This window comes from Watersipora subatra, chromosome 4 (genome assembly GCF_963576615.1).
Source record: "Watersipora subatra chromosome 4, tzWatSuba1.1, whole genome shotgun sequence".
Taxonomy (NCBI): domain Eukaryota; kingdom Metazoa; phylum Bryozoa; class Gymnolaemata; order Cheilostomatida; family Watersiporidae; genus Watersipora; species Watersipora subatra.
Window position 1 is genome coordinate 41,803,109 of NC_088711.1, and position 72,089 is coordinate 41,875,197.

The 72,089-nt window shown below is 35.4% G+C and overlaps 4 protein-coding genes across 5 annotated transcripts in view; 2 read left to right on the plus strand and 2 right to left on the minus strand.

Moving 5' to 3' along the window:
* Positions 1–251: 251 nt before the first annotated feature.
* Positions 252–20,912, plus strand: LOC137394577 (extended synaptotagmin-2-A-like). The gene is made up of 14 exons (XM_068081309.1): positions 252–320; positions 1,013–1,280; positions 1,526–1,567; positions 1,771–1,908; positions 3,355–3,431; positions 5,836–5,992; positions 10,133–10,309; positions 11,507–11,594; positions 12,532–12,605; positions 13,574–13,659; positions 14,942–14,982; positions 18,003–18,051; positions 19,234–19,392; positions 20,765–20,912. The coding sequence occupies exons 2-12, from the start codon at positions 1,029–1,031 to the stop codon at positions 18,005–18,007; spliced, it is 1,137 nt and encodes a 378-aa protein (XP_067937410.1). The 5' UTR covers positions 252–320; positions 1,013–1,028; the 3' UTR covers positions 18,008–18,051; positions 19,234–19,392; positions 20,765–20,912.
* LOC137394259 (extended synaptotagmin-1-like) lies at positions 19,201–28,109 on the plus strand. Its single transcript, XM_068080980.1, has 8 exons — positions 19,201–19,392; positions 20,765–20,929; positions 22,547–22,696; positions 23,790–23,977; positions 26,759–26,875; positions 27,126–27,332; positions 27,563–27,712; positions 28,070–28,109. The coding sequence occupies exons 1-8, from the start codon at positions 19,201–19,203 to the stop codon at positions 28,107–28,109; spliced, it is 1,209 nt and encodes a 402-aa protein (XP_067937081.1).
* A 30,299-nt stretch (positions 28,110–58,408) lies between these two features.
* LOC137393085 (fibrinogen C domain-containing protein 1-B-like) lies at positions 58,409–64,090 on the minus strand. Of its 2 annotated transcripts, none has more exons than XM_068079492.1 (4): positions 63,957–64,090; positions 61,966–62,133; positions 59,588–59,852; positions 58,409–58,850 (listed from the first exon to the last, which is right to left on the minus strand). In XM_068079492.1, exons 1-4 carry the CDS (start codon positions 64,023–64,025, stop codon positions 58,597–58,599), a joined length of 756 nt encoding a protein of 251 aa, XP_067935593.1. In that variant the 5' UTR covers positions 64,026–64,090; the 3' UTR covers positions 58,409–58,596. The 2 variants fall into 2 exon arrangements, with proteins under 2 accessions (XP_067935593.1, XP_067935592.1); XM_068079491.1 differs by having other exon boundaries at positions 61,966–62,151; positions 63,957–64,040.
* A 5,582-nt stretch (positions 64,091–69,672) lies between these two features.
* The window catches only part of LOC137393080 (potassium voltage-gated channel protein Shaw-like), an 18,002-nt gene continuing 15,585 nt past the window's right edge, over positions 69,673–72,089 (minus strand). Inside the window, exon 6 of the mRNA XM_068079482.1 lies at positions 69,673–70,029. Within this exon, the coding sequence (XP_067935583.1) occupies positions 69,812–70,029 (218 nt within the window). The 3' untranslated portion in view covers positions 69,673–69,811. The remainder of the gene's footprint in view (positions 70,030–72,089) is intronic.

The window sequence follows — 72,089 nt, forward strand, 5'->3', positions numbered from 1 at the left end:
CCAATAAGTTTTTTGGTTCACCATTAGCAAATGAGCAATTTATTTAACGACCATTTAAGTTTCTCTACTTTTGTGTTTGCTCTTTTGTTACTCCGTGACTTCTGGTTGCATCTATTCAAATTATAAAGGGATCACGGTTGAAGAACTTTTGGCTGTAGTTACTCCATATTAGAATTATCCTCTTTCGTTATATTTTTACGAAACTATTTTTCTAAGACGTTTATGGCGCGATTTATTAGGTTCAAGGTCAAGTTTAAAGGTAGTACATGTACGTAGTTTGTTATTCTAACTCTTGTCGTAACAGTTACTTGAAGGTGCCAGTAAGTAATACATCAAATGTAACCTGTTAGTACTATTTTGCAAGTAAACAGTTTATATAGCTGCATGCTTAATGAACTAGTTACACATTATTTTTTGGCTGTACAACTTTGCTAGCAAATACATTTTCACGCTTTTGCGATACTCTCAACTTAAATGTTTTTACTTCTCCGTATGCCGATCAATATTTTGTTACCATTCAAGCCTTCATATATTTAGCTTTTCGTGCGCAAAAAGTTTTTTTCTATAAAGAGCTATATCAAAGGTTGACGAACTGCAAGTTATACCGAGTTTGCAAATTAATTTGATTAATTGCAACGCCGAGCAACAGCCAATTCTGTTCCAAAATTTAGTTTGTAGCTAGTCGGACGGGACATCACTACAGTGTATCTGGCCTATATTTACATTGTAAGTGTACAAGCGTAGATAAACAAGTATTTTGACAAAATCTGAGCATTACGATGACTATTTGCAAGGCCGAGTTTGTATGTAGCTAATTAGGCTACATACAAGTTATGGTCTGTAGCTACTTGGTCGCTATCTGGCCCATATTATTGATAATAAAATCACAAGCTGCTTTATAACTTACTAATTTGTATGAATCTGCAATGTTAGTCTTATTCACAACTTACTTGAAATATATGAAGCATTGCATTACTTCGGTGCACTTGAAATATTTGTGTAAAATTTGCAGATTTCTCACTAGAGTGATGACGAAAATTGGTGTGGAAGAAGGACTGATTTTCACCAAGCAGCTGGTGGCATCTTTAGCTTTTTCTCTTCTTGGATGGTTGGTCTCTTGGTGGAATTTGAGTCTAGTTGGAGTCGTGTTTATTTGCTGCATCTACAGTTGGAAAGTTACCTACGAGAAGGTTGTGAAACTCCAGAAGGAGAAAACTAAGCATTTCTTCAAGAATGAAAAACATGCAATTCAGGAGATATTGGAAGACATTCCAAAATGGGTAAGAGTAGATTTTGTAGTATGTTTATGTAGTAGTCAAAAGTAGAAAGATTACGTCAGCTAATCACACTTTTAATCTTCAATGGTTCTGTTCTATTGTTAGTTACGCACCTTGTAGAATTTGGAAGATTCTGCTGCATCAATGTACAATTGACCTCAGAAACTAGCGCCTTCAGCTCCAGCAGGTGTTACTTTTTTGTATCACTTTTCTTGTCAGTCATGCCCCATTGAATTCATGTTTTACAGGTCTTCTTCCCTGACATTGAGAGGGTTGAATGGATAAACAAGGTATTGTACAGTATCTAATGTCTATTTGAATTTTTATATCATGATATTGGTAAACACGAATGCTTGCCATGTTTAGGCCCGTTTTTGGCTAACAGATATTTTATCCATAAATTCACATTGGTAAAACCATGATGCCTAACAGATAGAACTTTTGATTACAATTGGCTCTGTAGTGTCTCATAATTTCTGAAACTTGTGTTCAGATAGCTCTTCAGCTGTGGCCTGACGTAACAAGTTATGTAAGGAATTTTCTTGAGAACACATTGGAAGCAAAGATTCAAGCATCACTTTCCAGCAAGTTGCGTCCATTCCGGTTCAAAAAGATCGACCTAGGTGACCAGGTATGATTAAACCTTTATGCAGCGGTTCAACTGACAGAGTATTTTTGGGTCAATAGCGGTTCAGCTGAATCTTTGATGAGTATTTACGGGTCAAGGTCAGTTGGCAGCTTGCAAAAATCAGATTTGAATTTGGTTGCTTGAGGCTGAATTGAAGCTTAAATTTTGATTTAAAGATGAACTTACATAAAATTTTAATTGATTTTATCAGAAACTGATATTTTTCTGTCATTTGCGATTAGTTTTGACGCACTCTGACTGCAAGATGTTTCAAGATTAAAATCGGCAAAACTTAATTGCAGTTAAAACGCTCAGATCAAGCGAAAGTGTAATTATGATGTCAATCGTTGCAAAGAGATCGACAGAAGAGAGACGTGTAACACACTGACTTGAACGCGATAGCCGATATCAACTAGTGACATCATTTCGCGCGTATTATTCTGTTGAGATTTTTGACCTTGATCAAGTTTCGTCGATTTTAATCCTGAAGCATCCTGGCACTCAGATCACTCTAAATATAGAAAGTTATCACAAATGGTAGAAAAATACTGATACTTTCTGGTCAAATCTACTAAAATTTTGTGTAAGTTTATCTTTAAAACAAGCTCAAATCACAGTCTAAGAATCCCAGAGTACTTAGTTTATTATTATTTGCTGTCAAATCCAGTATCCAGTCAGATAGCTTTTTTTATCTACGGCAGTTTCGTGATAGCTGCGATTAACTGTTCGTTTTTGAGCTTTTAAGAGCTTGTAATCATATTTCCACAAATTTGGCACCTACAACACAACAGAGTAAGACATGGTGAATCTTTAGATACCAAATAACTGTAATGTGAATTTTGTTGCAAGTCAACCTTTAAGTAATTTTAGATGTTTTGTTACATGAATCTTTCTAGAGTATGTATAGGGAATTCTTAAGCACGTTGAAATCCGTGTTTTGATGCAGTATTTTTATGTGTACTTCAAGCTATAATCAGAGAAATTCATTACTATTCCTGGATATATTGTCCAGCTGTCGTTTCTTGTTAGTAGTTCAATTTATTTTTTATTATCTCGTAAAAGCAACTTGTTCCAACTTTCCAAGTACCTGAACATGCCTGAACGTGTGAAGATAGGTGGAATTATAATAGCCTATATAGAGTTTTTCGAACATACTTTGTGAAGCTAAACTTCTTGAGAACTCCTGACAACCGAAGTATTATGAGTCGATTTTGCACACTCGTCGTATACCTGGCATTTGAGAGAGGTTTGGTTGTATGAAATATGACTGTCTTAGGATTGATAGCAATAAAGTGCTGATGTCCTTGAGCTTCTCTGTTTTTAAAGGTTTTCATAACTGACTATCTAGTTATGGAACATGTGACTCACTGAGCTTAATCATTGCATAGTGTAAGGAAAGGAAAGGAAATTTTTTACTGTTTATCTGCTTTTGGTGTAAATTTTTGAAAGCCACCACGGATAACTGGAGTCAAAGTCTACACCCACCATGTTGGAGACGATGAGATCATCATTGATATGGATGTGTTGTAAGTCTCACATACTTCTTGATCCTTTATATTTGAAACTGTATATATACCTCATTGAATTGAAAATTAATCACAGTTGTACCACGACATACGAGCTTTATATTTTGCGAGGCAGAGCTCGTATGTCAATTCTCTCATAACTCAAAGCGATATTTTTTAAATAGACTAAATACAAATTGATTTGTTTCCACCATTTAAAAACGCACCTAACAACAGGGTATTACTATGAAAAAATGTGTTTTTCATTACTTTAATTCACCTATTACGTTCACGAGGTAACAAATACTTTTCTAATGGAAATAAGAATGTAACATGATTATGTACAGTGGTGAATGGAGTTCTGACTCTAATTCTTCCTTGATCAGTTTACATGATAACCGACGTCCATTGACAGTAGATTTACTCATTCATAAGTTTATAGATATGCTTATCGCTAACCCAATTATACTATAAATCATTTTAGATGTTTTGTTACATGAATATCTCTAGAGTATGTATAGGGAATTCTGACGCACCTTGAAATCCGTGTTTTGATGCAGTATTTTTATGTGTACTTCGAGCTATAATCAGAGAACTTCATTACTAGACCTGGATATATTGTCCAGCTGTCGTTTCCCATTAGCTGTTCAATTCTCTTAATTCTTTCATACAAGCAACCTGTTCCTAATTGCCAACTGTCTGAACGTGTCAAAACATGTCTGAACGCGTCTGAGCGTGTGAAGATAAGTGTAATTATGTCATATATATTTCTTTAAACATACTCTGTGTACCTAGACCATTTGAGACCTTAAAACTATTTCAATTTTTACACACTCATCCTATACAGGGCTGGTATTTGAGAGATATTTTGTGGTAAGAACTATGACTGTCTCAGGATGGATAGCAATAAAGTGCTGATCTTGAGTGTCTCTGCTTTTAAAGGTTTATGATGATGAGAAATGGCTGGCTACAATTGTTGCTGTTTACCAACTTCAAATTTACGGTGATTTTTCTGGATAATTATTTAAATAGTTTTGACTGCAGTCAAAGTGAAGTATTTAAGTTTAAAAAGGCTTGGTGACATGGAAAAGTGTTATTCATAGATATATATACCTAGATTGGCCAATAGGGAAAAAGCCTGTCAGACTTAAATAGCATGACGTAACGTCATTGTATTGTACCTCATGCTTGACTGCACTGCTGGTAACAATGAAGCTTATGAGGAGAATTTGACAAAATCACATTTATTTTCACATAAAAACCTTCTTGGATACATAATCCAGTAAACTAAAGCAATTCTGTGATAATATCCGATAACCACCATAGATTAAAAGTATAAAAGCTATAAAATGTTGCGAACAAATCATGAGCCATCAGGGCTTTATTTGCCACCCTCTCCTATCCCCATTCTCTCTTTTCCCCTTCTCCAAAGAAGAAGTGAGAAGGCGAAAAGAGAGAAGGGAGAAAAGAGAGGGGGAGGCAAATAGCCCTACCACTCAAAAATCTAGACCCTGGCTAGGTGAATAGACTAATATCATGTTGAACTAAACATGACGAAATATGATGAGCCTGTGAAGTGAGTGTTCTTTGAGTGGGTGGGCTATTTGCCCCCCCATTTCCTTTCTCCCTTCTCTCTATTCCCCTTCTCACTTCTTCTTTGGAGAAGGGGAAAGGAGAGAATAGGGATAGGAGAGGGTGGCAAATAAAGCCCTGATGGCTCATGATTTGTGTGCAACAATTCATACCTTTTATAGTTTTAATCTAAGGTGGTTATCAGATATTATCACATAATTGCTTTAGTTTACTGGATTATGTATCCAAGAAGGTTTTTATGTGAAAATAAATGTGATTTTGTCAAATTCTCCTCATAAGCTTCATTGTTACTAGCAGTGCAGTCAAGCGTGACGTACAATATAATGACGTTACGTCATGCTATTTAAGTCTGACAAGGCAACCGATAGGAATAGCTACATGTATTATTGGCCAATCTAGGTTTATATATCTATGGTGTTATTATAAGGGCCATGACTAATATTCTTGTAGAGCAGTCAAACTTACTTTATACTCAAAGAATATATAGGTGGGATGGAAATACCTTGTTTATAAATTATTTATAAAGTTATTTACAAAGTTATTTACTTTATTTTAATTCATTCATTATTTCATTTATTTAGTTTTATTTATCAAATTATAAAGTTATTTATATAGACACATAAAGCTTATTTTACCTTTTGCTTCATTTGCAAGTTTGATCAAAACTGAACAATAAACAACAACTGAACAACTGAATTGAAGTTTTGTTTTATGTTGTGTACCAGTTTTAGATATGTAAACATTTTTAGAAGGTAAGCAATATTTATTGTACGCCATCCTCGTTTCATCTTTGAATTACATTATTCAATTCATATATTGACTTTAATCATAGCTATGCAGGAGATATGGCTGTTGGTATTAAGATCTCGCAGTTTGAGGCGGGTGTGAAGGACATTCAACTCAAAGGCACTCTCAGGCTAATTCTGAAGCCCATTCTTCGGCAACCCCCTTTCGTTGGAGGAATTCAGCTCTACTTCCTCACTAATCCTGTAGGTATCGAGTTCTCCATTGACTCAATATTTGCATCTCAGCTAACTTGGTATAAGTTGAAGTTGTGTTTTCAATGCTACCTAGTCAGGCTTAATCCAAGTTTAGATTTATTATGCATAATATAACCTGACGTGTAAGACAAAATGTATCATACACTTTTTAAAACTTGTTTGTCGCTCATGTGGTATATTCACTATGTTTCCATGGCGCAGTTAATCTTTAACCTTGTGTCATCAGCAAGATGGAAACAGCAAAAATTCGCAAGTCACTCCGTTACTCGCAAATTTTTACCGATGTTTCATGCTTGTGAATGATGAAGATGGCTCTTGCTAAAGATATGCAAAAAATGCCCCGCAAGCTATTCTATATTAAACGTTTTCCCAGGGTTGGCTCGGTTTAAACCGAGTGGCTTAAACCCGGTTTAAACTAGTGCTGGGACGATATCAAAAATTCGTTTCGGTACGATATGATGGCGTAGTCAACCGATATATCGAAATATCGGTTATGTTATTTGGAGTTGTTTTACCTGCCAGGAAAACTGCCATGAAAGAACAACTCCTTAATGAATCTATATACCAGTATAATTTTCTGAAAAATCGGGTATCAAATAGGTAGAGTAGAATAGCCTTCGTTTTTCGTGACGTCTTTCTATCGTTGTCCGCCATCTTTATGGAGAACTTCTATCGTTAAAAATACGAAGCTTCTGCAATTAATTATGTTTGTTATGCTTTTGTTTGCAAATTTTTTATTGCAGTATCAAAACAACATCAAAAATACTATTAATCATGTAAACATCAACGATACTTACACAGTCAGATGGTACAGACCATATTATAGTCATCAAATTATTAATAACAATTAATCTTGCCACAATCAAGACTCATAGAAGACCTATTTTTCAAACTTGAACTCATGTATATAGTATCAATCAATTTATTTTTGTAAAAGTTATCCTGCATTACTTATTTGAAGTCATCATCTCATGTAAATTTCCTTTAAATTTTTACACCAATAATCTCAAGCTAGACATTAATTGTTCACTACTATCTTGCATTCAGGATGCTTTCACAGGTTTCATTTTATTTGATAATATGCCTGAAAATAGAGGCTTTTTGTTATTTTGTTATCAGCAAAATTAAACATTACTAACTAACATACTATGAATCAAGAGACTGACGATAGTTCTGTACAAAGATGGCGGCTTTTTCGTGGACGAGCGCGTTTGCAAACAATGCGATGACGTCAAAAAACCGATGGATCTATATTATCGTCAAGATCATCCAATATCGATGGTATCCGATATTTTGATATGGGCAGAAAGCACTCAGGACGGTCGGTATCAGAAAGTGATATCGACGATATACCCAAATATCGTAATATCGTCCCAGCACTAGTTTAAACCAGCCCGAAAAACCGGTTTTTATGGTTTTTTTCGGGTTTTTCATTATTTTTTGTGAAAAACATAATATTTTAAGCTCCTAGTGGTTCATGTGCGGTAGAAATGCAATTATATGTAATTATCAGCTGTAGAAGTTTATTTAGGACACAGTAGCAAATTGATGACAGAGCTAAAGTTGAAACTACATGAAATCCTAGCACAACAATGAATTAGTGAATTTCATTTTCAATAGGTTTTATCAAGTGATATGATGATCTCTTTACTGATAAAATATAAAAACCATGTGACATATACTAATCCAATCATCGTCTCTAAAAATGAATAAATACTTTCTCAAGTCTGGCCAGTGAGAAAGGATTACTTATAATTAGAAATTAAAACAATAAAATCCTTTTGGGCAAAAGCTTAAAGTTTGCAAACTAATATTTTATTTATTGGGCACAAGCCAAAGTAGTTGGATTGTTAGAATTCAGTTTATCAAGTTTGTTGTGTTTTGAAAGGCAAAGGTTTTAAGGCAAAACGTAATAGGTGTGCTGTCGTAACGAGAGGTCACGCAGATAGGCTTAAAGCCCACGTAGCAAAATGTCAAGCTGAAAACGCCTATTTAGACAGTGATGCTAGTATTCAGGTGATAGAAGTTGAGTCATCTGCCACAGCTCCAAACACTAGCAATGCATCTGCATTATGCTCTGCTCTACACTACCACACGATTAATCACTGGGATTAAAGTTACTACTTATACATAGAGCTGTATGTAAAATATTCACTTTATGTGATAAGATTTCTGCTCTGTATTTCATCGATCATGTTTGATTTAAGACTCATTCTGAAATTTTCATATGTTTTCTCTCTTTTTCCCCATAACAACTCCCACAGTACCATCTTTAACAGATGATTCCACATATGTATGTTCAATATTCAATCATGCAGCTATAGTAAGTGATGTTAATTAGACTTAAAATTGTAAAAACCTTGGTAAAATTATAAAAACCGGTTTAAACCATAAAAACCGGTTTAAACCAAAAAAACCTGGTTTTTCCAGTTTTTTCATAAAAACCGTGATTTTTTCCAACCCTGCATTTTCCACACTTCAGTCGTTTATACATGTCTGATAATTTGAATAAGTGGAAGCACCATATGTAACAGTCATACAGCACCATATGTAACAGTCATACAGCACTATATGCAACTGTCATACAACACCATATGTAACTGTCATACAACACCATATGTTACTGTCATACAGCACCATATGTAACAGTCATACAGCACCATATGTAACAGTCATACAACACTATATGCAACTGTCATACAACACCATATGTAACTGTCATACAACACCATATGTTACTCTCATACAGCATCATCTGTAACTGTCATACAGCACCATATGTAACTGTCATACAGCACCATATGTAACTGTCATACAGCACCATATGTTACTGTCATGCAGCACCATATGTAACTGTCATACAGCACCATATGTTACTGTCATGCAGCACCATATGTAACTGTCATACAGCACCATATGTTACTGTCATGCAGCACCATATGTAACTGTCATACAGCACCATATGTAACAGTCATACAGCACCATATGTAACAGTCATACAGCACCATATGCAACTATCATACAACACCATATGTAACTGTCATACAGCACCATATGTTACTGTCATACAGCACCATATGTAACTGTCATACAACACCATATGTAACTCTCATACAGCACCATATGTAACTGTCATACAACACTGACATGTGGTCCTGTCCTCTCATACTGTTATAAAACACTGTCATATCACAATACTATATGCTGCTTACGCCATACAGCACTTTTACATGACAGCAACATAGGTCACTAAAATACACATTGTCAAGGACCGCTGTTATGTTTCACTGTCATACAGAGTTATCAAGTAACAGTCCCATCTGTCTGTCACACAACACCATCTATTGGCAGCCCTGTATGCCACTTTTATATAGAGCTGTCATATAAGTTCATAACCTCATCATGGGTCACTGTCATATAAAAGCCCCATATAACACTGCCGTACAGTACAGTAATATCTCACTTTCCGACAAGGCGTCCTAGCGATCTCACCTCTGGTACTCCGCAATAAGTGACAATCCGTGAAATAGAAACTAACTTTTTAAAGCATAGATATTAGCCAAACTTTAAAACCAAAGCACTTAAACTGCTTTTTAAGCATACTCTATTTATTTCCTATATAAAAAGCGAGTAAATTGAAGTTATCTTGATTGACTTTTAGGTTATATTTCAACTTCATTCTTGTATTTTAAAACAGAGAATACATAGCATCGGCGTAGTTTGGACTTCATCTGGTCTGAATGTTTGTACTTGTGATTAACTGAGTTCGTTGTGAGAAGGAAGTAACATGTTTGTATACGTGTTTAATGTATATATATTTACGTATTTCAATTTTTTAATTTTTTTTTTAATTAATTTTTTGTTTGTTTTTAAATGAACATTTCTAACTGTGAAGTACTGAAACGCCAAAAGATGAGCAGCGAGGTAACAAGGAATTACAGTACTGTGTCGCTGTCATACATATTGTCACATGACAGCAACACGTCTCACTGCCAGGCTTTTCTTCTTATGATTTATATTTTTATCTGTAATTATGAGTGTAACCATGGACTGATTCTTTCATTCCTATATCATTTTTGACACATTGATGTCGAATAGTTAAGATTCTCTATTCTTCTTCATTGGTAGACATTAAACTTTGCGCTGACAGACGTAGCACGTGTTCTCGAGATACCAGGGCTTCACGCTCTTCTAACAGCCACCATTCTCACCCAAATCGGCAACTACCTGATTCTGCCTAACAAGCTAATCTACTGCCTCTCTAGCTCCGTACAACCAGCTCAGCTTTTACACACTGAGCCCAAGGTAAAGCCTGTTTTAACTTCTGTCTGCCTCTCAAAATATATCAGTTTTGTTTTGGTGCAGGATGACTAGCTTATTTGATAGAGATGATAAGAGACAGTAGAGGGCTCACTTTGACTGCCTGCTGTCAGAGATGGGTATAATAGTGCAAGGAAGCTAGTATAGTAAGGGTGCATGTAGGTGTTACAAAAACGGGGTCCTCGCAGGTAGGATACAGTTTGGCAGGGATCCCCGAAGGTAGAAGATAGCTTGGCAAGAGTGCGCGCAGGTAGGACATACCTTGACAACGATGCATGCAGCTAGGTGGTAGCTTGGCAATGGTGCTTGCAAGTAGGAGATAGTTTGGCATGACTGCACGCAGGTAGGATGTCAGAATCGTTGGGGTTTTAGCAACTAAACAATTAGAATGGCAAGGTAGCATGCAGGTAGGTTGTTAGAATATTAAGGTGCATGAAGGTAGGATGTTAGAATGGTAACGGTACATGCAGATAGGTTAGAACATTAAGGCACAAGCATGTAGGTTGTTAGAATATTAAGGTGCATAGAGGTAGGAGATAGCTTGGCGCAGGTATACGCAGGTAGAAGATAGCATGGCAAGGATGTACGCAGGTAGACTGTTAGAATGGTTTTTCATAACCAACTGAAGCCAAATTTATGAAGATTTGTTTACCCTCTGACTTGAATTCAGTTATTATGAAAAGACAACTCCTAACTCTCATATGTGTACTAAAACTACCGTAGACTAACCTTGACTTATTTATTCCATAAACTTAAGTTTAATTATGCTCTAACAGAGGGTTTATTTCATTATCACATTATTTCCTGCTTTGCTTACGGGTATCTCAGGTTCCACCCATGTTTGAATATAGTCTGAACTCATGCTAATTTGCTTTAAAGGAAACTCTCGATGCGCTATTTCTGACCTTATGTCGATTTGTATGACTAGTAGGTATTAGATATGAGATGACCAAGTTATACAGTTTGATCAGATGTTGTGTTGCCAAGCAGCTTAGACAATGTATCAGGAATACACATTTGGTGGGTTTTACTTTGTAGATTCAGTGATTTCTCTAAAATGGCTCAATTTTTGCAACTATAAAATGTAAACCTTAACATTAAGTCATAGGATGATATGGCAGAGATAACAGGGACTATTCTGTTGCTAGCCTTACTATTACAATCCTCCATTCTGTATTGTAGGGTGTCCTGAGAGTACACCTAGTTGAAGCTAAGAACCTGCGCGGACACGATCTTACAACGAAGTCTGACCCATATGTCAAAATGACAGGTAATAACAAGTGTTTATTTTTAGAGGCGGAGAGATGACAGCGCTTGGTATTAGCGTGTCAGTTGTAATCTTGACACCTAGTAGCGAGTGGTTCACAGTTTACTTTATTTGAAGTGTAAAATAACTGTTAAAGTTGAACTTTGACAAAATTTTAGTAGATTTTATCAGAAAGTATCGGTATTTTTCATCATTTGAAATTTTTTATGTTAGAGGTGAGCTTACTGTCAAGATTAACACTGACAACGCTTGATTGCGATTGAACTGCTCATACTGACAGCACTGGCTGATCTGTGTATCCGAATAATCCAACTTAAATGATTTCACGTTGCAACTTCAAAAGAACTTTTCATTTCTTACCAGTTTAGGAATGGCACATTTTTGCGTCGCTGGCCTGTCTAAAGCTTTCAGCATACACCTCATAAAATGAACATTTTTTATTCTTGTCAAGTAAATTTATTTACGTCTATCGTGTAAAAGTTGTGATTTACGGTAACAATTCGAATGCCTATGTTCCCACATAAAAGATCTTTGTTTGAAATATTATTAAAAATATTTCTCATCTAGAACGTGTAAAAAGTGGTCAAACATGCTGTACATACATTACACCGTTATTTATCGGCTATCGCTGCCTTATAAATTACTTCACTAGCACCTTACTTTGATGGCTTCTATGAACATCTAACTCAGCTTGGCTCACTGTCACCACAATTCTTCTACAAAAGTCATTTAACATGCGTGACGGAGTCATGACGAGCCACTGTTGTTTGATATCTTTCCTTGTTTCTACAAGCTGATGAATGTCTAAACATAGTTTGGGTGTGATGAATCATTAGGTCTACATTCGGACTGCTCTATAGAATACTTAGTTGCATTGTGCTTTGCTTTATGTTTGTCCACTTTTGTGTGGACCCCAGCTAAGTCTTCCTTTTTCTTCCAGTTGCCTCTGAGTGCTATTCAAGCAAGGTCATCATGAACTGCCACAACCCAGTGTGGAAGAATGAGATCCACCATGTGAGTCTATCTATGAATAGTTAACTGACTTCTAGTAAGTCTATCTATGAATAATGAGCTGATTTTTAGTGAGTTTATCTATGGATAGTTAACTGACTTCTAGTGAGTCTATCTATGAATGGTTGACTGCCTTTTAGTAAGTTTATCTATTGATAGTTAACTGACTTTTAGTGAGTCTATCTATGAATGGTTGACTGCCTTCTAGTGAGTCTATATATGATTAGTTGACTGCCTTCTAGTAAGTTTATCTATTAATAGTTAACTGGCTTCTAGTGAGTATATCTATGGATAGCTTACTGGCGTCTAGTGAGTATATCTATGAATAGCTTACTGGCATCTAGAGAGTATATCTATGAATAGTTGACTGCCTTCTAGTGAGTATATCTATGGATAGTTAACTGCCTTCTAGTGAGTTCATCTATGGATAGTTAACTGGCTTCTAGTAGGTATATCTATGAATAGCTTACTAGCATCTAGTGAGTATATCTATGAATAACTGACTGGCTTCTAGCGAATCTTTCTAGGAATAGTTGACTGGCTTCTAGCGAGTCTTTCTATGAATAACTCTTTCGTTTTATTTTGAAAAGTTCTTTTAAATTTTAGCAGTTGTTCCACTCTGCATCTGATATCTGGTCATTTCACATGTATCTGTTACGTTCAATCCTGTCAATGCTCACCTGCACAGCTGCAAATATGGAACAATTTCACCTACAGTAAATAGTCAATCAAAGTGGAGAAGTTGTCTTCTCTCTTGTGCTGTATTCATGCTCTGTTATATCTGATCATCTAGACTTATGTCCTAGAATAGTGTGCATATATCCATGTTTAGCCTGTTTTTACGTGTTTAGGAAATTATGTTTTTATCCTTGACATTTGTAGTCCTTGGATTATTTGGTTGGATATTTACGATAGTGGCTGATGCAGAGAGGCAACAGTATTTACTTCTGTTGTTATTGTTATGTTGGCAGTTTACTGTAATGGAATTGGATGGAGTAGACCTCCAGCTACAGCTGTTTGACAAAGATGACACTTCAAATGATGACCTTCTTGGCAGGTAGGTGCTGGTGCTTGTCCATCTACACCATTCATATCTTCATCTCTATTCATTCTATCCACCGCTTGTCTGTATTGTCTGTGTTTTTCCATATTGAAATGCTTTCTTTAAAGAATCTGTCATTTGTAGCCTATGATGCATGTATGTTTGAATTAAGCATGAATTTAGGAAAGATACAAATTGCAAAAATTGTTTTTTAAAAATAAAAATTTGGTTTTACATATTGTTAGCAAACGCTTTTAGTAAATGAAATAGAATTTTTAATATTTTCACGTATTTCGCTAGAGATGGACTGGCTACAGTGAAGACTAATAATACATTTCACTGCTAGAAACCACAACATTAGAAAATAAAAAAAATTAAGTGTGCTGATAAGAGTTCTTAGTTTTGCATTAAATATTTATTTAATTATAATTTAATTATATTTATTTAGTTTCATATTAAATAGCAATTTTTATTAAGAACCTGTGAAGCATTCGTTCAAAAATATTTAAAACACTTCATTTCTATTTGTTATTGATTATTATGGTGATAAAATTTCCTGTATCTTACAAACCTGCGTAAAGGAATTTTTTTACAAATTTTTGCCAAGTCGTTACTGAGCCAGAAGTAAATAAATCAGTTAAGATGTAAACAGCGGGAAAGAGTTTTCAACAATCACCAACATGCTGGTTTTAATACTTGAGTCTGTTCTTCACATGTTTTTACATTCACATGGCAGCTTTTGTTACGAATACTTATCCCATGGTTATGCTATTTTCTGAGCTGGTGTATGCATATCTTAGCAAGCTGACCTTGTAATAAAGATTCATAGATTGACTATTTATAGATTGTCTTTACAAGTCAGTCTATGAATAAAACTATTTTTATATACAACTGGTAGTAAAACTTGATGGAGAACAAATGGAAAAAATAGCTAATTTGTAGTTATCTTTCCTTTAAAGTTTTCCCTATTTCCATAATAAAATAAGTCATTTTACCCTCTAAATCTTATCAATAAAAAGTGTTTTTTTATTAAAAAAATAAAAATTTAAATTCCTCATGCACTGGTAAAGCTTAATTCTGTTTTAACAAGTTATGAAATTATCTATTAACGTTTCTGTAGCCCGAGTTGATGTGCATGATTCACGAGTTAATGCCAAACAGTCTTTGTTGCTGAATGGATGTCCACCATTGTGTCTGGCTAAATATTTACATATTGGATTTTTTTGCTGACCTTACAGTTTGTTTGTTCTTTTTACTAAGTGAGCCCTTGTCAAATAGTCTCTCTCTCTCTTTGCAGCTGTTCACCGTCCGTCTTGCTGCCACTGCGCATACCATTTGGTAATACTTGTCTCTCGTACACCCATAACATTGCATGTGATAACACAGGTCGCTGGGTATCAGTTGTGTCAGCATTGCATGTTTTAATGTTGTTATAAATAAACTCGCTTATAGGTCGGATCGCTTATAGGTCAGATCGCTTATAGGTCAGCACTCTAATAGGTCCACTGGAATGTAGGTCAACATGTTTAGAGGTCAATTTGCTTATAGGTTCATCTGCTTATAGGTCAACTTGCTAGTGAGTCAATATGTTTATAGGTCAATGTATGGTTCAACTTGCTTGCGGGCCAACTTTTTGTTGGCCAATTTACTTCTGAGTCAGCTTACCTGTTAGTCAAAAGTCGCAGATCAAACTGTTTATAGGTCAAAACTGCAGTTTTTATAGTAGTATTTTGTGGGCTCGTTTCAAGCCATTGGTTTAGAGTGAAAACAAACTTTTACTTTGTAATTTGTTTATAAGTGAAGCATATAGAGAAAGTCGAATCCCTAGTAATTACTGAGGTTTGCATACATTGTCATGGACATAGACATCGATGCATTGCACTATTTCTCAGTCTCTCTTGCTTCGAGACTACTAACATATGGATGCATCTGAATTCACCAAGTAACTAAACTTGCATGGTAGAGCACCATCCTTTCTCCGCCCGACTTCTCTCATCGCAATAGCATCAGCTAGCAGCATGCAAATTTCATGTATTTCACTCCTGCCTCCTGTCTTTCAAATAACTTTCTCCTGGTGTTTTAAACACAGCGGTGAAGCCAAGTACGTAGCGTGAAGCTTTTTTAATACTTTCTGCTTATCATAACATCCCTAATTTTAGTTGTTTATGATTTGGTAGAGACAGTCACGCAGTGTGCCATTCCTACGAGGTTCTTTCTTTACTTTTCTTTCGGTTTTCATTTCCCTGAATATTTAACGACATTTTGTAGATGTGTTTGTATTGATGGAGGGTTGTTCTCTCCCGTAATCATGTTGCATCTATAGCTAGGCCTTTATAACCATAGTGCCCGTGTATCAAATAGGTTTGTGAATCTGGTCAAGCTCTGTGGTGAAACGAAATTTATAGTTATAACAACTTGGCTCAAAGAAGCAAGGCTGTAGGAATTGGCTAGTCTGCTGACAACAATAAGGCAGCAGTGTTGAAATACTGGCAGCTGTCTGGCTGCACTTGCTGCCAGACTTTGAGTTTAACCTTTAAGTACCCTACAAAAGGAAACGTAAATAAAAATTTATTTTAAACAAATCTGACTTTTCTTGTTAGATGCTGGCTTGTGCATTGTATGTCTGTATTTATAAATCTTTCATATTATGTTATATTATTATTGCTCTGCATCATTACTACTGTGCTTATATGAGTATTTATATTAAAGGTGAAATTGCACAACATTTTACTAGGCTTTATCAGAAAGTAATCGGTCTTTTTTCTATGATTTGTGATTCTTTTTAATATTTGAGGTGATCTGACTGCCAGGATGTTTAAAGATTAAAATCGACAAAACTTGATCGCAGTTAAAATGCTCAGATCAAGGGAAAGAGCAACAATGATGTTTATAGTTGCAAAGAGTCAGAATAGAGACGTGTAACACTGCAACTTGAACGCAATAGCTGATACCAACTATAGCAACTATAGCAACGATAGCAACTAGTGACATCATTACACACGCATTTTCTTCTGAGTGTTTCAACCATGATCAAGTTTTGTTGATTTTAATCTGGAAACATCCTGGCCGTGGGATTAACTCAAACATGAAAAACAATGGCAAACGATAAAAAAAAACTATTGATTTCCGTTAATCTTTACTAAAATTTTGTACAAATTCATTTTTAATGCGTGCATCTGAGGTGTATCTTAATAATATTCTAATCAGCCAATCACTTGATTAGCTGATTAAAATATTATTAAGCAAATCCATCAGCCAATCAACTGTTGGCTAATTATATGAGTCTAGGGAGAGATGGTTATTACGGATTATGGACTTACTAGGTTGTGGTTCCAATCGCAGCAAGAGTGTAGGCATATGTGGAGCCCTTCACACTGGCTTCTGTAAATTCTCCTGTGCACTGCAGGCTAAAAACTAAAACAGCTCATTGGAACTAATCAATCATCCCTGTCTTACTCTTGCCTAAATGTCTTATAGTTGACTTGCTGGTGCCTGTTCAATACCTGCTAGTATCAGCTCGACCATGTCCAGACAACTGACATAATGACAAATTACAGCATACGGATTGGTCAACTTTATTATTACCACTAGCCAATCATAGCTAAATAACCATCATTGTGTTTCCATGCTTCGAATGGGTTCAGAGATGCCCGCTGCCGACGAGTTTGCTTCCTACTGTTTCAACGAATCGGAGTTGTACTGTATAGATCTTTCCAAGATTCACAATGCGACCCTCAAAATAAAACTTATTAAGTAGACTCGCTTGCAGGTTGCTGTAACTTTTCAATTCATGTGTAGTCAACTAGTTACACTAAAAAGTAATTATTTCATCGCCCTCTCATGACAACCCATCTTTGACATAGAAAGGTTAATATAAAGGTAAAAAGTCAAGGAGAGACAGCACTGAGTAGTAATAAAACATTTTTTTAGCAGAGACTTGTATGGTTGTACACTGAAATTTGTTTACCTCCATTGGGGAGAGTTTGACCAAATATTATCGACTCGGCTCCATCAGCAGTGAGCACTTCTATGATGTCGAATAGTTTTTAACAGTGAATGTCTTCGCACAAATTTAACAGTGAATGCTTTTGTACATATTTAGCAAAATATTGTCAAATGTGTTCAGATTTTACCATTTTTATAATTTAGAGTGGAAGCAACTCCTAACCCATTTGAAACATGGAAACGCATCGAGTATGTTTATTAGATTGGCAAGCCTTTAAGGCTATTTTAATAGTCGAACCATTTTAGCCACATTCCGATTTGCTTAGCTACTGTCATGGCAGTCGAATACTAGACAGTCGCAGATACTCACGAGGCATTTTTCCTGTCTATTAATAGCCATGTGACATTTACAGGATAAATGTATCTCTGAAGAGCGTAGCTGAGCAAGGTCATATTGACATTGTAAGTATTACCCAAAGTTGTAACACTAGAGACTGAAAATACTTACTCTCTCTTGGCTATCTCTATCGAAGCATCATATATGTAGTTATGATTACATCTGATTTTGATATCACTAGTTGTTTGGCACCTGATTTTACTGCCCTCTGTGAGAATGCTGGTTTGTTCGTTTGGTTTCACAATGAATGATAAAGGTTGGCTTGCAACAAAATTCACATGACAGCTATTTAGTATCGAAAGATTGCCCATGTCTTACTCTACTGTGTTGTATGTACAAAATATGTGATTAAAAGCTCCTAAAAGCTCAAAAATGAACAGCTAATCGCCGCCATTACGAAAAGGCTGTAGGTTGAAATTGTTTTATTTCGATGACGTACTCAACTCGACGTGGATATTGTTTTGACACATGATGTTATGACGTGAAATTAAAGGCCAATAAAAGGCTCAATATAAAACATCTCGTAGCACTAGTTTATGACAAAAACTTCGGGTTTGACCGGAAAGCCCTTATCAATTATAGATGGTCGCTACTTTACAGTTCTGTTTCAGCTTGGTCTAATCATCTAGTCATAATCTGATCATGTGACCCATACTTCTTGCCAAATAGCGTGGACACTTTCTGCAGCATTTTTCGACTATCACAGGTGACCAACAGGCTTCTCATGTTTATCAGAGGATCATATGCACTCCTTCGAGCTAAGATTAAAAAATTAAACTAATTTTTAGGCTAGGTTTTGAGATAGTGCTCAAAGTGACAGCATTACAATGATGATGAAATGGACGCGTAAGGACAATAGTCATGGTTTTATTGAATGCGTGAAGTATATTTGTGAAAATATCTCGACGAATGAGGTTGCATGAAAGTGTAAACAGAAGCACATCATGTTCAACTACGTCCCATTTAAGCCGTTTTGGAAAGGATTTCAACCTACGGCGTTGTCGTGATGGCTGCGATTAACTGTTCGATTTTGAGCTTTTAAGAGCTTGTAATCACATTTTCACATAGTTTGCACCTACAACACAGGAGAGTAAGACATGGCGAATCTTTTGATAACAAATAACTGTAATGTGAATTTTGTTGCAAGTCGACTTTTAACGCTTGTCCGTTTGTATAGAGTTGTCACACCACTTCGCTCACTGTCCGGTATAAAAATGAAAGTATTTGATTCCCTGTATTTACATCAGTGGAGGGATCTGGCTGATAAGGAAGGTTCGGTACATTTCATCTGCACCTGGTATGACTTGAAGCCTTGGACTCCACCAGAGACTGGCAGTGCGGATGGAGACTTGCACAACCCGGCTGCGATTTTATCAGTTTTTGTTGAGAGCGCTAAGAATTTGGAGGTATGGCTATGAATAGTCTGTCTTCACAGGCTGGTGATGTGTCTACAACACTGAGAGTAAAATCATAAATTGATTATTTTACCTGTACTTCTGGTTTTGACCAAGTCTTTCAAATAGGACTCATTATAAAACCCAAGTGTTGAGGTACTGCATCTTAAATGTTTCGTAGGAGTTATCCTTTCATGCAGTATGTTAATTTATTTTGGGATTTCTAATCATTTGCTTGCTTTGCATAGTGAGGTCTAAATATAAAAAACTGCTATTTCTAGGGAAGGATTTCTATTTCTTTAGAAGGATATTTAAAATGGGTTGAATTATAGAGTCCGATAAGGATATTGAGGATAAACTTACACAAAAATTTTTATCAGATTTCATCAATGTCGGTATTTTTTATTATTGGCAATTGTTTTTGATGTTTGAGGTGATCTGACTGCCAGGATGTTTCAAGATTAAAATCGACAAAACTTGATCCCGGTTAAAATTCTCAGAAGAAAAATATATGGGAAATGACGTCACTATTTGTTATTGTTGCTATAGTTAATATCAGCTATTTCGTTCAAGTTGCATCATCACGCATTTCTATTCTGCCAGTCTTTTTGTAACTAGAGACATCATAATCGATTTTTGCTTGATCTGAGCGTTTTAACCACGATCGAGTTTCGTAAATTTAATCTTGAATATCCTGGCAGTCAGATCACCTCAAACATCCAAAACTGATGTTAAAAGCATCACCAATGATAAAAAAATACCGACACTCTGATAAAATCTCCTAAAATTCTGTGTAAGCTCATCTTGAAGAGATGTTGTGGAATTAGAGGTTTTTTAATCAGGGGACCTTGAAATCACCTAAGGTGTTACGGAGTTGAAGGATGTGAATAGTATTAAATAATATATAGCATAATATATTAAAATAATATTAATAGTATTAAAGGGTTCTTACATTTTTTTTCATTTATCCATTTATGCTACAAATTTCTGCATTTGTGTTACAGGTTTCAAAATCCTACTTAAACTATGCCCAGAATATTTGTGTAATACAAATATTCTGGGCATAGTTTAAAACATACAAACTGGCTCTAGCAAATATAATGCAAATACTTTTGGACCTATTGCAAACATTTTCTTTTTGTGACACCAACATACTGCATCCACTATCATATGTAAAGTAAAGAAAAAAAATTATATTTTCACACCTTCCCTCAAATGTAGAGTACTCTTATTTTAGTATCCTACTATCCACTCTGTTTAGCCTAAGTGGCACTATGAGACCTTAAGGAGGGTGCAGCTCATCAAAACTTAAGTCAGCAAATAGCATTTGGCTTCTTAGGTCATCATTTAATTTATTAACTATATTAAACTGTATTTTTACCAGATAATAGAAGAAACTGAACCATCTACAGTGGTCACCCTTACAGTTGGCGCTCAGGAACAGTGCACCAAAAGTGTATTGTCTACTCCCAATCCATCCTATGATGAAAACTTTCACTTTCGACTCAACCGATTCAATCTTCTGGAATCTCTCACGCTCAAGGTCGCTGTCTGTTGTCTTCCCTAACAAATCACTATATCTGCTGTCCCTTCTAATAACTCTATTTTTTGTTGAAATTAGTTTAGCTCAGTTGAAAACATAGAGCCATTCAGAATTCGGTGAATACCAAAATATAAATTTTAAGTAGTTGTAAAGTAAAAAAACATTACATTATTTGAAAATGATTTTTCGAAGTACGCTTCAGTTTACGCAATTTTTAGTAAATTGATTGGTGTTTTTTCTATTAAAAAGGCAACTCATGTCAACACTTATGTTTTATTTCCTGAGGCAGAGTTTTTGTATTTTGTTAAAATGGTTTCTTGTTAAAAGGTTTTTTCTTAATTGGTTCAAGGAACCTCCAGTTCTTGGAAATTAGCCTCTAGTTCTTGGAGGTTCGTCTTGAGTTCCTGGAGGTTCATCTCCAGTTCTGGGAGGTGTTGAGCTTACCCATTAGACTACACTTTCAACTGAGCTTGGAGATTATAAAATGATGAAGATATTCACTAGTGGTACATGTTACAAATTTTTGTCATATTTTTCATCTTCGTAGCATGTAAATAGTTTCAAACGTTGTATCTTTAATTCTTCTAGGGATTCAAACCTCTGTTTCAAAAAGGAGTATTTTTGAAGACATCGTATCAACAACGGAGTACTGCGTATCATGTAAACATCAGTTATTCATCAAATATTCATATTATTGCACAAATCTTTGCGATCTGATGTTCGATTTTTTATTGTTTTCATTTGGGACGTTTTTACAGCATCCCTACGCAGCTCTGTTTTTAATGTATGGGTTTTAAAAAGATGATCTTCAAAATAAAAAATATTAACTTCAAATTTAAAAGAAAAATTTCCCACACCCATTGACATTTGACTTTAGACGCATCTTAGGAGTATCAGCCACGATATAAAATATGCCCCCGTTGAGCTAAAGTCGCAACAGGCTTATACAAAAAACATGGAGTTTTACGATAGTTTCTTCGTAGCATGTGAGCTCGTCAGCTACAAACAATTGGGAGTTGTGCGACCACTCCTGCATATCATGTAAATCCGTCCTCCTCCTACGATTAAAACCACAACCTCAAAGCTCAAAAATTCGTAGCGTGTAACACTACTGAATATTCATTACATCGTGTGGAATACGCATATCAATGTTGCGTCACATCTAAGGATTACTAGCTGGCCTCTCTAGGTGAATGCTTGGCGTTGCATGGGTAATGAAAACAGTTTATAAACAGTTGCAGGGTAGTGTAGTAGGCATGTAGTGTGTATAGGCTGTTTTTTATTAACCGCGCAACGCACAGCATTCAGTAGTACTATAATAAGAGCCTTTCCTGTCAGTCTGAAGCTACAATTGGAGGTGCGAAAAAAGTTTGGATCGTACAGGATTTGAACTCGCGACATTCAACATGGTGGACCGATATTTTAAAAGCTCCACCAATCGACCAAATATTTCCTTGCAGGATAATGGTGCATATAGTTATCATGCCTGATGCTCTCTCACGGCATGCTAGACTGTCACAGTACTTGAGATTATATCATGTTTAGTCATGTTTCTTAAACCAACATATCTACATGTACCATATGCTTCATCTTGTACAACCTTGATTTAAAAATTTTGGCCAGGTTTGTGATGTGGACAGTGATGATATATTGGGCATAGTATGCAAGCCCCTTCCCTCCATCATCAACTCTCCTGGAATGTCTGTTCACAGACCACACGCACTCATTGGCGGGGCAGGAGTCAGTGAACTCAATCTACGGGCTTCTATCAAGGTACGACACGGATGTGAATGTGGCATACTAACCGGGTCATTTGTTAGTCTATGTTAGCCTTAGTTAGTCTATGGGTCATAGACTGTGTATCCTACCTCTCTACACTCTAAAAATATCTATGAGTATAGAGGTGAAAACAATTCTAAAAGCAATCTGTTTTAAAAAACATCTTGCGGTATTCTGCAACATCGAAGTGTAATCTAAAACAGATAACTAAATAAAACTACCACATTTCAAAATCATAAACATAAAGTCTACAAACACCTTTTTATTTATTACTTAGAAATGTGGTATGTTCTGTTTAGTGGTCTGTCTTAGATTGCACTTCGATATTGCAGAATGTCGCAAAAGGTTTTTTCAAATCAGGTGGATTCGACTGCCTTTTTATCATATTTTAAAGTTTAGTAAAATATACTTTTATATCCTATTACAGTACCTAGTAGTACCTGGTCACACCTACTTATAGTATCTAGTAGTACCTGGTCACACCTATTTATAGTACCTGGTCACACCTATTTATAGTACTTAATAGTACCTGGTCACACCCATTTATAGTACCTAATAGTACCTGGTCACACCTATTTATAGTACCTAGTAGTACCTGGTCACGCCTATTTATAGTAGCTAGTAGTACCCGGTCACGCCTATTTATAGTACTTAATAGTACCTGGTCATACCTACTTATAGTACCTAGTAGTACCCGGTCACACCTATTTATAGTACTTAATAGTACCTGGTCACACCTACTTATAGTACCTAGTCATACCTGGTCACACCTATTTATAGTACCTAGTAGTACCTGGTCACACCTATTTATAGTACCTAGTAGTACCTGGTCACACCTACTTATAGTACCTAGTAGTACCTGGTCACATCTATTTATATTACCTAGTAGTACCTGGTCACACCTATTTATAGTACTTAATAGTACCTGGTCACACCCATTTATAGTACCTAGTAGTACCTGGTCACACCTATTTATAGTACCTAGTAGTACCTGGTCACACCTATATATAGTACCTAGTAGTACCTGGTCATACCTATTTATAGTACTTAGTAGTACCTGGTCACACCAATTAAGACTCCCTTTTAGTACCTGGTGGAGCCTGATGCCTTGAATGAGCCAAGAGCTGGTGATAGAACAGACTCAACAGGTTCGTCTGAAGACTTGGAGGGAATAGAAATGCGTGAACCTGATCCATTACCCACCCCTCCATCTCCTGAGGAATCTGGAACTTCACTAAGAAAGAGGCTAGTTGAAGGGAGAACTGAGGTTGACCTGTAAGTCATTCCTTAATAAGCATGCTGGTGGCAGTTGACTCACTGTCATCAGGATGAAGCTCTGACAATGTCACTAAATCTGTAGTTAGTTTGTTGAAATCTTACAAATTGAGAATTGAGCATGGAGCTTCTAATTAAAATTTCACTTTTTTGCCTGACTAGGACCCTATCAGTCCGGGGCATCGTGAGAGATCGTCCCTGACTAGGACCCTATCAGTCCGGGGCATCGTGAGAGATCGTCATATGTAAAGAATCTAGGTACAATTATTTCACACTGTTGCAAGGCGGCCGATTAATGCTGATAGTACAGTGTCAGTCTACGGTATTAATGCTGATAGTACAGTGTCAGTCTACGGTATTAATGCTGATAGTACAGTGTCAGTCTACGGTACTGAAATTTGTGAGTTTGAACCCTATTCTAAGAAACCTTTTTTCCTAACCTGTGCAGTGTTGCTACAGGTTCTTATTCCCCGACACGGTTCTTATTATAGTAAAGATTGTAGTTAACCTAAAAGTTACTGATTTTAGAAATGGTGCATTAGCTATATAGTATGACTTGCGATAATAGATAGCGCAGGATAAACCTAAATTCCTTAGCAACATGTACTAAAAGCATATAGGTTTGGTAACCAAGCACCCGCTACTTTAATCATTGGTTTCTTTACTAATATTAAAATACCACTTATTAAATGTCTGTAGCTTTATTTCCACATCAGTTTGGAAATAAAGCTATGGGCATTTGTTAAAACCTGAAGTTATTTCATGAGGAAATTACTCCCAATTAGTAATTGTCTGCCATTTAACCATTTTAATTGCCTACATAGGCATTGCAGCTGTCAGGCACTTTTCAACTAAAGCTAATGTAGTATTTGTTGAGTGGTCAAAATCGATCTGACTTGGCCTTTTGAAAGCGTGTATTGGTCTTGTTGGTTTTGTACAGTGCGCCCTCGGGTTACGCTGACCCTGTTATACGATTGTTTTGCCCTGCAACGTAGAGCACACTAATTTTTTGCCCTCTCCATAAGAAATATTTTTCGCCATATGAAATGAACAAATTTTTTTTTCAAAATTCAAATTTGGCAGTTGGTATGCTGATTGCATTGAAATAACAAATATGTTGATCTGTTATTCACCGTAATCTCTCTAACAATGAATTAAAGTGATATGATGTTTGATTTCACTCAGTTTAGGGTTATTAGTTATTGTGAAAACGAAACCAGAAATAGATAGATGATAAAATTTTAGTGATGAAAAAGTTGAAGTTCAGTAAACTAGTTAAGAATACTTACTAAAACTGATTTTCAGGTATAGGTTTTGGTAAGTTAAATTCACTTTAGTTTATATTCAACATTGATTTTATACGTCTGCCTCAAAAGTAAGAACTCCTTATGGTAGGTAAGTTGCAACATAACATACATAACGTACGTAACGTTACATTTTATTGCAGATCATAACCACTATATACACTAAAGTTACTGAAGATAACTATAGTTACTAAGGTTAACATATTATTTTGTTATCAGTTTCTAATAGGCACAGTAGGTATATAAAATTTTGATGATTTTTACCAGGGATGTTTGCGTTAAATATTTACTATGGGTTTCTGTACCCCTATATATGAAATTTTCGCTTTACGATGCCAACGTTGGCAATAATTCAAATGGTATGGCAGGGGTCCACTGTATTACATCTACATAATATTTAATTATTTATTAGTTGAGAATTTTGAATATTGTTTAATTTTACCCATTTAAAGGTTTCTCATGAGCAGTAATTGTTAACATTACATACAACTATGGTCTAGTCGTCTAATCACTGTTTGGAAAGTATTTAGCACTATTCTGCTTCCAGAAACGTTATATGCACCCTACATATACATGTAGGTAAACTTGGCTATGATAGCAGCTGTGATGTAGAATGCTGACCCGCGAACTACAGGTTGGAGATCAATTCCCGAAAAAAGCCAGGTTTTTCATTCTTGGCGGTGACAGGAATGACATTCAACCTTAATTTGCTCTCTGCACTGGGCATGTTTCTAGTTGTCGAGGTTCCCTTGTCACTGGGTTTAGACATGTCCAGCCAAGATTGCAGTGCCAATGTTTCTACAACAATGGCTCATGAAAATACACCCAGCCTTCACTAAAGCCTGGTTTCCATATGACAGCGCAAGGCGCGCAACAAGGCGTACGACGTCGTGCGTAGGTCAGCTATGATATGGAAACATCAACGCACAACGATCGTGCGACGTGCGTACGCTGAACGCAAGGATCCAACAGAATGGATCCTTGCGACGGGTGCGCGCGATTATGTATCTCACAATACACCGCTAGACCTTTTGAACCTATCCCACAATTCAAACGGAGAGCTGTTTTCCGAAGAAGTCGGCCTCCCGTACGAAAAAGTAAGCCTGGTTCTCATATGACAGCGCAATTTCACAACGGAGGACTGTTTTTCCGAAGAAATCTGTCTCTCCTACAAAAAAGTAAGGAAATTATCCACCCTGTCCAATGCAAGCATGGCGCCTACGCCCGATATGGAATCACTGGGCTGCGCACGATCATTGCGCTGTCATATTGAAACCAGGCTTAAGCAAACAACATACTCGGTCTTCGAGGAGTTGCTCCCATCATCATCATCATTACATACAGTTTAAGTTCCCACTGTCAGTAGCCGGTTTATGCAGTTTTTTACTAAATTAATGGCGCGTGTCAATGAAAGAAAGGAAGATGTTGCTGCCATAATTTGTTTCTGATAGTCTGCTATCTTTTATTTGGGATATAGTAGGGAGGAGTGCAACAATCCTGAAACCAGCACAAGAACTAATATGGGTGAGGTAGAGTTGACATTTGCCTATGACAAGTCGAAGCAGGTACTCAGCATTACAGTGCTCAGGTGCAGGTGAGAGTTTAATTTATTCTTATATTCCAATATGTTGATGCAATCTGTCCGTTATATAGACTTGTCTATATTTTTGTCTAGCAAATTCTGCAAAGAAATCTTTAAGTCAGTGTCTAGATCTTACCAAGTTTTATGGAAGACAGGCTACATTATATTGATATACATTGATAGCTTTTAGGTGATACCACTACAAATGATAAACAATTAGCCTCTTGTCTAGTGGTCTTATTGAAGTATTTGAACTTAACAGCCTGATCCGTCTGCTTTGGCTATCAGATATCAAATTATTGCTTGAATGTGACTCTTTCTGGGTCTGTCCTGGCAGAGAGCTGCTAACCTCTGACAGTTCTGCTGAGCCCCCCAGTGCTTATGTGAAGCTCTATCTGCTCCCTGAAAAGTCTCGTAAATACAAGTCTGAAGTGTTCAAAGACTCTTTCTATCCTGAATTTAATGAAAAGTGAGTTATCTCTTGCCAGCCTTTGTAGTCATTGATAAGCTGTGCAATCCTTAAAATCCTATGTTCACACCTGTATCAGATATCATAATCGATTGTTAACTTGGAAGAGAGAACAGATCGCCTATGGTTACAAGGTACTAGTTTTGTTGTTTTCATGTAGTTTTTAAAAGATTCGTCATATATAAGAAAAGTTTTTCATATTTAATGAGTGATAATCCTCTTTTGACCAGGTTTGAGTGCCCAGTGGCTCAAGAGGAGTTGTCCTCTCACAGCTTAGAAGTGACTGTGAAACACTACGAATCACTATTCAGCAGGAAGGAGATTGGACAAGTAGAGATTCCCCTTACTAATATGGCTGCCAACAACTCCCTCACTAAATGGTGAGCTGAGAGAGTAAATGGACGAAGCCAAAGGATGAGACACTTAGTAAAATTACTTCTACCCCAACAACCTCTATTCCAACTACTTCCATTCCTCTCACCTCTGTCTCAACTGCCTACTTACCATTTAGTTATATCTCAATCACGTCTTCTCCAAATATGTATTTCTATCTTAGCTGCCTCTATACTAAATATCTCTCTTCAAAGTGTTCCTACCGTAAAAACCTTTATTGGGCGAGTTTATTACTAGAATTGTTCATCTATTGCGTCTATTGTTTGAAGTTCACTGTTGGTTCTTTTTCATAATTATCTCTCTTCAAAATATCGCTATCTCAATCACCTCTATTTCGATTGCAGTCGTACCTCGACATACGAGCGTAATGCATTCTGGGACTGAGCTCGTATATCAATTTACTCCTGTCTCAAGGCATTATGTCCTATAAAAAGTTACTTAATGCAAATTAATTCGCTATCACACTATGAAAAAACTACAAAACATTTAATTGTTATAAATCAGTACATACGCTACCAAAGTAACAAATATTTATTTAGCTGTTAAAATCTGCAATAAAATGTAACATTACTATGTGCAGTACTGTAAGTTTTTACCTTCGAGACAAATGTAGTGGCTAGCAGGTCTGAGAGACCAATGTAGTGGCTAGCAGGTCTGAGAGACAAATGTAGTGGCTAGCAGGGTCTGAGAGACAAATGTAGTGGCTAGCAGGGTCTGAGAGACAAATGTAGTGGCTAGGAGGTCTGAGAGACAAATGTAGTGGCTAGCAGGGTCTGAGAGACAAATGTAGTGGCTAGCAGGTCTGAGAGACAAATGTAGTGGCTAGCAGGGTCTGAGAGACAAATGTAGTGGCTAGCAGGTCTGAGAGACAAATGTAGTGGCTAGGAGGTCTGAGAGACAAATGTAGTGGCTAGCAGGGTCTGAGAGACAAATGTAGTGGCTAGCAGGGTCTGAGAGACAAATGTAGTGGCTAGCAGGTCTGAGAGACAAATGTAGTGGCTAGCAGGTCTGAGAGACAAATGTAGTGGCTAGCAGGTCTGAGAGACAAATGTAGTGGCTAGCAGGTCTGAGAGACAAATGTAGTGGCTAGCAGGTCTGAGAGAAACTCGACAGCAGCTTGTTCGGTACACTAAACTTTTGTGACGTTACGTAACAGAAACTTTGAGTTCAACTTAAATGAATTTAGCTTACCAAACACTAGAGTTGCCGCGGTTTTTGGTATCAGAATTGGTATTGATGCCGATATGGGTGTTAAGTATCTGAATCGGTATAAGCCGATCTTTTCTTAAAAATTATGAAACTTCAGATACTTTTTACAGATCAACTATTAAGCGGAAAACAATATTTTAGCCTGGTACACTAATAAATAATCATCAGCTCCAAGTTCCTTACATTTACCTAATGAATTTCGGGCCACACAATTTATTTCATGACTATATCCTGATCAACGTCAACATAGCTGAGGAACCTTTTTGCTTTAGTCAGGACATAATCACAAAGTATGGTATTTCCCAATTACAGCCATAGGATTTATAGCAGCCAATCACGAACAAGATAACAAAGATGGAAAACTAGAATGCAGTGTAATATTTCTATTTACTAGCATTCCGAAAGTAATTTAAGCAGACGATGCATAAAGTTATCATCTCTCGCTTGATCCTGACGATACAATGTATCGTTTGTATCATACAGAATAACCACAGTGACTTATCAGTATTTAGCTTGTCCTCCATCATCTGTGGCAAGTGAGTCCCTCATCAGTACTACTGGCTACATTGATAGTGATAGAAGATAAAGACTTCTCACTGAGAGAATTGAATCTCTAACTGTAATTAAAAGAAACATTGATTTGCTCTAAACTTGTACAGGCGCAGCAGTTTGTTCAGCAATAGAAAAGAGACTTTGTTATCACAGAGAAAGCTGTACCGCTAACAGTAATTACCTTTATTTACAAATTACAAGAAACATGAACTGTTTTGTTACTACATGCATGGTATGTCAGTATGGGAATATATATATATATATATATATATATATATATATATATATATATATATATATATATATATATATATATATATATATATATATACAGTGAAACATGGATAACTCGCCCTCGGATATAGCGAACACATGGTTAACTCGACTGGATTTGCTTGGTCCGTTCCCACGCAATGATAAATGGCTCTATATAACTCGAATTCAACACTGTTATAACGAACTGTTTTTTGCCCAACGGCTACCGAAACGGTTGCTATCGCTTTAGAAAATCACTTTATTCCAAGCCATAGAGGTAAACCCCAACTTTTCGTAATTCATAAGCGTCGTTATTACCTCCATCGGCAAAATATTTTTGTCAACGACTGTTCTAAAGGTTTAGTGAAATTTGATTTATACTGCTATACAATGAATAGCACGGACTGGCCCGGCCACGGGCGCAAGGAATTTCGCCACGCACATACAAAACAAAAACAGCATGTTGTTTTTGTTTTGTATTTGCGTGGCGAAAATCCTTGAGTGCGTGACCCGGCTAACCCGTGATGATTAGTTTTCCGACGTTGATTCCGTGTTGAATTAACGTCGGAATGTTGAATGTTTAAAACGTCTTAAAAAATGTTGTAATCAAACGTATACGTTATCTTAGCTAAAAAAAACTATTCATCGTTTGACCTAAACACAAAATACGTGTGTACATTCAATAAGTATCCATTCAAAAAGCGTGAGTGATATACAATGTACCGTAAAACCTCGTAAAACTTTTAATTGAACTGCCTCGGAGTGTTGCTCTTAACGAATCCCAGGTAAAGTAAGGTAATCTTTCCATAAACTTCAAGAAAGATCGGCAAAATTGATCGTGGGTAAAACGCTCAAAAGAAAAAGATGTCTTTTCTTTGAGCATTTCAGCAACGATCAAGTTTTGCCAATGTCAATCTAAAAAACGTCCTGGCAATAACATCACCTCAAACAACAAACCAATCTCAAGTGATAGAAAAATCTCTATACTTTTTGATAAAAACGTTTTAAACTTTACATTAGAAGCATTTAATTTGAAACAAGCCATTTGTGCTTTTGATTTATATTATAGTTTGTATATGTTCATGTATCTACTAATAAATAAGTAAATACATGGACTTGTGACAGTGCTCTGATAACTTGAACACTCTGATAATTCGAACACTTTTGCTCGGTCCCTTGATGTTTGAGTTATCCGAGTTTCACTGTATATATATATATATATATATATATATATATATATATATATATATATATATATATATATATATATATATATTATATATATATATATATATATCTGTTTTCCATGACTACAAACAAATAAACACATTAATATTTATATTTTCTTTGCATTATGTTTATATTTGCATAATAAAATGAACAATTATCTATGCGACACAAAATATCTGAATCAGATTATTTTTCAATAAGAATCGGTGTATCGGATCGGTATCTGAATCGGCTGGTGAATTTAGAATCGGGGCAAAACTACTAAACACACACTTGAAGCTAAATTTTAATCTTCTACAAAATTTACTTTAATTTAGCTTAAATTAAATCTTAATTTTTTATTGTCCGTTTCCGGTCTTTCACGCCTTTTGCATCGAATTCACTATCAATTTTAGCCAACCCTATAATAACTTTCTCAAACTGATTCGAGGAGAAAGATCGAGCAATGCTGTTCTTGAAAGCGGCTTCTTGTACACTTGGACATATAGTGTACTGGTAATCTTTAAGAACTGGCTCGTATCTTAAAGATTACTCGCATCTCAAGGAAGAAACTGACTCGAAATTCTGCTCGTATCTCGCGTTTTTTGCATGTTGTGACACTCGTATGTTGAGGTATGACTCTACCTCTACCTTGAAGCTGTATCTCTATCTCAGCTACCTCTATTCTAAATAGCTACATGTATTTTCAAAATATCACTACTATAGAAACCTATATTGGTTGGGTTCATTGTTTAAATTGTTCATCTAATGTGCAATTGTTTGAACTTTCAGTTAGTTTTTTGTCATTTTGCTTGCCTTTCATACTATAATTTGCTTATATTTGTATGAAACTTTATGCAATATCAAGTTCTGTATTGAACAGGTATCCGCTGCAACGTCATGATGACTAAGCCAAAGGCTATAATACGCCCCTATCCACTATTCAGATCTTGGCATACATCTATAGTTGTCTCCTATTTGTATGAGAGTAGACAACTCTTTGTGAGAGAGTACTATTGCAAAATTATTTTAGATCGAATGATAGACTATTAAATGTTGCACCCATAAACGATATGATAACAGTGGTTTAAGTATAATTTGAGCACGGCTGCTATTCTTGAAAGTTGGGCACTTTTTGGGCAATTCAAACGACACTAGCTATCCTTCACAATCAATATAATTATTTTTTCATGTATTTTTTGTGCAAGTGTAAAACCATAATATTTTTTTATGATTTTTATAATCAATAAGTTTGCTCAAACTATAGTTTTATTTTTCACCCAGTTTGCATTGATTGACTTGCAAAGATATTTTTCACTTTTTTTATTACCTATATATTAAATAATTCATTTGTTGGTTGCAAGATTTTTTGATATTTTCTGATGATTATTTATACATTGATAAAATAGTTGATTCAAGGTTTGGGCTTCAGCATTGATACAATCGCTAGGATTTTTGTGTTTTTTCAGCTTTATTTGTTCATGCAAATCATACCCTCAACATGGTTTGTTGACCCAAGCAAGACCCGATGTGTTATTTATGCTACCCTTATGACAAGCACCGTGATAAGGATGCCACATAGTCTTCATAAAAATACCTCCGCTAGAAAGTAGTTGTCAGGATTTATGCAAGCCAAACTTGTGGCATAAACAATACCCATAATTGCTATAGAACCCAATTCCTGATTGTGTATTGACAGCTTCTTGGATGATCTACCCTCGTCTCTCATCAATCATATGCAGTGCTCTAACACAGAATATTGAGTGTTGGTAGCGTTGATGCTCTCCTATGGTAAATGTTTAACAGTATCGCTATATCCTAGTACAAAAGTGTCCTAGTATAGTGCATGGTGTTTTAGCACACTGATATCCTAGTACAGTGGTGTTCTAGTACACTGATATCATAGTACAACGGTATTCCAGTACACTGACATCCTAACACAGTGATATCTTAGAGACATTTAGCCAAAATTAGTAATTTTGGATTACTTGTCACTCTGACTGCATGATGTTATAACTAAATGTTTAAAAGATTGTTCTAGAGAAGCCAGCTATGTCGTTTAACTCAATTCTGTTTGTTTTCTACTGCTCTAGAAAGCCCAACTTGCAAACCACAGGTTGAGTTTCATTTTCCGAAAAAGGTCATTGTTGGCTACAGGAATGACATCCAACTTTAAATTGCTCTCTACAATTGAGCATGTCTTTAGTCATTGAGGTTCCTCTGCCACTGTACTCAGACATGTCTAGCCAAGATCACAGAGACATTGTTAGTGTAACAACGCTCTTAAAAACATGTATAGCCTCTGCTTAACAGACATCATACTCAATTCCCGAAGGATATCTTATGCACTTTATTATTTAAACGTTGGGGAATTCCATATGAGGAAAGGGGTTTTAATTTCTCCCTAATGTAAATAATAACTGTCAGCCTTGACCTAAGATTTTTCACTCTACTCATAAGACTGACTCAGATTACTCTGCTGTTTAGAAATTTTGAAGACATACAACTGCATGTTGATAGTAATGGAAGTGGAAGAGCATTTACTACCTACATAACTATATTTTCTCTGTTCAGCATAAAATATTCTAAGCATAGAGCTTGGAAAAAGTAAACATTGGTGAATACGAGACAAAACTATTGGAAGATATCAATAAACACATACTGCATAAAGATGCTCATCAACATGCATGTGTGCATTCGGTGATCTGATACAGGCTGAGTATTATTGCTGGGTTCATAATTGCCAGTTCAAATGATAAGGGCATTCTCGTGTGCAAGTAGTAGCTTATCACAATTTCTGTAGGCTACTATTTGCTTTATTTATGTTTTTGCTATTTTTTAAAGCTTTTATCATAGTCAGCTGCAATTATAACCTATTACTTAAATGCCTTACTAACAACGAGAGCAAAACCCTTCTAGCTTCCAATTGTAAGTAAATCAACAAACATTTTAACCTAACCATTATCTTTAGGACTCAAAGACTTACGTCTCATCACATTGTCTGTCTTTACAGTTCATAGACTTACATCTCATTATACTGGTTATCTCTCTAATCCATAGACTAACATCTCATTATACTGGTTATCTTTCTAATCCGTAGACGAACATCTCATTATACTGGTTGTCTCTCTAATCCATAGACTAACATCTCATTATACTAGTTATCTCTCTACTTCATAGACTTACATCTCATTATACTGGTTATATCTCTAATTCATAGACTTACATCTCATTATACTGGTTATCTCTTTAATTCATAGATTTACATCTCATTACACTGGTTATCTCTTTAATTCATAGATTTACAACTCATTAGACTGGTTATCTCTCTACTTCATAGACTAACATCTCATTACACTGGTTATCTCTCTAATTCATAAACTAACATCTCATTACACTGGTTATCTCTCTAATTCATAGACTTACATCTCATTATACTGGTTATCTCTCTAATTCATAGACTTACATCTCATTATACTGGTTATCTCTCTAATCCATAGACTTGCATCTCATTATACTGGTTATCTCTTTATTTCATAGACTAACATCTCAGTATACTCGTTATCTCTCTAATCTATAGACTAACATCTCATTATACTGGTTATCTCTCTAATTCATAGACTTACATCTCATTATACTGGTTATCTCTCTAATTCATAGACTAACATCTCAGTATACTGGTTATCTCTTTATTTCATAGACTAACATCTCAGTATACTCGTTATCTCTCTAATCTATAGACTAACATCTCATTATACTGGTTATCTCTCTAATTCATAGACTTACATCTCATTATACTGGTTATCTCTCTAATTCATAGACTAACATCTCATTATACTGGTTATCTTTCTAATTCATAGACTAACATCTCAGTATACTCGTTATCTCTCTAATTCATAGACTTACATCTCATTATACTGGTTATCTCTTTAATCCATAGACTAACATCTCATTATACTGGTTATCTCTCTAATTCATAGACTTGCATCTCATTATACTGGTTATCTTTCTAATCCATAGACTAACATCTCATTATACTGGTTATTTCTTTAATCCATAGACTAACATCTCATTATACTGGTTATCTCTTTAATTCATAGATTTACATCTCATTACACTGGTTATCTCTTTAATTCATAGATTTACAACTCATTATACTGGTTATCTCTCTAATCCATAGACTAACATCTCATTATACTGGTTATCTCTTTAATCTATAGACTTACATCTCATTATACTGGTTCATAGATTTGCTACTTGAAATATCATTTAAAAACATAGTTTTACATCTGTTTAATTTACATATGTGAAATTAGGACTGTGAAAATGAGGATCAATTTAATATATAATTTATGACTTTGAGTGAATTCACAAAGGGTAACAATGTTGTAAATGAGACTTTTAGTTTTTCCAACAAAGGTTTCCAAATTTATTTCCTACACCGCTGCCTGTAATAGTGAAACCTTATCCTTGTGCATTCTTTCTAAAACTATCAGAAACTCATAGTCTCTATTACTTAATGCATTGGCCATGCTATTTCATTGTTTCCCATTTGACAATTTCTTTTGGCTAGCAGCAAAAATTTATCCAAATAAATTCATTTTTGTTTTTGCTTATTGACCAAAATGTTCCCAATTGCCAGTATTTTGTGTATTTTAAATTATTTCATAACAATTTTGTGGTTGAAAGTGAACAGGAAACAGTCAAGGCCCATCGAAAAATGAGTTTGTTGATGAAATTTGTTGATGAAATTTTAATACAAGGGTTCGTCTCATTGTTGATGAATAATTTTCGTAAGTTGTGTGCACATGGATTTATCATAAAAACTCCCAAACCTCGCATCCGCTTGTTTGGTCGTGGGATTATCATTATATAACTAATAAAGATGCTGATTGATAGCATGTTATTTAATAGCATCCTTGCGGCTATCTTAACACGGCTTACAATAGATCGATGCTTGTAACTCCTTTTCTATTGCACATAAAAAGCTAGTTCAGGCTGCAAACTGTAGCAAACATATCAGTGAGTGCAATGAACTTTTATGCGACATTGTTAAATGTAGCTACAAAATAAAAATATGTTTTCAAATTTAGAATGAAATAAAAATTGAGAATGCCAACAAATTGCAAAGGAGAACACAGGCTATGATATCATCGCAGGTTAATTGCAAGCAACATACTATATCAACTGGTAGATATATTTCTCGGTTTGTCGATGCATATTTATATAGAGATCTTTGACAAGTTGAAGTAAAGTTAGCAGATTTATTGCATCCAAAAGGTTTAATATCGCTTCACCGCAAAAATAGAGCAGAATATGGGCGACATTCACTTCACCCGTGATAGGGCTAAATTTATTTTCCCAAAATTCTGACAAGTCATTTGCAAAATACACTGCTAGCCTCTATTTGAATGCCGCCTCCAATCGACAACCACTACAGAGAAAGGGTTGAAAAATAGAGTGTCATGGCGTTCAATTAGAGGTTTTATGATAGTACTAATGCGTTCTTCGGGTTTCAAGATATTAAACAGATCATCTGCAACTTTTATGCATGGAATACTTCTCTTGCTATAAATAATTCCAAACTAACAATTTTATTTTGCATTCTTTTAACGACGCAGTAAACAAACAAACTTTTTTATTACGCAGTGACCAAGCTGAAAAAATGGTGCCCATCTTCCAGGTAAAACCCTTGAGATGCCCGCTGTATGATTATTTGTCATTACATGTATGGAAACCTGAAGGTCTCAGTGCCGCTACCCTGTAAACCACAGATTATAGTTTGGTTTCCAGCAAAGTTACTGGTGGCTGCAGGATCGGCATATTTTGCTTCTGAGCATTTTAACCACGATAAACTTCTGTCAATTTTAATTTTGGAACACCTTAGCAGTCAGATCACCTCAAACATAAAACAAAATCACTAATGATAGAATAATACCTATAATTTCTGATAAAATCAGCTAAAATGCTGTGCAAGTACATCTTTAACAAGCAGCGACTGAACGTTTGTGGGAATGTTACACTTTGGATAGGGTTGCATGGGGTGAGTAGATTGAAGTTGTCTTTTTTAATATTATTTAATGCTACTGGGCTGCCTTGTTTTTAGCTTTAAACTGCCCGACCGTTCCTTTTGCTAGTATTATGTTTGTTTTCATTTTTTGATGTATTATCTCATTACAATGCAGGCACACACTCACACGCATGCACACATGTGAGCACGCACACAAACACTATTAAACTGTTGTTGTTAAAACAAAACATGCAAATTCCATAGAACAATCAGATATACAGTAAGAACTGTTATAAGAAAATAAGATTCGATTTTTTGCGTTAATTTTGCAATTATATAAAAGCATAGTGACATGTAATCTCATTAGTCACATAGGATGTTTGCATGTGACTGCAATTATGTGATTTCATGGCTTTCAGGCTTTTCATGAAAGTCGACATCATTGTTCGGCATAAACAGTTTAATGGTAATTTTATAGCTATCTAAGTCCTGCTATCGTTTTTGCCTTCAGTTATGTGTCAACTCTCAGACTGTGAGCAATACAATAAATACTTTATTATCTCATGCACTACTCAACAAGTCTATACAATTTGACACATAATTTTCAAAAAGACTATAGACAACGAAGTAAATTATTATCTACATATTTAAAAAGCTTGGTCAGTTTCTAACAAACATACATTTATCATAAGAATATTAGCAATTTATTTGGAGTTACTTCGTCTAGTTGTTTGGAGATGTAAAGTTTAGAAAGGCAATTATTGACAAATGAAAATAAGCATGTGTTACCGTTAGGTAGGCAAAACAACGCTTTACCAAGTCAACAAAAGAACTACTTGTATGCAAAGAAGTGCCTTGAGTATGGCCCAAAAGCAGCTTCATTAATCAAACTGTGTGGCCGTGAATGTGCCTTTCAAATGAGATACAAAGTGCATTATTGTTTACTTAGAAAGAAAATATTCGGCTTATCTACAAAGTGATGCTGGCGAATGTAAATGACAAGTGAACAGTCGATATCAACACGCTCACTGCTTGGCTTGAACTACAAGTAGTTTCAGTATCAAGTCGCTTTTTAGCGGATATGAATGTACCTAATAGGGCACGAATCGAAGAGTTGTTGGAAAGTTATGTACGGCAAATTGGCAAAGTGAAGGGTAACCTAGTAGGACCTCTAGCAGAAGAAGGCCTGATTACTTTGTCAGAAGGTCGGTTACTGGAAATACTAGAAAGAATTCGAACAAACGATGACAGTGGAGGAGTCTTGCACCATGCAGCTAGGAGAGGAGACAAGACTCTTTTCCAATGCCTATTCGGGATCATAAAATCACGAAATAATCACCGCAAGCTGTTATATTCGAAAGATGCATATAAAAAGACTATTGTTCACGCTGCAGTCGACAGAGACCAGGTAGAGATCATTGATTACATTTTGATAAAGTTAGCTTCAGCAATAGAAAAAAACTATTTGCTGAAAGAACCATCTTTGTACACTTTGACCCCGTTACACCACGCCGTGTTGCATGGACGAGTCGGCACAGTAAGATGCCTTATAAATCATACATCTCATGACCAACTCACAACTATCGTCCAACAAAAAGGATGGAAACAACAAACGATTTTTCATCACGCTGCGTGGAGCAACACGCCTGAAGTGCTTGAGATTTTGCTTCAGAAAACTCCAAAAAAAAGTTTGAAAAACATTTTGATGTGGCGTGACAAAGATGGATACACCGCACTTATGCACTCCGCTCGAGCTGGTCGAATACAACAAGTGCGCTGCCTCTTGACACATTTGGGTTCTGACGAGCAGCGTCAGCGACTTTTGTGGCTGAAGAACTCAAATGGTAAAACCGCTGAACAGCTGGCGGCTGAAGGGGGTCATGAAGACATAAGTGAGCACCTCAAAGAGTACGCACCCCCTATGAACCAAACTGGTAAGAGTATTATGCATTGTGATTACATGAGATTAAAAGTTCATTATTGTTATGCATGCAGTATTATTGCAGCTTTTAAAAATTTTAGTAGGTATTACCAAAAAATATTGGTATTTTTCTATCATTTGCGATTGATTTTCATGTTTGAGGTGTTCTGAATGCCGGAATGTTTCAAAATTACAATTGACAAAACTTGATCGCTGTCAAAACGCTGAGATCAAAGAAAAGTGCGATTTTGAAATCTATAGTTGTAAAGAGACTAACAGAATAAAGACATAATGCTGCAACTTGAACGCAATAGCCGATATCAACTATGAGCTATTGCGTAGCTCATAGTTATTGAGCTACGCAACGATAGCAATTTATGACATCATTTCTCACATATTTTTCTTCTGAGCATTTGAACTGGGATCAAGTTTAGTCAATTTTAATCTTGAAAAATGCTGGCAGTCACATGACCTCAAGCATCAAAAACAATCACAAATGATAAAAAAATAGCGATATTTTTTAATAAAATCCTTGAAATCTTGTAAATTCACCTTTAAAAATAGCTTTGTTCATCTGCATATTGATGAGAAGTATATATAGGCATTCTGTACACTAGTGTATTTGTACACGCGTAAAGGACTCTGTGTGAAGGATTCTCTCTATAATACCTACGTATTAATACACCTTCAAAAACTCTCGGGCTATAGTTTAAATGCTCTCAGACTAATATTAACCCTAATATTTAAATAGGCCTAGATAACTACTCTAAACTGTGATGAACAGTGTTAGCGTAGCCACATAACCCTGAAAGGATGACTTCTTGGTAATTGATAATGCTCACAGCTACACTAAACTGTGATGAACAGTATTAGTGTAACCCCATAACCCCGAAAGAATGACTTTCGTGTTATAATTGCCACTTCAATAACGTAGTCCTATGTAATTGAGACAATCAATTGACATAGGATAATCAACTTGACATAGTGATATGACTATGGAAAGTTGTACAAACTTAAACAATATCTGAGATAATTAGATATTGATAGACCAACGCTGTTCGGTGATAAGCCGTTACAGCCTAGAATAGCATAACATGCGACTAAAATCTCTTATCCACAATCTAGATTGATAGATATAACAACAAGCCTAATTTCACAGGTTATAATTCCTTTTATTTACTAATTCAGACTAAGACATACCTTGAATATAGAATAAAACTTAGAATGATATTCAGTTAAGAGCAGGAAAAAAGACTGAGTAAAAATAAGGTAACACATTATTTTATACCTTCTAAACATACATGGTAGACCAATAAACTTAAAGTCGCTATATGCTTTGTCCAATTATTATCTTTTCACATGTAGGCTATTTACTCTGTAGTTCCGGAGTCAGCAGAAATACCAAGCTGACCACCGTTCTTAGCAAACAACATGATTCACCATTTTGTAATTTCAGTCTACCGGTTGCTTGTCAAGAAGGCAAAATGCTCAGCCAAACAAAAAATGGCCAACATATTACATACATAATTATATACTATAAATCCATCACAACTGCCTGCTCCTCTAGTTTCCACAAGACAGAAATAATACATATACTAATGTGGCGAGTGTTCCGCCACATTAGCATATGTATTTTTTTCAAATATATCCACAATAATACATGTATTTCCTTAAATATATATAAAGGTACAGTAACAGGCATGCATTGTATGCCCAACAAATACAAACATGCAGAAAGACTGCCCTAGCTTCTCATATATCGACTGAATGCGATAGGCTCCGCCCCTTTCTTCACGCTTCCCGCGAGCTTCCCGCGACTCGGTCTGCCGAGTCGGCTCACTGGGGTCGAGTCTCCTGTCATAATAAAGAGACTCGGCTCAGCTATGCCTGGTCTCGTAGGGTCAGTCTCGCTGACCCTGGTCACGACGCTCTGCCATTACACATGAACATACATAGCAGGATTCCTATAATCATTGATATAGAGTCAAACATCGACAAGGAATGACTAGCCTCCCACAATAACATAAGTCTAGAACACCTGACCTCAAACAACAGGTCGGAGTTAAATTTCTAGAAAGGTCACTGGTGGTGACAGGAATGACATCCAACTTTAAATTGCTTTCTGCAACTGGACATGTTTCCAGCTGCTGGGGGACCCTTGCTTCTGGACTCAGACCTTGCCAGGCCCAAAACCAGCAGAACTTTTTGAAATTTAGGCATCTTAGAATGAAAGAGAGGTGTGTTTGAGCCCAAAAAAGTGTAATCATTTGTTTGCAGCAAACAACAAGTTTAGAGGTAAAAATTGACATTAGATATGATAAATTAAATTGGTGTTTTATAATGTATATTATGCTATATATATCAAGATGACATGTAAGCAGAAAGTTAACACACAATTGTGCAATAAAATAATATCAAGACAAAATCAATCACAAAACCTCAACAGCCATTTGGTTTGGCTTTGCAGAAATAAGCCATCATTTCTGCAAACTACCATGAACAATGTTTCGTAGTATTAGCTACACAACGACGCTCTTATAAAACAGACATAGTGGGCACACTTTTTAGAATTGTTGTTTTGTTGTTGAAAGAAATGATCCAAAGTTCATTTTTGGCCTTTCTTCTGAGATATTTTGCTTTTAAAATTGCTTGTGGTACTTTTTTCAAAAAAAGTGGCTCAATTGGGGATGTCTATTGGGACCACCCTCATTTGTTTATGAGCTAAACAAATTCAGGCCAAGGTTATTAAAACTCGATCGTTATAGCGAGCACTACTAGGCCGTTTTTGTTCATTTCCTCCTCAAGCAAGTTCTCAATTAAGTGTAATTCACTCAATTATTGATAGATTTTAAATATTTTTTGTTTGTTTGCCATGTTTAGGGTGGTGCATTTGCACTATATGCACCACAGTAATTCTGTCCATGGTAGAGCCAGATTGTTCTTAAACAACTGCACAGCCTTTGCGTGCGAGGAGTTGCTCATACAAATGAAAGAAAATTTTATGATATGGTAGATGTACCAGCTAATGGAATATCTGTTATGTGATTTCAAGAAAAGCTCTACTAACTATATATATATATATATATATATATATATATATCAAAGTTTGTCTGTATGTCCTTTGGCATGTCCAGCTATAGCTATTAAAATGTTGGAATAAAGAATCCGTTTCGCAAAAGATTTGATCTCAAAGCCTCCCATTCATGGGATGACATGCTAAACCACTGATCTACGCAAAATTGAAATTAGCCATTGACAATGTGCCAGGCTGATGACAAGTGGCAGGCAAATACATTACCTGCCACTGTTTTATAAGCTGTTTTTAATACTGGCATTTCACTAGTTTTCAATATAAATTCCAATATTTCAAGCCGACTAGATTATTAAATCTTGAGATACTATCAAATATCGATGCATCAAATATCAAAAATATCAATGCACTTCTAACTGATAGATAAATGAAAAATGGTTGTCGACAGAACTCTACTTCTTTTTGCACTTCCATACTTGCGGGTGACAAAGGATTGCAAATGTTTGATCGCTTCACACGGTATATGTTGACAGCATGATTCACAAGTTTCAAGTTTACTATTGAAACTTTACTAAATGCTACAAGTTTCTCAAATTAGTAGTTGACTTATTGCCAAAAGACAGACGGTACTTGTAACCAAATTTTGGTTACAAGTACCGTCTGTCTTTTGGCAATAAGTCTGTCTTTTGGCAATATTTCCCATTTAATGAGAAATTAAAATGGCTCCCATCAGATCATTAGTTTCTAATGATATACAGGTAAAAAAAATTAGTAATGAAGATAAAAACTAGACGAAACTAAAAGCTTTTTCTCTTCACCAACAAAAGCTTTACACCAAAAGTAGTTGTTTTTCTATTTATAAAAATATAAACACTCCTTCAGGCTTGGTTTACAAGGTTTACAGTTCTTGGTTTACATCAACCACTATGTTTCTTCAGTTACCTCTAAAACAGCAAATCTTTGAGTGAGTGTGAAACAAAACCATTTACTAAATTTGATTTTGGTTTCTTTGCATCGGGTTCTACAAGCTTGAGGCTTCAATATGATTATCAATTAAAGAAACTTACGCTATCCTAAGTACTTTCACAGTTGATGGTAAGTTGTTACTATAGTCTAGGATTACGGAACTTGCTTGTGTATACAAGGTTAGGCCTCAAAATGTTAACCTCTTGCATATTTTGTATTAATTACAGTACTTGCAATTATGCAATTGTTGTTCTGTTATTCCGCTATCAGACTAGTTGTAACACCAAAGATATTCACTATCTGGCTAGTGTTTTAACATAAAAGTATAAAGAATTTTCTATCTATAAGCGAATGGAAGTAAAATGAAAAAAACTTCAAAATGATCTGAAGTTGTCCTCACATGTGGCCTTTCTAAATGATAGCCGATGTGCATGCATCAAAGTGATGCATAACTGAATGCCTTTGCGGTCAAAATGCATTCCTTGACAGGTGTATAGCTGGCTGAAAATTATAAAATTGTAAAATGGTTTTGAAAGATTGATCAATCTATCTTTTAGCAGAATCTACCACAGGCAATTATCTGCTGGTGAGCACACAACTTCAAGATTTAAATTTTATTGTCACTTTTTTGCCAATGTTAAAAAACAAGTTATAAATAGAAAAAAATCGGAAGAAACTAGCACAATTTAAAAAAATGTTAATGATTACTTATTGCATTTTTCAGCAAAACTACAAGTGTTCGCAAAGAGTTACAACGAGAAAATAGACGGCTTGAAAACCATTAAACAAGAACTTTCTGTCGAAAAACAAGTTTTTCAGGAAGAGGAAACCTGGAATCAACAAAAGATTGTTGAGCTGGAAGAGAAGCTAAATTTACAAGAAAAAGAAAAGGAGGTCATTGCCGATGAGCGTGATACTGCTCATCTGAAGTGCAACGAACTTCACAATGAATTGATAAGAACACAGCGCAAATTGAAGGACAAAGAATTAGAGATGCGAGAGTTGAAAGGTTATAATGCGGCTCTCTTGGATACACAGAAATTTTTGATTGAGAGTGCGCACAAGAGCCTTTCCAGCGTAGAGAAGGTTTGCCTGGAAGGTTTGTCATTAGCATTTACTAAATACTAGGACACTGGTAGTCCCGTGTGAAAGATTGTCAAATGTAAAAGCTATGTACACAATAATTCTACCATACAGCAAGGTGCAGTAGTCAGTGTGTCTGTCTATAACGCAAAATACTTGAGAGATTTTTGTGTGATGCATTGTTTTTCCTTACCTCCCTAACCAGTGCTATTACAGTAAATATTATACAAAGGTAATTAAAGAGAATGAAATCTTTTTATTCCGTTATTTTTAAAAGCTTTTTTGCGTGTGTTATATAAGCCCTCACCACGGTCTTCAGTGAATCGAGAAAGAACCCTCTTTTATACGCTGTGGTATAAAAGAGGTTTCTTCTCTATAGCAAGAAGAGATTTGGAGGCCTTTGATAAACCAACAACTTGTGGTAAGTTTGAGTTGTTTCAACTTAATGAACTGCAGGAGAGGTTTTTGCAATGATGATACTCTGCCGAATTCCGAATAACTTGTGACAACCTTGAATAATTTTGTAAAGAAGTGTGATGCATTGGCAATGGGCCTAACTTAAAACCCCAACAATGATTTTAAATAAGAGTTTGGAACTCAGCTACGTTTACTACAGTGTAACTCTGCCTAGCAGCTAGCTTTTAGTTTGAGGCAGTAGTTATCCTTGGTGTTAAAAATAAAACTAATTATTCGCCGATTTTAATAATTCGTGAAATTGACTGTACATGAATTCGCAAGTTATTAAATCCATTGAATAATTTAATTCTGTAGGGTATATTGTGGTGGACGTCGGACCATCATTTTTGTTAACGTATTATTCTTATAACTACTCGTATATATTTTGCATGTTGTGTTTGCCTCCTTTATTATGTATCGTATCGCTAATAATTTGTTAGCTTACCTATAACTATGCCAACGTGTTAGCGATTCTATTTATTCTTACTTTTATACAATTTCCTACTCGGTTTCATTACTCGGAACGGGTAAAATTTATGTATATATAGGAGCAGTAGTCGCAAGCTTCACGATTAATGGAATTTCCTTCGGAATAAAAACGAAAAAAAAACTACACTCATTCTATACATTTATGTAACAATTATCACAAAATAGATCGTGCCTGAGTAAAGGCTGGCAAAATCCTTTACAATATGTAAATATAAATCTCACATTGTTGATAGGTGTGTCTGCTTGTGTGTGTAAACACATAGGTGTACGTGTCTGTTGTCTGCGTGAACATATTATTAACTAAAATTTCCTAGTAATGAAGATAAAAAATAGAAAAAACTAAAATGCTTCCTCTCCTCAGCAAGAAGAGATTTACACAGAAACTATTTGTTTTTCTATTCATTTAAATATACACACTTCTCCAGGCTCAGTTTACACCAACCATTATGTTTCTTCAGTTACCTCTAAAACAGCAAATCCTTTAAGGAGGGCAAAAAAATGTTTATTATATTTGATTTTGGTTTCTTTGCATCGAGTTCTACAAGCTTGAGGCTTCAATATGATTATCAATTAAAGAAACTTACGCTATCCTATAGGAGTTGTCCTATCCTAAGTACTTTCACAGTTGATGGAAAGTTGTTACTATAGTCTAGGATTACGGAACTTGCTTGTGTCTACAAGGTTAGACTTCAAAATGTTAACCACTTGCATATTTTATATTAATTACAGTATACTTGTAATTATGCAATTGTTGTTCTGTTATTCCGCTATCAGACTAGTTGTAACACCAAAGACATTCACTATCTGGCTAGTGTTTTAACATAAAAGTATAAAGAATTTTCTATCTATAAGCGAATAGAAGTACAATGAAAAAAACCTTAAGTTATAATGAAAAGTCCTCTAAGGAGAGCAAAAAATATTTATTATATTTTTTTTTGTTTTATTTTTGAGTTCTACAATCTTGGATCTTCAATTTCACCAGATTGCTAAAAATATTGCTAAAACATTTGGTTTCAAATTCTCTCTAGTTCTTGAGAACCAGTCTTTTAAACATCTGAGTAGACGTCAAAAAATTTGTCTTCGCGTTTATCAAGGACAATTCCCTACAATGAACTCGCCCATGGATTGTTGTCATGAATGAAATGTAGCGATTTGCATTGAAAATCTAGTTGTAAATGAAAAATTCTTTAGAAAACACCTAGCTTACCGCTAGTCAGTTATAAATAGCTATAGTTGATTTGTGACTGCAATTGATCAGTGCAAAGAATTTATATTTAATGCCTAAAAACAACTACTTTTATTTTACAATTAAATTATTGCCAATTTTTTGACTTTTTAGAAACATTAATCTTAAGCTATGGCTACACAAGCCATTTTTATTCCTCCTTATACACATTTTTCACATATTTCTCTTATAGAGGCTACTACTTATAAGAAATAAAAAAACTCTGTTACCTGGTAATAAAAATTCTAGATAACAATTAGCTAGCATTATAACATGGGCATATCAACCTTATATTTTTATATGGTGAATCTTGTCCAGTTTTATTGAGGTTACACTTCTCTTTATTGAGAACATGATTTTCTTCAGCACAGCTCCTGTACTCAGTACTGATGCTGCGCTCAAGCATCTGTACTGAGTACAGGAGCTGTACAGAAGAGAAGCTGTACAGATATATGTTGCTATGTGTGTGAAAATACGCACGGTACATAGCATTACGGGGTACCATTAATAAAGCTTGCTCTCACGGCTCTTATTAGTAAGTTTAGCAATACAGATACTAGCTTACTCAAATTAGTCATGGGCAACTACATTACCTGCCACTGTTTCTAAGCAGTTTTAATACCTGTGCAACGCCTGGCATTCAACTAGTGTATACATAGATCTAAGTGCTTATTTGTCATTTTTTCACAAATAACTTTTTTTTAACTGTTCACACAATTATGCTTAGATGTTGTGTGCCCTGAGATATCGTCATGTGTAATAACTATGTATACAATTATGCTTAGATGCTGTGCGCCTTGAGAGTCTGTCATGTGTAATAACTATGTACACATTTATGCTTAGATGTTGTGTACTCTGAGATATCGTCATGTGTAATAACTATGTATACAATTATTTTTAGATGCTGTGCGCCCTGAGAGTCTGTCATGTGTAATAACTATGTATGCAATTATGCTTAGATGTTGTGTACCCTGAGATATCGTCATGTGTAATAACTATGTATACAATTATGCTTAGATGCAGGGCGCCGTGAGAGTCTGTCATGTGTAATAACTATGTATGCAATTATGATTAGAGGCTGTGCGCCGTGAAAGCCTGTCATGTGTAATAACTATGTATACAATTATTCTTAGATGCTGTGCGCCCTGAGAGTCTGTCATGTGTAATAACTATGTATGCAATTATGCTTAGATGCTGTGCGCCGTGAGAGTCTGTCATGTGTAATAACTATGTATGCAATTATGCTTAGATGTTGTGTACCCTGAGATATCGTCATGTGTAATAACTATGTACACAATTATGCTTAGATGTTGTGTACCCTGAGATATCGTCATGTGTAATAACTATGTATACAATTATGCTTAGATGCTGTGCGCCGTGAGAGTCTGTCATGTGTAATAACTATGTATACAATTATGCTTAGATGTTGTGTACCGTGAGATATCGTCATGTGTAATAACTATGTATACAATTATGCTTAGATGCTGTGCGCCGTGAGAGTCTGTCATGTGTAATAACTATGTATACAATTATGCTTAGATGCTGTGCGCCCTGAGAGTCTGTCATGTGTAATAACTATGTATGCAATTATGCTTAGATGTTGTGTACCCTGAGATATCGTCATGTGTAATAACTATGTATACAATTATGCTTAGATGCTGTGCGCCCTGAGAGTCTGTCATGTGTAATAACTATGTATGCAATTATGCTTAGATGTTGTGTACCCTGAGATATCGTCATGTGTAAAAACTATGTATACAATTATTCTTAGATGCTGTGCGCCCTGAGAGTCTGTCATGTGTAATAACTATGTATGCAATTATGCTTAGATGTTGTGTACCCTGAGATATCGTCATGTGTAATAACTATGTATACAATTATGCTTAGATGCTGTGCGCCGTGAGAGTCTGTCATGTGTAATAACTATGTATGCAATTATGATTAGAGGCTGTGCGCCGTGAGAGTCTGTCATGTGTAATAACTATGTATACAATTATGCTTAGATGTTGTTTGCCCTGAGAGATTGTCATGTGTAATAACTATGTATGCAATTATGCTTAGATGCTGTGCGCCGTGAGAGTCTGTCATGTGTAATAACTATGTACACAATTATGCTTAGATGTGAAAAGGTGCTTGCATGACGAGATGGTAATGTGCTTGATTGAACATCTAAAAACCCGAGTGTGAACCGGAATAGTGCAATCTTTCACCAAAATATTTACATTTCCAGGATGTTTATAATAGTTTGCGCAGAACACAAGTATTAAAAAACACTTTAAAACACTTTGCAAAACATTTGTATTGTGGTTTTAGCTGGAGGCTTCACTAATGCTTCAATCAAGTGAATACATGTTTATAGAGTACTTCAACCTACGAAGTGCATCGGAGAAGGTTAGCGCAGAGCTTAAAAATGCCAGAAATGAGTTGGAAAAATGTGAAAAAGATCTAAAGAAATTACAAACCGAAGCGAACAATACAACAAAACAACGAGAGAGTTTGGAAAAGAAGCAAAGTGAATGCAAAAAGAACATACAACTGCTGGAAGAGAAACAGCTAGTAGCGGATGAGAAGCTTGAAAAATACACTCAGAGAGTTGGACAATTGGAACGCTCATCCGAGTGGTCAAGGGCTATGACAGGTAAGCCTTTTATGATATATTTTGTAGCAATTTTTCTTTATGTGAAATGCCTTTGATGGCAAGGATATTAGGATTTGTGAGTTCATTGAACTTTCATTGAACAATCATTGACCTTTAAGTGAAATATTTCCATCTTTCACTCACGGAGTCTTAACTATTTGTACTGGATAACATGATTGAATCAGGTGAGCTAAAGTTCAAAGTTGCATTGTTCAGCCTAATGATTACCCAGGGTGCTTGTGGTCCACAAACTGGGCTTGCAGTCATCTCTACTTTGTTGCAAATTGTTGAACAAATGCATGAAGTCCTGAACTTCTGAGCTGTGGTTCTTGTTATGATGTAATAGAGAACTGCTCCAATGCTGGTTCACATTTACTTCGCAGAATAGTACAAAAATCACATGAATTTTTTGTAGATTTTATCAAAAATATCAGTATGTTTCTATAATTTTCGATTGTTTTTGATGCTTGAAGTGGTCTGACGGCCAGAATGTTTCAAGATTAAAATCGATAAAACTCGATCGTGATTAAAACGCTCAGATGAGAAATACGTGCAAAAGGACGTCACTAGTTGTTATCGTTACGAAGATTGATATCGGCCATTGTGTTCAAGTTGCAGCATAACGAGTCTCTATCCTGTTGGCCTTCTGGCAACTATCGGCGTCAGGGTCGCACTTTTGACTGATCTAAGCATTTTAATCACGATTAAGGTTTATCAATTTTAATCTTGAAACATCCTGGCACTCAGATCACCTCTAACATAAAAAACAATCGCAAATGGTAGAAAAATATCGATACTTTCTAATAGAATCTACTAAAATGTTGTGTAAGTTCTTTTGTAAAGACACAAACTATGCAAGACTGTAGGGCTATTTGATAGGTTGTAGTCTCATCAAATATGATGAGACTACCTCACACTTTAATGAACATTTCCTGGTAGTGATCATTTTCTGCTTTAATTTTGCTAGAAATCACTACAAACCATACACCATTATAGATGCAGAATTTCCTAACAATTAATATGAAGTAAGTTTCTAGTAAGTTGCTATCAGCAATTGATATTTTTCAATTAAAATGCGGATTCAACTGACCTTGACAAACATCAAAAGATAGCCTAGTTATTTGCTTATTGCATTCTAAACTCATTAATATTGTCATACTATCGCTACATAAATAAAACAACTCTAGCAATAATCGATGGCACTGAAAAGAGCCATTTAAATGTGTAAACTAGCTAGATGACTATCGTAAAGATATATAACATGATGAAACTAACTCTATTACATCTACCATAAAGTGAGACTGAAAGGCTTTTGCTATATTTGTTGCTAACTGTATATATATATATATATATATATATATATATATATATATATATATATATATATATATATATATATATATATATATATATATATATATATATATATTATATATATTATATATATCATGTTGTTTCATTATTGTTGTATGGCATAAGCTGCAACACATTTTTATTTGAAGTGAAATTGTCGCCAGTAAAGTGATATATATACATATATATATAAATATATATATATACATATGAAATATGTAGTATATGTAGTACACATATTTTTTTTTCTTTTATTTTTGCTAAAATAAGAAAAATTTCTGCATCTATAATAATGTGCAATATTTGGTTATTAAATAGACTAACATGGATACAGTATAAGGGTGGCAAGATGAACAAAAGTGTTAATAACTGGGTAGTCTCGTAAATAAAAGATAGGAAATAACTCAACACACTTGGTGAGCAGCTCACGTTTCTAGAGATTGTTGGTTTCGCATTCTCACCTGCAAGTCTAGCCTTGTTAGATTTTTTACAATGGCAAGCAATAGCAGGGCTTTTACGCTTTTTCATGATTTGCTGAGGACACAGGAACTCTATGTTGCACTTCTGTGTATCTTGCATCATTTTGCGGTTTGTATGTGAATCAGACGATACAAATTGACTCAATGTATCTGGTCTTGTAAGCTAGGGAAAATATCATACCGGCATTTTACACAACTTTACGACAGTCGCCTAAGCTCTGTGATTACAGATAGCTCTATCGCATCTATGTAATGTCTGAATTTTTATAGAGCATGGGCTTTGACAGTATAAGGTGCTGGTAACACATAGAAAGTATTTAGTTGGACCGATGATATGAGCAATCGTTAAAGTTGACATCTGTGAATACCCATAGACTTAGATAGAGTCTATACAAACAGCTTCAATGATAAGCTATTGACATGGTGGTTGTTCCCTTGGTTAGAGACTTTGAACAAATCCTATAGCAATATTTACAGCATTCATTGAACACACTTGTTATTCAGTAAGCAGCCAATCAATGTAGTCTTCTCCTGTCTAGTAGCCAACCGTATTTACTCGGATCAGTCGTTTTACTTATTGCAGATGGTGGAATCTTGTCACCTCCCGCTGCAAAACCAGTGCATTTAACAATGGTCACTGAAGCAGTTCAACCTGATGAGGATGCTGATTCCAGGCAGGGTGGGTGCCATACGCCGTGCATAAGTTATAGGGTTCTACACTGATCTTTCTAAAAGCAAAATCTATCCTCCAAGATAAAAAAAGTCTAATCTATTTTGCAGGCTCAAAACTTCCCTCACTGTATAATTCACAAATATTATAAAGAATGTAACGATAACAGAATGTGATGATAAAAATGTTTAGAAACTGAGATAAAAAAAGAAAAGGCCATAAATAAATTGCAATTAAAGTATAATTTAAAAATGGACTTACACAAGATTTTTGTAGATTTTATCAGAAAGTATCAGTACTTTTTTATTATTTTTGGTTGTTTTTGATGTATTGGATGATCCGATTGCCAGGATTATTTCAAGATTTAAATTGATAAAATTTGATTGCTATTAAAACACTCAGATCAAGATCACTGCTACTACTACTACTACTACTACTACTACTACTACTACTACTACTACTAATACTACTATTACTACTACTACTACTACTACTACTATTACTACTACTACTACTATTACTACTATCACAACTACTATTACTACTACTACTACTACTACTATTACTACTACTATTACTACTACTACTACTATTACTACTATCACAACTACTATTACTACTACTACTACTACTATTACTACTACTATTACTACTACTACTACTATTACTACTACTACTAATACTACTACTACTACTACTATTACTACTACTATTACTACTATCACAACTACTATTACTACTACTACTATTACTACTTTTACTACTACTACTACTACTATTACTACTACTACAACTATTGCAAAGAGACCTACAGAACAGAGACGGGTAATGCTTCAACTTGAACATAATAGCTGATATCAACTATTGCAATGATAGCAACTATGCAAGGATGCCATTTTGCATGTTATTTCCTTTGAGCATTTTAATCACCATCAAGTTTTATCTATTTTATTGATTTTAATCTTGAAACATCCTGCCAATCAGATCACCTCAAACAGCAAAAACAATCGCAAATGACATAAAAATACCGATACTTTCTGATAAAATCTCCACAAGTTTTGTGCAAGTACATCTTCAACTCTTTAAGTGCCGAAACCAACAATGTCGTTATAAGAGACTTGTCCCAGCGTATTAATTTCATGAAACCCCAAATGTGTAGTGCATACGTATATGTATTTAAAGATTACAGGAGAAGCTTACTCCAAGATATTCCTTTTCAGTATGTGATGTAGAATCAAAGGTGTGAACTGCTCCATCTTTATGGCAGCACACTAGTATAAAATTTGATGTTCAACTTTCAGAAAAACTTATGCCCATCATAAGATGACTATTCAAAACAACGTTATAGGTAATGAATATATATTTTAAGGTTTAGCAGCAAATGTTGCTGCCCTCCCTCCTGAGGATGATTTTGAAACGATGGAAGAAGAGCTGCAAGAAGAATTTGATGATGGTCTGTCAGATAGAGACAACCCGCTGACCTCCAGCTGCGAAGAAGAAGAGGATGACGAAGAAAAGAAAAAGTACTCAAAACTTGAGGAAGACTTGGGAATGAATGAAAATATAGATCAAGAAATTCTTGACGATAACGAAGTACACAACCGAGGACATTTCGGAAGTAAATATGCAACCAACATCTTTTCACTGAAATGTTTACATTTATTATCACGACTTTATCTACAGTTTATTTGGCAGTTTTAGTTGTATTAATAGTGATAATCTTTTTTGAACCAAGACTAAAAAATTGTTAAAAATAATTAGCTATTTTTATTTCATTTTTTTGTTAGCGAACAATGAACGCACATCTGAAAGTCAGCCATTTGATGCAAACAATTATGAAAAAAAACATTGAAAATAATTATTTGTTTACTATAGCTAGCCAAAATAAATTTGCAACACTGTAGTAGACATTGGAGTGAGAAGTGAGCACAACATTGCCCTGCCCAACTACTTTTTAATCTGCCAATTGTGTGAGAAATACCCTTCAAATCTTAAAACATTGTTTTTCCTTTTTTATTGAAAAGCCTAAATGTTATGTTAAACAATCCAACAACAGATTTATTTGGTAAGCAAACTTTTTAATAACCTTGCTATTATTTAAGTTTTTTGACCTAACTTCATCATTGGCTTTGAATCTCAGGCTCTGCTGGGTGCCTAAAGCAAAAATATTTCTCCACTTTAGTTTTGTGTTGTGTTTGACCTTCCGTTTGACCCTAGATAGAGAAGCATTTAAGCTCAGCAGAGTTTAATTTTATCACTTTATTTTAGTTCATTTAGAAAGCCAAACTTACAGCGAGCCCTATATTGACATTAGTTTTTATGATCATGGGTTGACAACTCTAAAAGTAGGACACTGAGATTGTGCATGTAGATAGTAGTTTCAAGAGTTGGTGAGAATTATTTTGCAACAAATCTTATTCTGTCTTAGCTCACCAAACAACGAGGAGATGCAAAGATTGTGGGAGTTTGAATACGGAGGAAGTGATACACAGCAAAGAAGAGGGAAGGTCAAAAATACATAAGATACCTGAATGACATGTCACACATTAGCAGCAGTTCAATGGAGCAAGATTGGTACTTGCAGTTGATTGCTTTTGTGAGGGACGATGAGGAATTATCAGCAGGAGTCATCCTCTTTTTTCTAAAAAGAAGACTACTCTACAGATGACTTGATTGAAATGAAACAACATGTTAGCTAGAAAAATCTAGAAAGGAAAATGTAGTAGTTTTCTACTTACATATGGCGATACTTTCACGGAGCCATGAGAACATGTGTACATAATGTGTACATATACTCTTACAAAGGTGTATGTACATGTAAGTGCTATATGCCAAAGGTCATCAATCCTGCCAACTGAAATAAGAAGTAGGTTCATTTGTCAAAGAGTGAACTGCTAACACTCCATATTCTTTCATAAAGATGTGTAAAGAAACCGGATTAATTGGTGGACCAGAACTGCATTTTGTCTACAGAAAAACAAAGGTTTAGCTTTACAGAAGATTTCACCCATCAGAAGTAAAAAAATAACAAAAAACAAATATTATAGCCATTTATAAACAACATCGTTTGGAAAACCTTTCTGTTTGAATAAAAATTGTTGCCAATAAAGTAATATATATATAATAATACATATATAATAGTATATACTTATATATATGATATGTATTATTTACGGCATGTAAATATTTAAAAACTACTTTACAGATGACGTGACTAAAGTTAATTCGAAGAACATGTTTGTTAGAAAACCAACATATATATAGTATATATATTGCATTTATATATATAAATCTTAAAGTGTCTCATCGCTTGGTGTCTGTCTAGTTAAAGTGATTAAAGTCTAGTAATGAAAAGTCCATATCGCAAAAGATTTGATTTCAGAATCTTTAGTTCAAAAGGAGACAGGATATCTCATTAAGCTACGCAAGATGCAATGGGTTCATTGGGCAATATGAGTAATTATCTGAGTTGAAATACACCTAGCGACTCTGTGTTACACACAACGTCACTAAAGCTTGCTCTCACGGTTCTTATTAGTAAGTTTAGCAATACTAGCTTACTCAAATTAGCCATTGGCAACTACATTACCTTCCACTATAATTTTATATGAAGTTTTGTAATACCTGTGCAATATGTATATATACATATTTTTTAATACCTATATTTATATATGTTTCATATTATATATTTTTCATAGTTTCAGCAAATAGCATATCAGTGTCTTTGTTATTTTGACGTATTAAACTCACCAGCGACCAAAATTGAATACATGCCGTATAGAGTGGACGAAAAACATCATGCCCTATATCAGACGGCAAAAAAACTGCAAAACAGGGATGACATAAGCTGAGAATGCACTATATATATATATATATATATATATATATATATATATATATATATATATATACTGTATATATATATATATATAAATTGTTTCCTCACCCCGGATACCCCGTATGGGTGGTAATTTCTGCTCTAACTCGGGTCTCCTACCAGAGACCTGAGAGTTTGAGCACTCGCCTCAAGATCTTAGCTGTTCCCAATAGCGCACTTTTCTGCAACTCACTTGAGTTGATTGCTGTTGGTATTTGGGCAAGCCACATTTTATGCGCCGGTGTTATTGCGCCCAGTGCCCCAATGACTATTGGGATTACAGTTGTTCTTACATTCCAGCATTTTTCGATCTCTTCTCCAAGAGGGAGATATTTCTCTACCTTTTCTTTTTCTTTGCTGGCTATATTGTAGTCATTGGGTACTGCTATATCTATTATAGTAGCCCTTTTGTTCTCCTTGTCTACCACCACTATATCTGGTTGGTTTGCTAGGACATGCTTGTCAGTTCGGATGTAGAAGTCCCAGAGGATCTTAGCCTGGTCATTTTCATTGACCGTACCAGGAGCTTCCCACCAGTGTTGTGGTTTATTATGGTCATACTCATCACATAGACTTCTATACACAACACCTGCGACCTGATTATGCCACTCAGTGTATGCATTTCCTGCTAGCTGCTTGCATCCACTGATGATGTGTTGGATGGTCTCCAACACATCATCAGTGGATATATATGTAACATATATAGTGGATAACATATATATATATATATATATATATGTATATATATATATATGTTATATATATATATGTTATATATCTATATATATATATATATATATATATATATATATATATATATATATATATATATATATATATATATATATATAGAGCCAGCTCAATGCCAAGAACCAAGTCATGGCAACAAATACCTACGCACTGCCAGTAATAAAATATCCAGCAGGCATAATAAAGTAGACTGAGGAAGCCATCAAAGAAACAGATATAGCAACTCGTAAACTGCTGACCATGCATGGAGCACTCCACCCAAAATCTGATACTACTAGATTGTATCTTGATAGGAAAGATGGCGGTAGGGGACTCAAAAGTGTACAGCAGACATTGAAATTGGAGGAGCAAAGCATCAAAGCATATGCAGCCTCCATGGCCATTTCAGATAAGTTGCTAGCTGAATTTCAATCAGCTGCTCTTACAACGGACCTACGCCCTGATGATGAGGAAATTGACTGGCACACGAAACCTTTTCATGGTGCTTACCACCAACAAATATCTAAGATTGTCGATCTTCACCAGACATATATGTGGCTGAACAAAGGAGACCTAATGGCCAATACAATGTCGTTAATCATGGCAGCACAGGAGCAAGTACTCCCAACAAGGCAACTCCAAACGAAAATCTATCACATTAGAGACGATCCTAGATGCAGACTATGCAAAGATGCACCTGAGACCATCCAACACATCATCAGTGGATGCAAGCAGCTAGCAGGAAACGCATACACTGAGCGGCATAATCATGTCGCAGGTGTTGTGTATAGAAGTCTATGTGATGAGTATGGCCTTAATAAACCACAACACTGGTGGGAAGCTCCTGGTAAGGTCAATGAAAATGACCGCGCTAAGATCTTCTGGGACTTCTACATCCGAACTGACAAGCATGTCCTAGCAAACCAACCAGATATAGTGGTGGTAGACAAGGAGAACAAGAGGGCTACTAGTTTTTCAAGACAGGCTATAACAAAACAAACTAACTAGCCATTACTTATTATTCATTTTACATTTAAATACACTTGCAGTTGTTTTACTTGTCTCTTAATTTATTTGAACTCCACAAAACATTTTACTCATATGAAGTTTAAACGTTGGAATAGTAAAGGTTGTATATGGTAAATAAAAATAAATTTTTTGTTCAAAGAAGTTTTTATTACCACCAGCTCTCTAGCTAGTGTATATTTGAACATTTATATATATTATTTATATATATTGTTTTATTAGAAAGAAAGCAATAAAGAAACTACTTCATACTGATCTGTTGTCACCTGTTGCTCTTTTGGCTGGGCGGCCGTTAGATAACACATTTGAGGATTTCAGAAAAACACATTCAAACTAGTTGCCTGGTAATGTGCTCAAATCTCTACAGACTACCTTCGCTACCAATTCGCTGTTGTCATAGTTTTCTCACAACTGTGTACAAACTTTTGGAATCAGTGTTGTGTTTGACCGAGGAACACTTTAGCTCTGTTCAGAGCTTAACTTTATTTAGAATCCAATCTATTTTACAGCTCAAAGCCTTCGCGGTTTGCTTTCAATGTGCAAAGTTCTCTAATCTTTTGCTACTTTCTGTTTATATTTTACATTTCACAGTCTGATCTTTCTGATTATTCTAGTTTTTTAAAATTAAACGAAATATTTAAGATAGTAAAGAAATAATTCTACTTGCCAGTTATTGGGCAGCGCAAGCTAAAATTTATGGGCTACTAAAGTTTGATTGCATTTTTGATTACGATAGTTTTAGTTGTCAAGTTTAAGTCACTCACAGAGTGATTGATTCCTCTTTACAGATTCCAAATGACTCACATTAACAAACTCTGACTGACTCACACTTACATACTCTGAATGACGAACTCTTACAGGTGCTAATGACTCACAATTATGTGCGTATGTATGTCTGTATGTGTGTGTCTGTGTGTGAGTGTGCGCGCATGTGTATGTGTTTAAGTGTATGTGCGCATGCATGTGCTTGTTTGTGTAAGTGCGTGTAGGCGTGTAAGTTGCTCAAAGGTGTTAAGATGCGTGAAAAAGTGTATGCATGTGTCAAAGAGGTGTGTGTGGTGTGTGTGTGGTGTGTGTGCGTGCGTGCATGCGTGCGTGTGTGCGTGTGTGCGTGTGTGTGTGCACATGTGTGTGTGTGGGTGTGTGTGTGTGAGCAAGTGTGCTAGTGGTTGTGTGTGTAAGTATTGTCATGTTTATATAGCCTAATTGTAGTAAGGTAAGTTTATATTTGTATTTATATGTCTATTTTTATATGTCAGAAAGTTCTGAGTTTGCATATTCAATGTAGACTTCTCTCTCACACTGAATATCAGTATAACTGAAGAACCTGCACACGTGTTTGTCTACATTCTTGATACTACCTACACAATTATTACGTACTTTTTACTGTTGAATCTGTTGGAATGTAGTTCGCATGTTTTCTAATATCATGTAGTGTATAATTCTATTCATGTTTATTGCGAGTCAGACTATAGATACTGAGATAGATTATAATCACCAGTTAATGCCTTTGAAATCCATTCTATATTTGGAGACAATTTAGTACAGTAATATATTTGAACAACTTTACAAATGTTAAAAATTACTAGGCGAGCTCAGTAATTTTTTAAAAATTGTAACACTAGATTTAAAAAATATTAAACCTGTCTAACTAAGCTGACTGTTCTCAAAATTTGACATATCTAATGACATTTCAGAATTTTGCCCTAAACTTCATTTCTGTTGTCTTCATCGATTCGCCATAGCCTTTAAATGAATGCCAATTGATCCCATCGGCAAAGGAGCTGTGAGTTCCATTCAGATAGTCACCATTTAAGTTGGCATGATGACATGCTTTGTACCACCAGGCTCCATGGTATCTTATAGCGCAGTTGTTACCCCATGTATCATTGTCTACATCTCTAGTTGTAAACTTTTGTCCATTAGATTGTGCAGTCAGACTATCCCCTTGATTCAAAAGAACACAAACTCTGACTATATACAGTATATATGATTATTATTATTATATATGATTCAAACTATTATTTAAACATAAACTAACATCTGAGGTAAGCATGTAACAGTTCCATGTAAGGCCTAAAACAATATATGATTTGTTAAAGTATGTTGTTGTTTTTGCAGAATACAGTTTACTCTAAAAATTACTTCTTGCATAATGCAAAAAACTAAACTCTAAGAGCAATAATTAGATATTTTACTACACTGAATTACCCTTTCTCTTTGAATTTGTTCTAAGTTTCATTAATAAATTCATTTAGCTTTAAGCCCTCCATTTATGATTACTAAATATTGATTTCTATTTTTTATTCAGTACTGTAAAAAACTAACAGAAATTTTAAAACAATAAGAAAATTTACAGCCCTTATAAAAAGGTTTAGAACATGTATTGAAAACTTTTCAAGATGGATTAACTTATAAATTTTGTGCTAAAAAACAAGGATATATTATTTTTGTGTTATTGCAAGCAATTATATCTATAGCTGACAAATGATCTCACTCGCAATTTCTGTACAAGTAATGACCCAAGTAATTTTGTTAACAGTTTGGGGAAAGTTAAGACAACTCCAACATAAAGATTCTTCAATTGTATAAAAGTTTTATAATCAAAGTAATCTTTTTTTGAAATAAGACCAACAACTCACTTATATACGGTCAGTTATGTGGTCAGTTAGACTATGATTTACCTGCCTCTCCACTGTATTCAGACACAGTGAGGGTGTAGTGACTAGACTCCTCACTCACACTGAATACGCCATAGGCAGCGTGGGCTCTCTCATTGTCTACAGTTTCTAAATCCACCCTCAACTCATTGGTATCATGTGCATTCAACAGCTCCACCAAGTTCTCATTGCCAAGCCAATGTTCTCCATTAACATCACCGAAACCAAGTTTGTAGTTCTGCCAATTTCTGTAGAAGTCTACAGAGCCATCCATTCGTCTCTGAAAAACCTGAAGAAGAAGAAATTATTATTCTAATATACTAGTCATCATTTTTGTCAAATCAGTAAAAAATAAAAAGGACACTGTTCGTTTTAAAGATACAGACTTTTCTATCATTAGGCTGTACAGCATGATGAGGGGAAAAGATGCATCATTGAAACCGACAGCTAAAACTTGGGTACACACTTTGCTTCAAACTAATTATGTTTACTTACAGGCTTGTGTTGAGCATTCCTTATTAGCTTCACATATACTTAAGTAGTTAGCTTTTTGATAGTGATTTACACTAACAGTATGTACATATTTTTTATATTTATGCATACATTTATACATAAAAATAACTAGAGTGTTGGAATAGGTTAAAGTTACTTATTCTTTTCAAGGTCGATATTTTTCTCTGGAGTCATGACAGGTCTGTTTTATGTTTCTGTCTGTTTCTGCATGAAACTACATTATTGTGCAGAAACACAATATAATATATTATTATATAGATATTATATATTATCTATATAATGGTATATTATATACAGAATATACTATATATAACATACCGTTTATATTGTATATATATATATGTTTATAAAGATATTTACATATTATATATATAAGTGTATAGATAATTATATACTGTTTATATATCATTTATATATAGGTGTAGATAACAGTATATAAACAGTGTATATCTAGAGTTAAACAATTTTTGACTAATATTCTTTTGCGGCAACCATATATAGTTATTTATTTATATATATATATAAAGAAATATCTTAGCTGTTCCCAATAGCGCACTTTTCTGCAACTCAGCTGAGTTGCAGAAAAGTGTTATATATATATAAATATATATATATATATATAACACTTTTCTGCAACTCAGCTGAGTTGCAGAAAAGTGCGCTATTGGGAACAGCTAAGATCTTGAGGCGAGTGCTCAAACTCCCAGGTCTCTGGTAAGAGACCAGAGTTAAAGCAGAAACTACCACCCATACGGGTTAACCGGGGTGAGGAAACAATTATATATATATGGCTGCAGCATATATATGTATCTACATATTTATATATATATATCTTTATCAAAAGTAAAGCCTGCTGGAGAAGTAGTAAGAATGTCTGCTGGCAAATCTGCTGGTAGTAACAATGTTTTTAACACTTGCAGTAACTTACCTATATATAGTCGTGTATGCTAACAGTGTTTAAACATGTAAACATTCTTGTCATGATTGGCTCATTGATTCTACGTTTAAAATTGAAATAAAAAGTACACCAATTAAATTTCAATTTATATTAAAATGTGAGTAATTATAAAATGGTACAACAAAATAAAAAGAATTGTTTCTTCTACTAATAAAATCATTAAAATTGTTTACCAAGAAGTATATCTATTTCATTACAAAATTGATTTAATAATTTATTTAAGATTGGAATAGATTTAGTCTATGACACCTGCTATTGCTGGATAATCCTGAGTTGATAAATCTCAAATATATTATTTGCATTTCTGTTGTGTAGAGACGTTTTACAAACCATATGAGGCGAGTTAGATTAAAAAACTATGAGGAATACTTGTTATGGGACTAGAGTCTCACGATTTCCAAAAAAGAACCAGATGATTCGATTTGATATTGCAAATAGATGATGCATAATATATCGGGATATGAAGTAAAAAATGTGTAAATTTTTGTTAGTATTTATTTGTATATTTTAATTTAAAAAGAAACCTTTTTGCATTTGTGATAATTAGAAAAAGTTATTCCATGTATGCCAGTGTCAGTGGAAGACCATGGAATGAGCTTATTATAAGACTAAAATGCCAGTGCGCTTTAGTTCCAGTATCACTCACTTTAAAAATCATCAGATGTATGATAAATCAGCATTACACAATTATATCAGTTATATGGTTGGCGATATAACTCTCAATGGTGACGATTTTCAAATCGTCGGCCTTAAAAATCACCCCAAAACATTTAGTTGCCATCCATATTTTAAAGCTCTACTTGAGACATTGAGAAATGATCTAGACTTCTAGAGTATCTTTTAGCTAGAGAGAAAACAGCTGAAGCTCTATTATTACATAATACCAAAACTCAAACAGCGACAGCACGCTGGATGCTGTGAGTTAGCTTACCGTCCATCCACCAGAGTCGGTTGTCTGATCACAATAGACTTCCAAAGAGTATTCTGCTCGACCGCGAGGGTAAACTGTGTAGACGCCACTTCTGGTAAACTCTTTGCATCTCAAGTCCATACATGTTTTAGGAAGGCCTCCAGAAACCAAAAACTCATGGCAATATTCCTTGGAAGAATCACTACACTGTTAATATTTACAAAAATACAGACTATTGTAATTTAATGTTGCATCTGAATATTAATGCAATTTAAATCGTCTCAAATCATTAAAACTTGAGAAGAAATGCTTGTTTTTAATCAATTGGTATAATATAGGTGGGATGTTTGTACGCGCTTCGTTTCAACGAACTAAGATTTGACTAGCTGATCATTCAATGAAATATGTATTGCTATGTACTTACAATAAATCACTTACTTTATGTACTTACAATAGATTATTCACTGTAGGTACTTACAATAGATTATTTACTGTACATACTTACAATAGATTATTTACTGTACGTACTTACAATAGATTATTTACTGTATGTACTTACAATAGATTATTTACTGTACGTACTTACAATAGATTATTTACTGTACGTACGTACAATAGATTATTTACTGTACGTACTTACAATAGATTATTTACTGTACGTACTTACAATAGATTATTTACTGTACGTACTTACAATAGATTATGTACTGTACGTACGTATGTACAATATATATACCAGATCAGTAGCTCACTTTAATTGTTTAATGACCACTTTCATTTGCTTAAAATTTTACCATTGTGACTTCCCTTTATGTCAAATAGCTAATGGAAAATAGATCACAAATTGAATAATTAAATATTATAATTAAAATAAATATGGCAAACAGTAATTTTTTAGCACTACATTTACTTTAAAACGAATAATATTTGAAAACTCAAAAGCATAAAGAAACTGAGCATAATAAATCATTTCTATGAATGGGTTAGTGGCATTCCAACTTGCGCAATGATTTTTAGAATTTTTACCCACAATATGTCTCATAGAGGTTAGTAAAGTCGTATCATAAGCAATGGGTCGTTTTGGCTTGTCCACCGATCTACAGAGAGTGAAAGTGTGTCACTCTAGGGTGTATAGCAACGGTCACAGTGTGAAATCTATATTTCTCCATAACTATTATTATAACTATTATTATAACTGTTATTATAACTATTATTATAACTGTTATTATGCCTACTATTATAACTATTCTTATAACTATTATTACAACTATTATTATTACTATTATTATAACTATTATTATATCTATTATTATTACTATTATTATAATTGTTACTATAACTATTACTATAATTGGTACTTCAAAGATTCTATATATTTAAAACTTGCAAGTGCATGTTTTTATTTCATCAATTATTAAAAATATAACATTATTCAAAAGTTACGATATAGTTACAATATTGATTAAATGAAAGAAAACTCAATGGAAGCCTAATTCCTGCATATTAAGATATGATGAGGCCCACATGCGCAGTGCTACTGCAGTTAGTCCACGCACTGGGCCTATAGGAGTTGGCATAACTCAGCAATAAAAACAACATTCACCATCTCATCAAATAGTAGGCTGGTCTTGATTAATTTAGGTTTAACAAGACATCTTTTAACAAGTGGCCTTTGACATCTTTTTTAAAGCCACCAAGTGTTGAAATTTTATATAAGTCTATTGGGAGACTGTTCTATTGTGATGTAACTCTGTATTCAATTGTTTTTTGCCGGAAGTAGTATAAAATACTAATAATGGTAGTTTGGTTTTCAAAAATTTAGTATTATAGGGAGGATCCTTTTTTACTGTATAATCATTTGAATAAAATTTTGAATGTGCTTGTATGCCACTTGTATTTCTTTTGCCATTTATTACTTATTAGTTTAAAAATTATGAAAATTGAACAACAGTTTTAAAGATTGAACAGTCCAGATTAGCAAAGTAAAATTATGATAACTTATATAAACTTACATCTGTCGTAGCCTCAACAGCAAAGCTGACGGCAAAGATGATCACTAGTGTCCAGGGTAAGTGCTCCATTGTGCTTCTTGTAGAGAACAGCGAATATGCAAGAATTTATATGATTTTGTGCCACCATGTGCTGAAAGCTGCTCCATAACCAATGACAGGATGCAGGTAGCGTTGACACTTTTCAGCCGCAACCCGCTTGTGTAACATTACCGCAGACTCTGTTTATAAGCTATATTTTGGTTTCTACCAGTGTTTTGAGTGGTTAGAGTTTGGGCTGTCAAAATTTAACAAGGTCTGTGGCAGTTAAATAATCATAAACAGCATCCTAAAAATAAGGGCTAACAGATTTATCAAGTTTTCTATGGTAACTGTTTGTTACTAAGCCAACTCGGTAGTTAAGCTGTAATTACACAGCATTCAGTGCATCTTGATTTCTGTAGAGCTTCCCACCGTAATAGAGAGAGTGTAAATATGTAGTAAAGTTGGTGGAGTTAACTGGTTTGGTGGTGTTAACTGGTTTGGTGGAGTTAACTGGTTTGGTGGAGTTAACTGGTTTGGTGGAGTTAACTGGTTTGGTGGAGTTAACTGGTTTGGTAGGGTTAACTGGTTTGGTGGGGTTAACTGGTTTGGTGGGGTTAACTGGTTTGGTGGAGTTAACTGGTTTGGTGGGGTTAACTGGTTTGGTGGGGTTAACTGGTTTGGTGGAGTTAACTGGTTTGGTGGGGTTAACTGGTTTGGTGGAGTTAACTGGTTTGGTGGGGTTAACTGGTTTGGTGGTGTTAACTGGTTTGGTGGAGTTAACTGGTTTGGTGGAGTTAACTGGTTTGGTGGAGTTAACTGGTTTGGTGGAGTTAACTGGTTTGGTGGAGTTAACTGGTTTGGTGGAGTTAACTGGTTTGGTGGTGTTAACTGGTTTGGTGGAGTTAACTGGTTTGGTGGAGTTAACTGGTTTGGTGGAGTTAACTGGTTTGGTGGAGTTAACTGGTTTGGTAGGGTTAACTGGTTTGGTGGGGTTAACTGGTTTGGTAGGGTTAACTGGTTTGGTGGGGTTAACTGGTTTGGTGGTGTTAACTGGTTTGGTGGGGTTAACTGGTTTGGTGGAGTTAACTGGTTTGGTGGAGTTAACTGGTTTGGTGGGGTTAACTGGTTTGGTGGGGTTAACTGGTTTGGTAGGGTTAACTGGTTTGGTGGTGTTAACTGGTTTGGTGGGGTTAACTGGTTTGGTGGTGTTAACTGGTTTGGTGGAGTTAACTGGTTTGGTGGAGTTAACTGGTTTGGTGGAGTTAACTGGTTTGGTGGGGTTAACTGGTTTGGTGGAGTTAACTGGTTTGGTGGAGTTAACTGGTTTGGTGGGGTTAACTGGTTTGGTGGAGTTAACTGGTTTGGTGGAGTTAACTGGTTTGGTGGTGTTAACTGGTTTGGTGGTGTTAACTGGTTTGGTGGAGTTAACTGGTTTGGTGGAGTTAACTGGTTTGGTAGGGTTAACTGGTTTGGTGGAGTTAACTGGTTTGGTAGGGTTAACTGGTTTGGTGGAGTTAACTGGTTTGGTGGAGTTAACTGGTTTGGTGGTGTTAACTGGTTTGGTGGAGTTAACTGGTTTGGTGGGGTTAACTGGTTTGGTGGAGTTAACTGGTTTGGTGGTGTTAACTGGTTTGGTGGAGTTAACTGGTTTGGTGGGGTTAACTGGTTTGGTGGTGTTAACTGGTTTGGTGGAGTTAACTGGTTTGGTAGGGTTAACTGGTTTGGTGGAGTTAACTGGTTTGGTAGGGTTAACTGGTTTGGTGGAGTTAACTGGTTTGGTGGAGTTAACTGGTTTGGTAGGGTTAACTGGTTTGGTGGAGTTAACTGGTTTGGTAGGGTTAACTGGTTTGGTGGAGTTAACTGGTTTGGTGGAGTTAACTGGTTTGGTGGTGTTAACTGGTTTGGTGGAGTTAACTGGTTTGGTGGAGTTAACTGGTTTGGTGGAGTTAACTGGTTTGGTGGAGTTAACTGGTTTGGTGGGGTTAACTGGTTTGGTGGAGTTAACTGGTTTGGTGGAGTTAACTGGTTTGGTGGGGTTAACTGGTTTGGTGGAGTTAACTGGTTTGGTGGAGTTAACTGGTTTGGTGGTGTTAACTGGTTTGGTGGTGTTAACTGGTTTGGTGGAGTTAACTGGTTTGGTGGAGTTAACTGGTTTGGTAGGGTTAACTGGTTTGGTGGAGTTAACTGGTTTGGTAGGGTTAACTGGTTTGGTAGGGTTAACTGGTTTGGTGGAGTTAACTGGTTTGGTAGGGTTAACTGGTTTGGTGGGGTTAACTGGTTTGGTAGGGTTAACTGGTTTGGTGGGGTTAACTGGTTTGGTGGTGTTAACTGGTTTGGTGGGGTTAACTGGTTTGGTGGAGTTAACTGGTTTGGTGGAGTTAACTGGTTTGGTGGGGTTAACTGGTTTGGTGGGGTTAACTGGTTTGGTAGGGTTAACTGGTTTGGTGGTGTTAACTGGTTTGGTGGGGTTAACTGGTTTGGTGGTGTTAACTGGTTTGGTGGAGTTAACTGGTTTGGTGGAGTTAACTGGTTTGGTGGAGTTAACTGGTTTGGTGGGGTTAACTGGTTTGGTGGAGTTAACTGGTTTGGTGGAGTTAACTGGTTTGGTGGGGTTAACTGGTTTGGTGGAGTTAACTGGTTTGGTGGAGTTAACTGGTTTGGTGGTGTTAACTGGTTTGGTGGTGTTAACTGGTTTGGTGGAGTTAACTGGTTTGGTGGAGTTAACTGGTTTGGTAGGGTTAACTGGTTTGGTGGAGTTAACTGGTTTGGTAGGGTTAACTGGTTTGGTGGAGTTAACTGGTTTGGTGGAGTTAACTGGTTTGGTGGTGTTAACTGGTTTGGTGGAGTTAACTGGTTTGGTGGGGTTAACTGGTTTGGTGGAGTTAACTGGTTTGGTGGTGTTAACTGGTTTGGTGGAGTTAACTGGTTTGGTGGGGTTAACTGGTTTGGTGGTGTTAACTGGTTTGGTGGAGTTAACTGGTTTGGTAGGGTTAACTGGTTTGGTGGAGTTAACTGGTTTGGTAGGGTTAACTGGTTTGGTGGAGTTAACTGGTTTGGTGGAGTTAACTGGTTTGGTAGGGTTAACTGGTTTGGTGGAGTTAACTGGTTTGGTAGGGTTAACTGGTTTGGTGGAGTTAACTGGTTTGGTGGAGTTAACTGGTTTGGTGGTGTTAACTGGTTTGGTGGAGTTAACTGGTTTGGTGGAGTTAACTGGTTTGGTGGTGTTAACTGGTTTGGTGGAGTTAACTGGTTTGGTGGAGTTAACTGGTTTGGTGGAGTTAACTGGTTTGGTGGAGTTAACTGGTTTGGTGGAGTTAACTGGTTTGGTGGAGTTAACTGGTTTGGTGGTGTTAACTGGTTTGGTGGAGTTAACTGGTTTGGTGGGGTTAACTGGTTTGGTGGAGTTAACTGGTTTGGTGGAGTTAACTGGTTTGGTGGTGTTAACTGGTTTGGTGGAGTTAACTGGTTTGGTGGGGTTAACTGGTTTGGTGGTGTTAACTGGTTTGGTGGAGTTAACTGGTTTGGTAGGGTTAACTGGTTTGGTGGAGTTAACTGGTTTGGTAGGGTTAACTGGTTTGGTGGAGTTAACTGGTTTGGTGGAGTTAACTGGTTTGGTAGGGTTAACTGGTTTGGTGGAGTTAACTGGTTTGGTAGGGTTAACTGGTTTGGTGGAGTTAACTGGTTTGGTGGAGTTAACTGGTTTGGTGGTGTTAACTGGTTTGGTGGAGTTAACTGGTTTGGTGGGGTTAACTGGTTTGGTGGAGTTAACTGGTTTGGTAGGGTTAACTGGTTTGGTGGAGTTAACTGGTTTGGTGGAGTTAACTGGTTTGGTAGGGTTAACTGGTTTGGTGGAGTTAACTGGTTTGGTAGGGTTAACTGGTTTGGTGGAGTTAACTGGTTTGGTGGAGTTAACTGGTTTGGTGGTGTTAACTGGTTTGGTGGAGTTAACTGGTTTGGTGGAGTTAACTGGTTTGGTGGAGTTAACTGGTTTGGTGGAGTTAACTGGTTTGGTGGAGTTAACTGGTTTGGTGGAGTTAACTGGTTTGGTGGGGTTAACTGGTTTGGTGGAGTTAACTGGTTTGGTGGGGTTAACTGGTTTGGTGGTGTTAACTGGTTTGGTGTTGGGAAGGCTGGTAAGTTTGGAAAGGTTAAAGATAAACTTTCACAAAATTTTAATAGATTTTATCAGAAAGTATTAATAGGTTTTTTATCATTTGCGATTGTTTTTAATGTTTGAGGTGGTCTGATTGCCAGGATGTTTCAAGATTAAAATTGACAAACTTGATTGCGCTCAAAATGCTCAAAAGAAAAGGATGTACAAAATGATGTGACTAGTAGCTATAATTGATATCGGCTATTGCATTCCATTGTGGTATTGTTCATTTCTATTCTATAGGTTTATTTGCAACTATAATCGTCATAATTGCACTTTCGCTTTATCTGAGCGATTTAACCGTGATCAGGTTTTTTCGATTTTAATCGACTCCACTAAACCACTTTGCTGTATTTCGGAATAATTGTGACAATACTTATTACATCAGACGATCTCTCACAGCGCACAGAACTGATAATTCACAAGCTGAATTATAACTTCCACTACTAATCAGCTTGCATATAGTTATTATTAATTATTATATCATACTATTAATTATTATTATTAATTATATATTATAATAGCTAAAATTAGCACAAAAAGGATTATCACAAGTATTTGTCTTTATTACCATTGATTACTTTAAAGATTAACTTAAACCTTAAATTTTTGTAGATTTTATCAGAAAGTATTAGTATCTTTTTATCATTTGCGATTATTTTTGATGTTTGAGCTGATCTGATTGTCAGGATGTTTTAAAATCAGAATTGATAAAATGTGATCGCGATTCGAAGAGCGTTTAAACTGCGATCAAGTTTTTTCGATTTTAATCTTGAAACATCCTGACAGTCAGATCACCTCAAACATCAAAAACAATCACAAATGATAGAAAAATACTAATACTTTCTGATAAAACCTACTACAATTTTGTGTAAGGTTATCTTTAATAGAATTGGTCGAGTTAATTGAGTGGATAAGGTGAGATTAGTAGAATTACTGAGATAATTGGACTATTTGGGTAGGTTTAGTGAATTGAGTTAGTTAGGTTACTTTGACTAATCGCTTTGTAATATTCTAAATGATTTGTAATATTTACACCAGCTCTGGTAACAACTAGTTTTGCTGTGCTGTGTGGGCCAAAGAATTACATAGTTCTGTGACAATGTATATTAGCTCTAGACTTCGGAGAGATCCCTGCTCTTAAATACAAAAGCTGTGTATAGTTATATTTAAAAGATAAAGTGATAGGCATATGACACAATGCGAGTGAGTCTGGCATCATAAAGTAAATAACACAGGCAGTGCAACAGGATGATTTAAGGAAGGTTTCAAAATAGCAACCATGTAAAAATTTAAAGGTGTAACACGTATTTGGAGTCAGGCGGATGTTAGAGCAGAAATATCTTGCTGATGACAGATATGAGGTAAGACATTAGCAAAGATTGTCAGTAATTGGCTACATGCTTGTAGACCAATCTTCCTGCTGAGAATAATAATTGGTATTAGTAGCAATTTCCGGTTAACAACCAACAGAATAAAAACCGGAAAAACTCTATAATTAGAAGAATTATTCAGTATTAAAAATAGTGAATATTGTTTAAAATTTTTTAAAGTTGGGACATTTTACATTCAGTCTAATGCTTTATTGTTAGGCATAAAAATAATACATAAATATTAGTTTCAGTTTGAATATAACAAAATTAAAAGAGTTCTATTTAATTTTTAGTGTTTCTGAGAAAATTCACAAGCTTGTTAAGGTGCTGAAGCGCTGTTCTTCTTCAGATGGATTGTCTTCTGTTGACTGTTTTGAACTGTATGAACGACGCTTATTTATTATTTGCACTGTGATGTCATCAGTATACGTGCTGACACCATTTTGTGGAGATGTGAAATCACTAGAATATTCTACGCTGCTCCTGTTACTTAGCTTCCCGTTCAGGTTCTGTGATGTGATCTCATCTGTGAGAATGGTAAGCATATATTGGAAAATGGTAAACATGTAACGGAAAGTATTAAAATGCATTGGAAGTAATAGGTATAGGGTGATGGATAGTCATGTAAAGCAAGGAGATAAACATAGATATAAAAACGGTTCACATATATAGAGAGCCAGTAAGCGTGTAGAGAAGATAGTAAACATGAATAGAAGATGGCATACATGTATAGGAAATTATAAACACGTACAGGAAGATATTAAAATTGGATATATGCATTGGAAGTAATCGGTATAGGATGATGAATAGTCATGTAAAGCAAGGAGATAAATATAGATAGAAAAATGGTTCACATATATAAAGAGCCAGTAAGCGTGTAGAGAAGATAGTAAACATGAATAGAAGATGGTATACATGTAGAGAGAGGTAGTAAACATGCAGAAAAGATGGTAGACATGTATAGTGAGATGTTAACATGTAAAAAAGGTGGTATACATGTACAGAGAGATAGTAAACATGCAGAGAAGATGGTAAACATGAATAGAAAGGTAGTAAACATGCATAGAAGATGGTATACATATATAGTGAAATGTAAACATGCAGAGAAGATGGTATACGTATATAAAGGGATGTAAACATGTAAGGAAGATGGAATACATGTGCAGAGAGAAAGTAAACATGCTGAGAAGATGGTATACATGTATAGAGAGATGTAAACGTGTAAAGAAAATGGTATACATGTACAGAGAAAAAGTAAACATGCTGAGAAGATGGTATACATGTAAAGAGAGATGTAAACATGAAAAGAAGATGGTATACATGTAGAGAGAGAGACAGCAAACATGCAGATAAGATGATATACACGTAGAGAGAGATAGTAAACATGCAGATAAGATGGTATACATGTAGAGAGAGAAAGATAGTAAACATGCAGAGAAGATGATGAACATTTATAGGGAGGTAGTAAACATGAGCAGAAGATATTATACATTTATAGGGAGGTAGTAAACATGTAGGAAACATGTTAAACATGTAAAGTAATAAAAATGAATCAAATGATATTAAGCATTTATAAGACAGTAAGTATAGCCTATATTGGAAGTAAGTATAGCCTATATTGGAAGTAAGTATAGCCTATATTGAAAGTAAGTATAGCCTATATTGGAAGTAAGTATAGCCTATATTGGAAGTAAGTATAGCCTATATTGAAAGTAAGCATAGCCTATATTGGAAGTAAGTATAGCCTATATTGGAAGTAAGTATAGCCTATATTGGAAGATCGTAATCAATACTGAGATATGGCTAACACTAAGAGAATGGTTTGACACTCAGGAAAACTGATTGATGAGTTGCATCAAGTGAAAAACTCGCTTGCTTTTAATTGCTTATGCCATTTGAGTAGATGGTGAATTCAAATAAGGTACTCAATTATTGGTTGACTTCTAACCTGGTTACATCGGAGACACGATCAATAATAACACAAACATTACTATGGTTCTGGTGAGCATCATTTTATCAAATAATAATAATTTGTAAATCCTATGAATAAAAAAATATTTATTTATCAAGTAATAACTATTGACTATGTCTGAATCACCAGTCCATAGACAATTTTGAAGTCACATGACCAAAAACAGCGGCTGATGCTTTTACAGTGAGTAATTACCTGATATTTTTTATTTAGGAATCGTCTGCTCATTCACTTATTAAGTTACTAGTGTCACATTTGCCACTGTTTAAAAATACATGTACTTGTATGCTTTTACAAATAAAATACTTTAAAAAGAATGATGTTTGGCCAACAAAGATATTTGTCTAAAGTTTAGATTTTTGTTAATTTAATTGTAATGTTTTGAGAATTTCTATGACAATGGTAAGTTAATAAACAAACTAACTTTTTATCAGTACGAGTTGAAATAGTAATTAAGTAGCAAGTTTATTACATCTTAGCCTGTCTTGACAAACTGTTGTTTTTGCGGAGTTGTCCCCCGTCGAGCGGGCGAGCAACAACAGCTTGTCACAAGACGTACTGCACCTGATGCATCAGCTGCACTTATAGGGAGTTGTTCTCTTCCGTCTATGCGA

What these genes read in the sequence shown, in the direction of transcription:
- LOC137394259 (XM_068080980.1), top strand. Translation starts at nt 19,201, where the DNA reads ATGAAAGTATTTGATTCCCTGTATTTACATCAGTGGAGGGATCTGGCT. An exon ending in ATCTACGGGCTTCTATCAAG is followed by an intron (nt 22,697 to 23,789) that starts GTACGACACGGA and finishes ACTCCCTTTTAG; the next exon opens with TACCTGGTGGAGCCTGATGC. An exon ending in AACAACTCCCTCACTAAATG is followed by an intron (nt 27,713 to 28,069) that starts GTGAGCTGAGAG and finishes TTTCGATTGCAG; the next exon opens with TCGTACCTCGACATACGAGC.
- LOC137394577 (XM_068081309.1), top strand. Translation starts at nt 1,029, where the DNA reads ATGACGAAAATTGGTGTGGAAGAAGGACTGATTTTCACCAAGCAGCTG. An exon ending in TGGAAGACATTCCAAAATGG is followed by an intron (nt 1,281 to 1,525) that starts GTAAGAGTAGAT and finishes CATGTTTTACAG; the next exon opens with GTCTTCTTCCCTGACATTGA. An exon ending in ATCATTGATATGGATGTGTT is followed by an intron (nt 3,432 to 5,835) that starts GTAAGTCTCACA and finishes CTTTAATCATAG; the next exon opens with CTATGCAGGAGATATGGCTG.
- LOC137393085 (XM_068079491.1), bottom strand. Translation starts at nt 64,025, where the DNA reads ATGGAGCACTTACCCTGGACACTAGTGATCATCTTTGCCGTCAGCTTT. An exon ending in CCGACTCTGGTGGATGGACG is followed by an intron (nt 59,853 to 61,965) that starts GTAAGCTAACTC and finishes CTTCTTCTTCAG; the next exon opens with GTTTTTCAGAGACGAATGGA. An exon ending in TGAATACAGTGGAGAGGCAG is followed by an intron (nt 58,851 to 59,587) that starts GTAAATCATAGT and finishes TTTTGAATCAAG; the next exon opens with GGGATAGTCTGACTGCACAA.